This window comes from Arachis hypogaea, chromosome 2 (genome assembly GCF_003086295.3).
Source record: "Arachis hypogaea cultivar Tifrunner chromosome 2, arahy.Tifrunner.gnm2.J5K5, whole genome shotgun sequence".
Lineage (NCBI taxonomy): Eukaryota > Viridiplantae > Streptophyta > Magnoliopsida > Fabales > Fabaceae > Arachis > Arachis hypogaea.
In genome coordinates this window covers 9,040,678-9,112,766 of record NC_092037.1, presented here as the reverse complement: position 1 = coordinate 9,112,766, position 72,089 = coordinate 9,040,678, and the positions used below count along the sequence as shown (strand labels likewise).

Here is a 72,089-nt window from a genome sequence, read left to right as displayed (position 1 = left end):
GATTTGATTTTTAAAATTAATGACTTGGCTAATAAGAAAAGATATGATTCAAACATTAAACCTTTCTCAACAGAAAAGGCAACATACTTGAAATGTTGAATCAAATCATTAATTGTTAGCAAGTATTTTTGAAAATGGAAAGAAATTGATTTTGAAAATATATGATTGAAAAGATATGGTTTGAAAAAGATTTGATTTTGAAAAATTATGAAAACTTGAAAAAAATTTGAATTAAAAACAAAATCTTCCCTCTAGTGTCATCCTGGCGTTAAACGCCCAGCCAGGTACCCTGGCTGGCGTTTAAACGCCAGTTTTCCTTTTTCACTGGGCATTTTGAACGCCCAGCTTTTTCTGTATAGTTCCTCTGCTGCATGTTCTGAATCTTCAATTCTCTGTATTATTGACTTGAAAAGACATTGTTTTGAAAATATTTTTGAATTTTTGATGATGAGAAACAATAAAAATGCAACTAAGATCAAATAAACAGTGCATGCAAGACACCAAACTTAAAAGTTTGTATACGAAGGACTATAACAATGTAAAAATGCATATGAGAAACAAAACACACTAAACAAGAGAATTTAACGATTAGAGCATGGAAATCATCAAGAACAACTTGAAGATCAATGAAGAACATAATGCATGAAATTTTCGAAAATTAGAAGAATGAAGACATGCAATTGACACCAACTTAAAATTAGACACTAAACTCAAACAAGAAACATAAAATATTTTTTATTTTTAAGATTTTATAAATTTTGTGCTTTTTTGAAAATTATATGAAAAAGAAAACAAATATTTCAAAATTCTTAATAGGAATTTCCAGGAATCATGCAATGTTAGTCTAAAACTCCGGTCCAGAAATTAGACATGGCTTACTAGCCAGCCAAGCTTTCAGTGAAAGCTTCGGTCCAAAACACTAGACATGGCCAATGGCCAGCCAAGCTTTAGCAGATCATTACTTTCAACAGCAAGATTGATAGAAATCAACAAGCTCTTGTGATGATAAGTTGAAACCTCGGTCCAAAAAATTAGACATGGTTTTACAACCAGCCAGACTTCAACAAATCATCATGAAACTCTAGAATTCATTCTTAAAAACTCTGAAGAACAAAATAGAAATTTTTTTTTTATTTTTTTGAAAAATTTTTCGAAAATAAAAAGTAAAAAGCTAGAAAATAAAATAAAATTACCTAATCTAAGCAACAAGATGAACCGTCAGTTGTCCAAACTCGAACAATCCCCGGCAACGGCGCCAAAAACTTGGTGCACGAAATTGTGATCATCAAGGGCGCCATCAACATGGTACGCACAATTGTAATCTCAACTCTTTATCACAACTCCGCACAACTAACCAGCAAGTGCACTGGGTCGTCCAAGTAATAAACCTTACGTGAGTAAGGGTCGATCCCACGGAGATTGTTGGTATGAAGCAAGCTATGGTCATCTTGTAAATCTCAGTCAGGCAAATTCAAATGGTTATAGAGGATGAACGATTAAAAGATAAATAAAACATAAAATAAAGATAGAGATACTTATGTAATTCATTGGTGAGAATTTCAGATAAACGTATGGAGATGCTCTGTCCCTTCCGTCTCTCTGCTTTCCTACTGTCTTCATCCAATCCTTCTTACTCCTTTCCATGGCAAGCTGTATGTTGGGCATCACCGTTGTCAATGGCTACAGTCCTGTCCTCTCAGTGAAAATGTTCAACGCGCTCTGTCACAGCACGGCTATTCGTCTGTCGGTTCTCGATCATGTCGAAATAGAATCCAGTGATTCTTTTGCGTCTGTCACTAACGCCCCACAATCGCGAGTTTGAAGCTCGTCACAGTCATTCAATCCTTGAATCCTACTCGGAATACCACAGATAAGGTTTAGACTTTCCGGATTCTCAAGAATGCCGCCATCAATTCTAGCTTATACCACGAAGATTTTGATTAAGGAATCCAAGAGATAAACACTCAATCGAAGATAGAACGGAGGTGGTTGTCAGGAACACGTTCATAGGTGAGAATGATGATGAGTGTCACGGATCATCACATTCATCAGGTTGAAGAACAAGTGATATCTTGGAACAAGAATAAGCTGAATTGAATAGAAGAACACTAGTAATTGCATTAATACTCGAGGTACAGCAGAGCTCCACACCTTAATCTATGATTTGTAGAAACTCCACCGTTGAAAATACATAAGAACAAGGTTCAGGCATGGGCGTGAGGCCAGCCCCCAAAACGTGATCTAAGATAGCATAAGACTAAGCAAAGATTGCTACCCCGATATCAAAATACAATAGCAAAAGGTCCTATTTATAGAGAACTAGTAGCTTAGGGTTTACAAAAATGAGTAAATGACGTAAATATCCACTTCCGGGCCTACTTGGTATGTGCTTGGGCTGAGCATTGAAATATTTTCGTGTAGAGACTTCCCTTAAAGTCAAACGCCAGCTTTTGTGCCAGTTTGGGCGTTTAACTCCAGCTTTTGTGCCAGTTCTGGCGTTAAACGCCGGGATTTCTTGAGCTGACTTTGAACACCGGTTTGGGCCATCAAATCTTGATCAAAGTATGAACTATTATATATTGCTGGAAAGCCCCGGATGTCTACTTTTCAACGCAATTAAGAGCGCGCCAATTGGGCTTCTGTAGCTCCAGAAAATCCACTTCAAGTGCAGGGAGGTCAGAATCCAACAGCATCTGCGGTCCTTTTCAGCCTCTGAATCAGATTTTTGCTCAAGTCCCTCAATTTCAGCCAGAAAATACCTGAAATCACAGAAAAACACAAAAAATCATAGTAAAGTCCAGAAAAGTAAATTTTAAATAAAAACTAATAAAAATATAATAAAAACTAACTAAAACACACTAAAAACAATGCCAAAAAGCGTATAAATTATCCGCTCATCATAACACCAAACTTAAATTGTTGCTTGTCCCCAAGCAACTGAAAATCAAATAGGGTAAAAAAAGAGAATATACAATGAATTTCAAAAACATCTATGAAGATCAGTATTAATTAGATGAGCGGGAATTTTAGCTTTTTGCCTCTGAACAGTTTTGGCATCTCACTTCATCCTTTGAAGTTCAGAATGATTGGCTTCTATAGGAACTCAGAATCCAGATAGTGTTATTGATTCTCCTTGTTAAGTATGATGATTCTTGAACACAGCTACTTTATGAGTCTTGGCCGTGGCCCAAAGCACTCTGTTTTCCAGTATTACCACCGGATACATCCATGCCACAGACACATAACTGGGTGAACCTTTTCAGATTGTGACTCAGCTTTGCTAGAGTTCCCAATTAGAGGTGTCCAGGGTTCTTAAGCACACTCTTTTTGCTTTGGATCACGACTTTAACCGCTCAGTCTCAAGTTTTCACTTGACACCTTCACGCCATAAGCACATGGTTAGGGACAGCTTGGTTTAGCCGCTTAGGCCAGGATTTTATTCTTGTGGGCCCTCCTATCCACTGATGCTCAAAACCTTGGATCCTTTTTATTTTACCCTTGCCTTTTGGTTTAAAGGGCTATTGGTTTAAAAACTAACTAAAACACACTAAAAACATACTAAAAATAATGCCAAAAAGTGTATAAATTATCCGCTCATCACGGAGCTTCCTTGGTCTATTAATGTGCGGTGGAGATTGGCGTTTGCCAGTATGATGGTGATGACCATGGGGTCGTCGTGTCCCGAGATGATACCGGATGCGTCTTCCTTAGTGAATGTGATTGTAGGGATGTCAGGTGCTTCCTCCTTTCCTTCGACATGATATACTTCTTTGAGATATCTTTTGCGAGATGATTTGGAAATTCCTCCCCCTGCAAATCCGCCGTGTATCATATGGACATGTCTTTCTAGTGTACGAGGTGATCGCTCAGTTCGTCCGATATCTTCGTCCCTTCGTCTTTTTCTTTGGTCATCATCTCGGGTGGCCAGAAACCGATCTAATTTTTCTTCTCTCACCAATTTTTCTATGATGTTCTTTAAGTCGAAGTACTCGTTGGTGGAGTGCCCCCGAACTTGGTGGTATTCACAATATTCATTCCGGTTTCCTCCTCCTCTTTTGCCTTTGAGGGGCCGAGCTGGGGGTATTTTCTCCGTATGACAGACTTCTTTGTAGACGTCGACCAGGGATACCCTGAGAGGGGTGTAATTATGGTATTTTTTATTTTCTCCCCTTGTCGATCTTCCTTCTTTTTGGATTCTTTATCTTTATCTCGGTAGGAGGCTCCGGATTTTGAGGATTCTCCCAACCGAGCGTTTTCTTCCATGTTGATGTATTTCTCTGCTCGTTCCTGCACTTCGTCTAGAGATGTAGGATATTTTTTTGATATAGATTGGCTAAAAGGCCCTTCCCGTAGGCCATTGATGAGACCCATGATGGCGGCCTCTGTGGGCAAGCTTTGTATGTCCATGCATGTTTTGTTGAATCTTTCCATGTAGTTGCGAAGACTTTCCCGATCTCCTTGCTTGATCCCTAGTAGACTGGGGGCGTGCTTAGCCTTGTCTTTTTGGATGGAGAATCTAGCCAGGAACTTTTTGGCCAGGTCGTCGAAGTTGGAGATGGACTTTGGAGGCAGGTTGTCGAACCATCTGATTGCTGTCTTCGTGAGAGTTGTTGGAAAAGCTTTGCAGCGAACGGCGTCTGAGGCGTCGGTGAGGTATATTCTGCTTCTGAAGTTGCTGAGGTGATGATTGGGATCTGTAGTGCCATCATACAGAGTCATATCCGGGAGTTTGAAGTCTTTAGAAATTTTAGTTTTCATGATTTCCCTAGTGAAGGGATCTTGCTCTTTGCGTGAATTCTCCTCAGGGGCGATCCGAGTGGCTTTTGCTTTGAGATCGACTTCGAGTTGTAAGAGTTTATCTTCCAGTTCTCGATGGCGCCGTACCTTTCTTTGTAGATCCTTCCCGACTTCTCGTTGTTGCTGGGTTTCTTTTTCAAGTTGCTTCAAACGATCTTGAAGTGCTTCTATTACCCCCGGATTTGATGAGTTTTTATCCCCGTTCGATTCTGGAGTATCTTTTAGCGTAGTGTCCATGTTCTTGTGCGGCGTCCTATCTTCCAAACCTGAATCGTGGTCGTTGTCATGGTCGTCCGCCATGGTGATGGGATGACTTCCAGGTTCCCCCGCAACGGTGCCAATGTTCCGAGGGTTACCTGAAACTGGAGGTCGATCTCGGATGAGATCTTTTGTACTGGTCGGTACCGATGTGTCCGGCTGGTAGGAGATGACCGAAGCTGTCGTGTCCAACTTGTTAGACTGGCTGCACTGCTGATCCTTCGCCACCGGAGGGTGAGGGGTACCTGCAAGGGACTCCGATGTTTAAGTTAGCAAGGGTATTAAGCAGATTTTTAGTAGAATCAGAGTATGAGTTATACCTGGGTGCTCCAGTGTATTTATAATGGTGTGGAGTGACCTTTTTAGATAAGATAAGTTAGTTATCTTATCTAATCTTATCTTTTGGGTGAGGTCAGCTTATCTTCAACGGAACCGTCCTTATCTCTGTAGGCCTGAGCGGCCTTTGGATTTGGGTCGTATTCCTTGAATTGGGCCCTTTTTTGGGCTTTCTTATCGATTTGGCCGAGTTCTTCGTAAAGAGGTCGGTCCGCTTGACCTAAAGAGGTCGGTCGCTTTGCTACTGAACATCCCGGCTCGGACAGCTCGACCCAAGGTATGAACACAAACCAATTCCAATATTAAATCTTTTCCCAAAATCAATAAACTCCAATAACAAATCGCTTACAAAATCGAACCACACATCTCTCAACCAATCCATTCAATTTAATTTCACAAACTTACCATCAATCCTCAACTCATCAATGATCTTCATTATTTTTTTATACTTATTAAAGACATAATCCAACACATACAAATTCATTCATCCTTTATACACACATCATATATCATATTCGTAATCCATCAATAATTCATTCAATTCATTCCTATCTTAAGGTCTTCTAGCCTAAGTTTTTACGTGATATTAAATATTATCTTCGAGAAACCAAAACTATAGCTTGGCCGATTTTTCCCTAAACTCGAAACAACTCAAAAATCTCTCCTTTCACAAGCTCTAAGCTTCCAAATGTCAATTCCTCAAACTTACTCTCCTTTCACCCAGCTTGTATTGCCTTTCTCCAGCATTCATGTGCAGCTGCTTCCTCATAGGTGTTAGGTTATGGATTTGAGGTGATGGCTAGAAAAAGGGACTTATATTCTGGGTTTAGTTTATCATAAGAAAAGTGTTGTGAGATAGAATATAAAGTGTTAGAGTTGGCAAAGTTGCTAGAATACGTTGTGTGGGTTATCATACAATGGTAGTCCTTCAAATAAGCAGGCGATCTCTTGACACTTTCAGATTTTCTAATGATGCAGTCATGTGGGATGCTGTAGTTTTGTGATGGTGTGCTAATGGGTGCAATGGTATGTGAGAAAATTGGTGAATGCATTGAACTTGAGAGATGTTCACTTGAATCTGTGAGTGTGGTGTGTGTAGGTGATGGCAAATGATATGTGGATGGTGTATCATATTGAAAAAGGTTGATGCATTATGGAGTAAGAGTAGGTGTCACAGTTTTAGTGCTTGTGGAATATGAAAATGAAAAATGAGTTTCATAGAAAGTTACGTTTCTAGATAATGAAAATTTCTTTTGACTTTAAATCAATAAGTCAAAAAACCCTTTGTTCCAAATTTGAAACCGAGAAAGGTTGTTTTTCTAGCTCTTGGGTCCAATTTCGTTCTTGAATTTGTTAATGTGGAGGCATATGTAAGAGAACCAAATACTCTTAACTCTGAAAGGTTGGGTAAATGGGTAATGTACCATACAAAAGCTTATAGAGACTGACATTATCCAATTTAGTGCTGGATAACCTATTAATTATGTGAATAGCGTGATCAACTGCGTATTGCCAAAAACAAAGTAGAATTTTTGATTGAAATAACAGTGCTCTAGCAACACCTAAAATGTGCTAATGTTTTTGCTCTACAATTCTATTTTGCTATAGTGTTTCTACACAAGAAGTTTGGTGTAGAATGCCAGTTGATGCAAAATATGATTTTAGAGTGAATTATAGTCCATTGTCAGTTCTTATACACTTAACTTGTTTTTCAAATTGTACTTTGACAAAATTCACAAAGTTAATAACCAATTGTGATGCCTCAAATTTTGTTTCTATAAAAAAAGTCTAAATAAATCTACTTTAACCATCTATTACAATAAAAAATACCTATATTCTTCATTGGAAGGGACAGAAATGGGACCCCAGATATCCATATGAACTAAGTAAAAACAATCTTTTATTTTAGTTATGCTAAAATAAAAAAAATATTTTTTTTGTTTTGCAAAATGACATGAGTTACAATGAAATATTGAAGCAGTGCAATCTATAAAAGGATAATATTTTTTCATTAAAATCAGTCTATACATAGGTATATGTCCTAATCTAAGATACCAAATCTTGTTATTCTCAGTATGTGAAGGTGCTATAATATAAGTAGTGGTAGTAGCTGCTGCCAATGAAACTTGCTTTATTGAAGGGGGTTGAAGGTGAAAGCATTTTGGTTCTCTATTAATTGTATATAGCCCTTCTCCGCACTTAGCAATGCCAATCATTTTCGATGTGGATTGATCATGTATCTCACAACACTTATCATTAATTAACATTTGGCAATATAAGTTTAATGTTAATTTTGACACAAAAACCAGTTTAAAAAAAAAAAAAAGAAAATGTACAAAATATTTTTGAGAAAATTTTTTTTAGAGAATGTGATTGTACCAATAATGGTGCTTACAGTTTTGGTCTCATTTAGCGATATCACATTTATTGGAGCAATATTTTAAAAACTTGCAAAATCTATTAAGTCAAAAGTCACATGATCTGTCGCACATGAGTCAATGACCCATAATGCAGATTTTAGAGTTATAATGCTCATAATTCTTGTATTAAATTGTAATACAATGGTTTTACCTGGAGTGGAGGTCTGAATAGAATTAGTCAAAACCTGATTTGTATTATGGGGTTGTTGCTGCACAGTTTTGCCTTTGATTAACTCCAACAAGAAAAATCTTTGTTCTGAAGTGAATTCAGAGCTTGACATTCCAGTGTTTTCTTGGAGGCAATTAAGTTGGGAGTATTTGTCATTGAGTACATCAGCATGCTCCTCAGTGATCATTTGATTGATTGTGGTATGATGTTGCTGTCACAACTAAAATAGGAGGGGTACACATGTTTCTTATAGCACACGTCTTCTATATAGCCGAGCTTGTTGCAATAAGAGCATACCATGTTAGCTCTACGACCTCTACCACCTTGACTCGACCTCCCTCGTCCTCTTCCTCTGCCTCTGTTAGATGAGGAATTGGACACTTGTGATGCATTTGTATTTTGAATGGAATTGAACAAAATTTTATTGTTGTCCATGTCGGTCAGCTGTCTCTCTTGCTATGTTAGTATAGAAAATACTGTATTTGGGTCTGGCAAAGGTGACATGAACATGATTTGCAATCTGACGATAGAGTATTGTTTGTTCAACCCTCTCAAAAGTCTGATTACTTGATCTTCATCTCTGTATCCTCTTATTTTTGACAATCCGCAAGAGCATAACTCTGCACATCCGACACAATTTGGAATGAATTTGAAATTGTTGAGCTCTTCCCATATTTATTTGAGCCTTGTGTAGTAATCGGTGATGGTCAGATCACCTTATTTGATGGCAAAAAACGTTGCTCCTGGAGTTCTGCAATTATGAACGTATCCTCTTAGTAGTACTTGTTCTTAAGGTCCTCCCACAAATCAACAGCAACATTGTTCCACATAACACTATTACGAATTCCAATACTTAATGAAAGATTGATCCAAGAAACAATCAAATTATTGCATCTTTTTCATGCCTCAGATTCAACATTATTATTCTCAGATTTTCTTATGGTTCCATGAATAAATTTTAATTTGTTCTTCATAGCATGACTCCAACTACCATAATTGTTAGATGTTAACATGATTGAAATAATCGGTGTACCTAAATTTTCTCCCAGATGAATAAAATAAGGACTTGATTGATTTTGAATTGGGATTGTGTTGCTCTTTGAAATCTAAGACCGAAGAGGAGTGAGTTGATGGAAGAGATTGGTTTGTACATTTACGTCCATCTGTACTGCAACCACCACTCGAGGATTTCTTTACCATGTCCGCCATTGTTAAAAAATCAATGAATCACAAAATAATGGGATTCAGATCTTCTTTCTTCCAACTCGTTGATCGAAACAGTTATGTTCATCAAGAAAGAATCTTGTTAAATAGTTTATCATCAAACTCTATTAAAAAAGTTTGAAGGAAGAGGTAAGAAAAAGGAAAAGGAAAAGGAAATGTCAAAAAAAATTTTAGGAAAAGAAAGAAAATTGCATAATTGACAACAATTGGATCTCAATTCACAATTTTTTCAATTTGATTCACAGTTTGGTTGCTCTTCACGCTCATCGCATCATGAAAAAAATCTCATTTCTTAAACTATTCAAATTGTAATATTAATGGTTTGATAAATTAGAAAGGATTAAGAGAAGAAGAAAAATAAGTTCAACTCATTTTGAAAAGAATGAAAACTCTTTAAAAAATGTTTGTTGAGTTATTACACTTTATATACTATGTATTCCTTATGTATTCCCATTATAAAAAAAATTACAATTAAGTCTACATGGCTACATCTACTATTGATAAAAAAAATAATCTAGGTAACAAGCCCCTTCTCCCCGAGATCCTTTTCTCTATAGACATTTGGTTAGTCGCCTCATATATCTTACCACCATGAGACCAGACATCATATATGTAACACAACAATTAAGTCAATTTATAGCATCTCCTACTCAATCTCATCTTCAAGTCGCAAAGCGAGTGTTGAGGTACTTAAAGAGTAGTTCCGAAAAAGGAATTTTCTTTCTCAGAAGTTCAGAAATTCAGATTCCCAACTTTAGTGACTCTGATTGGGCCAGATGTCTTGACACTGGGCAATCTTTAGCAAACTATTGTTTTTTCTTCGGCAGCTCTTTAATCTCTTAGAAGACCAAAAAACAAACCACTGTTGCCCGCTCATCCACTAAAATAGAATATCGTTCACTTGCCAACACAACTTGTGAATTTCAATGCATACTAAATGTATTACAATTTTTACGTATATCTTTTATCCACCCATCAATTTTATATTGTAATAATCTGGTTTTTCATGAACGGACCAAACATTTAGAGGTTGATTGTCACTTGGTCCGACAGACAACTCACGCTGGAGTGATAAAACTTCTCCATATTCTTTCTCTGGGCAGCTAGCTGACATCTTCACCAGCCCTTTGTCTTCTCAACTATTTTATCTTAATTTTAATAAACTTAATGTTCTTGACATTTTTTATCCTCCAACTTGCTTGCAAGACGTATTAAACCACTCTTTTATATTAGCCCATGACAACAACAAAGAAGTCTCACATTAGTCCATAAATTCAACCCAACAAAATACATCAATTCTGCTACAATTTTAACTTGTATTGTTTTTATTTGTTCTTATCTTATTTTTATTTGTGCTTATCTTTCATCATATGCAATGTGTATATATATTTAGTTTTACCTTTATAATTTTTAAATCAAAAAATACAAAACACAACATTCTTCATCTTTGTTTTTCTTATTCTTTTATAATTTTTATTAATAAATATATTCTTTGAAACACAATGACACACCTCACGTCCTGTAAGAATACAAAATAACTTCATTCATAAAACATTCAGAGAACTTGAAAAAATCGCTCACACTTATTGTAGAGAAACAAATATTGTTGTGCACACTACACTCCAATAGAAACGAAAACTTCTTTATTTGATATATTTGTTGCTATTGTTGTGATCCACTTATATTCTTATTGCATTTTGAGAGTCCTGCTAAAATTTCTTAGATATGTTAGATATCTCGTAAGATCTAAATCAGTGTAAACTTGAAATAAGAGAAGTATGCCAAAATTCTTCATTCGTGGAGTTACTGCCACCAAAACTTTTTTTATTTAAAAGTCCACGATGTTTATATCATATTTTACAAATTAAAGCATTGAGAAAATTGACTGTATTCGAGTAATTTTAAATTTTTTATAATTCATTATTTGGACAAGTGATGTTAAAAAACATAGAGATAAGACTCACATATGTGCAACCAAAAAAAAGACTCACATATGTAAATGTTATGAGGGTAGCTAGAAACTGAGGTTATGCGAAGCCAACACTGCTTTTCTCAAATATTGATTCTATCTACATGCACCCGTATTCTCTCAGCTAATACCATACCATCATGCTTTTGCATTCAATGATAGTGATCAAAAAGCCATACCCTTCTTCTTTCTATAACAAGTAAAAAGAAAATTACTGAAAGTCTTCACTTCCAAATTCCAGTATCATTAACTATATCAAGTGCCTTTAGAAAAATCCGATTTTTTAGGTTTTGGTTTACCTTAATTGGACATAATTTTTTAGTGTTAAATCCATATTTCATTACTTTGGATATAGTGGTTTTGTTAGAGCTACCTTTTAGTGTTGAATCCATGCTTGTTAGTTACATGAGCTCAATTCATGTAGTTATAGAAATAGGATGAAAGTACTGATAAGTGTTGAAGGTTTTTGTTAACCCTCCAAAACCCTCTGAATGCCCCATTTTCAAGATCTCCCAAATTGGGAGGTTTTAGGAGATTCAAATTTAAATTACCTTTTCATTCTTATAATCCTAATAAATTATTATATATTTCCATTTATTACCATTTACTTTTTTATGCATAATATTTTAGTAAAGGATAAAATTGTAGAAGTATATAGCAAGCCCTCCAAACCTTCCTTCTTATTTATTTTAAACTCTTGAACAAGAGAGGATTTAAAAATGTCAACCCTCCCTTCACTTTCCCTTCCTCCATTCCAAAACCTTCCCTTTTAATGGTATAAACCCCCTTTAGAACTTGTACAATTGAACCAATGCTGCTTCTGTGAGATATATTTTTAAAATATGTGAAAAGCTATTTTGAAGAGTTACATCTCTTCATAGAGTTGTGACTTAATCAAAAGTTATGCCTGTTAAAAGGTTGCAACTATTTGAATAGTTATGTCTGTTGAAAGGTTGTAACTATTTGAAAAGTTGTGTTTGTTGAGTACGTAGCTGCATGTACTCCGTCTCTATAAATTTTTCTCATTTCATTATTGCTGGGTAATCCATCTCAACACTTTCTTTATGCGCAAAAGAAAGAATAGAGAATATTATTTTGTAAATTATCATTTAGTGTAAGACTTGACTGTGTGAGTGCATAAACAAGTCAAGTGTTCTTCATTGTATCCTACAGGAAATTTGTCAGTAACCCATTTTGCACACCATTGTATATTGGTGGGGGCGAATTAAGCTTAAAGAAAACACACGCCTTAAAGAATTGCGTTATTTGATTCACTATCCCCTTCTCTCTTAACTCACAATCTTTAGGCTTAATTTATTCACCAATAAAACAAAAATGGTCACCGCATCAATTAAGGAGATGACGTCGGATTTTGTCAAGTTAGAAAGATTTGATGGTGGAAATTTCATACGATGGCAAAAGAAGATGTACTTCCTTCTCACAACACTAAAAGTGGCATATGTTCTTACCATACCAAGACCACCAGAAGTTGAAGGGGGAGACCATTGCAAAAACACGAGCCAGGCAAAAATGGGACAACAATGACTATATATGCACCGGGCACATACTCAATGGCATGGCTGATGCACTGTTTGATGTCTATCAAAATGTTGGGAGCGCAAAAGAACTACGGGAAAAATTAGAGGCAAAATATATGGCCGAAGATGCAACAAGTAAGAAATTTCTTGTCACTCGCTTTAATAATTATAAGATGGTTGATGGTAGATCTGTCATGGAACAACCGCATGAAATTGAGCGTATTTTAAATAATTGTAAGAAACATAACATACACATGGATGATACCATCATTGTATCTTCAATTATTGACAAACTCCCTCCATCATGGAAAGAATTCAAAAGAACTATGAAACATAGAAAGGATGATGTTTCTCTTGTGTAACTAAGTAATCACCTCGTCTTGAAGAAGAGTATCGTAAACAAGACGATACTAAAGAGCAAAGTGCTCATGCTAATCTTCACGTAATGGAAGATGGAAAATCCAACAAGCCTAACAAGAAGAGATACCGAGATTTTACTAAATCTCAAAGTAACAATGGTGATTTCAGAAAAAATAAAAAGAAAGGAAATTGTTTTCATTGTGGAAAACTAGGACATTTTAAGAAAGAATGTCGTTTCTTAAGAAAAAAGAAAGAAAAGAATGACACAGTAATAAAAGATAATCTTATTGCTGTAGTTTCTGAGATCAACATGATTGAAGACATTGGATCATGGTGGATAGATTCTGGTGCAACTCGACATGTATGCAAGAATAGAGATTTTTTCAAGACATTCAAAGAAGAGAATGGGACTATTCTGTACATGGAAAATGCATCAACTGTTCAAGTAATGGGCAAAGGAACGGTGAAACTTGAATTCACTTCTGGAAGAGTACTGACTCTTACTGATGTATATTATGTACCCGAAGTCAGAAAAAATTTAGTTTCTGTTCCTCTACTTAACAAGTATGGGTTTAAATCTGTATTTGAAGGAGACAAATTTATTCTGTCTAAGGGTGGAGTGTTTGTGGGTAAAGGATATCTATGTGAGAATATGTTTAAATTGAATATTGTAAATACTATTAATAATAATAATGTTTCTGTTTATATTGCTGAGTCCTTTGATTTATGGCATAATCGTTTAGGACATGTTAATTTTCATAAATTAAATGATATGATAAAATATGATCTTATTCCAAAATTAATTAAAAATTCAGATGTATGTACAACTTGTATGTTAACCAAGATAACAAGACTTCCTTTTCAAAGAGTACAAAGAAATTCAAAGTTATTAGAATTAATACATTCTAATGTATGTGATTTGCATGGTTGGCCTACTATAGGTGAAAAAAAAATATTTTGTAACTTTTATTGATGATTTCAGTAGATATTGTTACATATATTTGATGCATTATAAAGATGAAGTCTTGGATAAATTTAAGATTTTTAAAACTGAAGTTGAATTACAACATGAAACCTTTATTAAGTACTTAAGGTCTGACCGTGGAGGAGAATATTATAATCCTAGTTATTTTGAATCCACTAGTATTATTCATCAAACCACTGTAGAATTTGTTACTTTGGCAGTAGCAAGCAAGGAAGCTGAATGACTTAGAGATTTATTACATGAAATTCCTTGGCCAAAACCAATAGCACCAATCTCTGTACATTGTGATAGCCAAGCAACATTATTAAAGGCTTATAGTCAAGTCTATAATAAAAAATCTAGGCACATTGGAGTAAGACATAGCTATGTTAAAAACCTTATTGGTAATGGAGTTATACCTATAAATTTTATAAGGTCAGAACAAAATCTTGCAGATCCTTTGACGAAAGGATTGACAAGGGATTTAGTGTTTAAAACATCAAAAGGGATGGAACTAAAATCCGGATTTTAAATAATTACCAATGGTGGAAACCCAACTCACACTACATCAAGTCTTGAGTTCAATGCGGTAAAGTACACTATTAGAATAATTGCAAGTACTCATAATAATTTCTTTCATCCCAAGGTAAAAAGTACTTGGAACCATAATAGTATAAAGGAACAGGATGGACTTTGCTCTTAATAGACCTATAGCAAGTATATTATTACTGAAGTATTTAATTATGGGATACTTTGATAGAGTCTACCTGAGTGTGAACTGAGGCCGGTTCTTAGAATTAAAATTTTACTCTTAAAGCACTCACGAAAGGATACAAGACACAAGGCCTACTAAATGTGTCATATTAAATATAACATTTAAATGATACCGAAATTTTATGTGTCATCAGTGCATGCTTGTTCATATGAGTTAAATGGTTCAAAGCTTGTCTACCATTTTAAATTCGGAAGAGTGAATACCACTGGTTACTAGGTAAAGGTTCAAATCGCAAGATACCTCTACTGAAAGCATAAAACTTCCAGAATAATAGGATTGAAAAGAAATTTTGAAAATGGTGGGGGATTGTGAGATATATTTTCAAAATATGTGAAAAGCAATTTTGAAGAGTTACATCTCTTCATAGAGTTATGACTTAATCAAAAGTTATGCCTGTTAAAAGGTTGCAACTATTTGAATAGTTATGTCTGTTGAAAGGTTGTAACTATTTAAAAAGTTGTGTCTGTTGAGTACGTAGCTGCATGTACTCCGTCTCTATAAATTTTTCTCATTTCATTATTGCTGGGTAATCCATCTCAACACTTTCTTTATGCGCAAAAGAAAGAATAGAGAATATTATTCTGTAAATTATCATTTTAGTGTAAGACTTGACTTTGTGAGTGCATAAACAAGTCAAGTGTTCTTCATTGTATCCAGGCACGGACCCAAGCATCATGGTGGAGAGGCACTTGCCCCCACTATGATTTGATAATTTTAAACAAAAAAAAATTATATATATATATATATATATATATATATATATATATATATATATATATAATATGCCGCCATTTTAAATTTTAAATGACCCACTACAAATAAATTAAGCCCAATTATTAAAAGCCCCAAACCCATTTTATCTTTCTATTATTTTGACTATTAATTAACCTAATTATATTTAGTCTTCTTCTATTCTCAAATTCCCGCCGTCACCCATTTATTCTCTTAAACCCTTTTCTTAGTTTCATATTTTCAATCTTCTTTTTCTATTCTTTATCTAGTGGTCATCTTCGCTTCATCAAAAGGTAAATTTTAAATTCTCTATTTTGTTTTATATAGCTCTCTATGACTCTATGTATTTTTCAATTTTATTGTTTATCTTTTTTATATTTTCAATTACAAATTTTAATTCAAATAATTATAATTTAGGTATTAATCTATTTTTTATTCTCTTCATGAATTTATATATTTTATTTTATTCTCAATTTAGTGATTCTTATTATTTATTTATTTATCTTTCGTTCTATTCTATTATATGTAATTATATTGCATATAAATTTTTAAAGTGAATTGATCAATTTACTAATTTAGAATATATATATATTTTTTTTAGAAATAATAATGAAAAAATATTTCAAAAGAAAGTTTCCACTAGAATCTGAAGTCACTCCATTAGTCTATTCTAATCAAAAGAAGTTCTTAGTAGCTGATCCTGGACAACGACCCAAAATTTCAAATTATGATCCAAATGACAGGATGAAGTCACTCTATTAATATATCTTTTGATAGTAATGTGTATTTTTTTCGTCACTGATTGTATCCTACAGGAAATTGGCCAGTAACCCATTTTGCACACCATTGTATATTGGTGGGGCGAATTAAGCCTAAAGGAAAGTGTGTGTAACACACGCCTTGAAGAATTGCGCTATTTGATTCACTATCCCCTTCTCTCTTAACTCACAGCTTCATCCTGATCTGACATGCAACTGAGCAAGATAATAACTATTTCATTTTGATGTATTGTCATTATAAAAAAATAAAAAAGATAACACTTTCTGGCATTTTGAATAAGCATACACTATTGAACGTGGATGCTGATCTTCAGAGTGAAGTGGAGGTTGTGGCTGGGTTCATTAGTGTGGAGGATAAGGAGAAACAATTAAAAAACCATTAATAGAAATAGAGAAATTGATGTTGAATGAAGCTATACAAGTTATAAAAAAAGCTGCACCACTGGTGAGTGGTGATCTTTTAATTAAAAGATGAGATTGTTTTAATACATCTATTTGGAAACTAATAAACCAATTAGTGCTAAACTTTTTCGAATTTTCATCTTGTCTTATTTTAGTTTATGTAGGGTGCAGATACAGGGAAGGGTTGATTCTTCTGTCACTAAGTTTAGAAGTTATTGTGCTCATTAATTTCTTTAAATAGTCTTGTTAATCTACTTAGAACAACGCAAAATGCTTTTGGTTAGCTGAGTGATGTGTTTCTTCTAGCTTTTATATGGATTTTTCAGATAGAGATAGAAATCAAATCCTACAGAATGCTATTAGTTATTTGACATGGTATTGTACCTTTTCTCTCATATATTTCAGGGTGAATTCAACTCTGGTAAAGAGGGAGTTGTTCCAACTACTAATGAGATCACATCTTTACGATACACAGACTTGGATATTGAACAACAACGATGTGAAAGAAGTCAGTCAGTTAATTTCTTGATTATGTTCTGTTTCTTCCTTGTCCTGTACGAATATCACAATTTTTATATTATAGACTTACATAATATATTTAAAACTCAATGCAGCTTGAGGAGGCGATGTCCTTTGTTAAGGACAATGTACAGAGATTGCTTAATACTGAAGATGTGATATTGTATCCAGTATCTGCTCGGTCTGGTCTTAAAGCAAAACTTACAGCTAAGTCTAATGTTGGGAAGCTTAATGATTTGTCTAGTTCCGGTTCTCACAATGGTGCCAGCAGCTTTGATGAGCTTGAAAAGTTCTTGTTTTGCTTTTTGGATGGGTCAACAATCCCTGGGATGAATAGAATGAGGCTCAAGCTTGAAACACCTGTTGGAATTGCAGAGAGACTAATTTCATCGTGTCAAACACTTGTGACACAAGATTGCCGATATGCCAAGCAGGACTTAGCTGCAATGAATGATATTGTTTATAGTGTAGATGATTTTGCAATGGATATGGAAACCGAGAGCCTTTCTTGCAGGAGACAAACTTCTTCTTTGGTATGTTTTTTAAGAATTTCATAATTTTGTTTAATCAAGACAACTTGTTTCCCTTTTAATTGGTATGCTGTGGTATATTACCAGGTTGAGACTACAAAATCACGTGTTGTGGAGCTCATTAAAGTGAAAGCAAAAGCAGAAAAGTTGCATCTGAGCTTGAAGAGGCCATGAATAAAGATTTCAATGAAGCTATGAAATATTTGGACAATTATGTGAAAGCTTTTGGCAAGCCTTGCCAAGATCAAGCACAGAGTAGACTGAATATGCTTCTAGAGATTCAAGAGGAATTGTCAAATGTTGAGAAAAAACTTAGAACACTGCAGGTTGAAATCCAAAATCTTCATGTCTCATGATTGATTTTGCAGTTTTGCACACATCATCATTTTTGTTGTTGATGATGCTTAAGAATTCCACTATATTTTGGTATTATATTATTTTTGGAATAAGAAAATTTATTATGAGGTGAATTTGTCTTACAATAAAGTTTACTTTTGTCCTAACTACTGTTTCGTTTAGTTAATTATAATTATGATTTTTTTTATTAATTTAAAGTCATTATTCATGTATTGAACAAAATATTAGATGAACTAAATTCTAAATATATTACATTGTACTATCAAATTTAGATCATTTGTTTTAATAATTATATCCAATTAAGATTGTCGACTGTCGAGACACTGATCTCTATTCTTTGCTAGCAGTATTTTGATGGCAGTATATTTTTAGCTAATTAATACGGCAAATCTTATCCAACAATCACAATTCTTGAAAAAGAAAAATATGCATGTCATCGTTATCATAGCAATACGCTTTATGCAAAAAAAACATACACAATTTGAAATTTTATAGAAATATAAGGTTAACTTTATGGATTAAAATGGTCTTATGTAGAAACATATATATATATATACCAATGTCAATCCTATTTTTAAAACAATCTCTTATAACTACAATATAAACCACACTCCTTCAATATTGTAAAATTATTACAATCAACTTTCATTTTAAAAATACGCTAGTGCTCTCAATAACTTAACTAGACACACCTTACATCTTGTATAAAAATACAAGATATAATTTTATTCATAAAACACACTTAGCTTATAGCTATGCCACTTAAAAGGCAATCACACATTTCTTCCTGCATAGTAATACAGGGAACTTATTCATATCATGCACACCACACCACACTCAAACAGAAATTGAATATTGGTTGCCATGATGGGATCCACTTCTATCTTCTTAATTGCTGCATTTGGTGTCCCGTAAAACCTTAAAAATGAAATTTCAAAAAAAAAAAAACAATTGTGTTGGTTAATATTGACTAAAGTTAAAAAAGTCATAGGATTGGAAAAAGCAAAACTCTCCATGATTTGAGTTGAATGTTAACCAAACTTAGAGTAAAACTTTCCAAAAAGAAATATGTAACTGCATCAAATTAAATTGTGTGTTTTTCTATCTAATTTGTTATCTGGCCTAATAATTTCAGTTGTCATAATCATCAGATTGTATCCATACAAAATTACAACGAAAGCATAACCATTTCCAATTTTATTTTTTTTCTCAAAATAAGGAGAAAAAAAAATTTACCAGCCATCCTTATTTATTTGTCCATTGCTCCTTGATTAGACTACTAGTTTTGCAAGGCTAACTGGTAAGTGGTAACAAATGCATTGAAAATAAGCTTCCCTTAGCAAGCAACAAATTTCCTGCAAGAATTTATATACAAGAGCTAGTTAACTCAAGTTACATTAACTATACCATTCTTTAATTTATTAAATTCTCACAAAGGACAAGAATTGGATAATAAAATGAGCAATATCAAAAATTAATATAACCGAATATGGAGGGAGCAAATCAAATGACATTCCAAACAAAAACTTTTTCCATTGTTTTGGTGCATTGCGTAACATGAAAAGTAAAAGATGATGCAAATTTAGCAGATAGATAGAGGAACTAACCTACATGTTAAATTATAATTATACTAATTAACTCATCAATGCTGCGAGGATCGTTTCTCAAATTGTTGACTGACTGCAGCATTTAGATTATCTTTCGAGCAACAAACTCCATCTATCTCCACCATCCATAATTTAGGTGCTTCCACGTCACCGTGTGAGAAAGTTTTCATGATCTTGCATTGACTGATGTAAACTTGAAACCCATAACTTGGGAACTTTAAAGTTGACTTTCCCGTGAAAAAGCTTCCAAGTTTTGGCAATTCGCTTAGAAACAGGAACTCGAGGTTTGGGAATGTGAGCTCATGTGGCTCGTCTGCCTTTTGTGTTGCTAATACTACTGTTTCCAGTGACTCACATTTGGAAATCTGCATCACACTCAAACTTTGCAAGCTTTTGGCAGTTGAGAATGTGAACATATACTCCAATCTGTTGCATTCAGTAACCTCGGCTTTCTCCAAAGATGGAAATTTCAAAGTTGAGTTTCCTTTGTAGAAGCTCTCAAGTTTTGGTATCTGGCTAAGAGACAGTTTCTTAAGCTTTTCGAATATGATGACATCATGATCATCATCATGTGGTTGATAATCCAGCATTAAACTTTCGAGTTCTTCACAGTTGGATATGTGCAACTCTTCAAGTTGAACAAGACATTTGGCGGCTAAAGAAGTGAACAAATACTTCAAAGATGCACAACCCTCAACTTTCAGGGATGTGAGATTAGAGGAGGCCACCCAGGTGTGCTGTAACCCAATGGATTCAAGCTTGTGCAGATTCCTCAATTCCAATTCTCGAACAAGCAGCTGTGAATGAATAATCTCAGGCTTTTTTGAGGGGAATATATTTTTGAAAACACTGTCGACCACCACAAGCATTTGAATATTGGGAAGTGGCACCTTCTTTGGGAAGAAATTAAAAGCAGAGGCGGCATCTGAGTCATGAATATCATTAAAGCCCTGCAATCTCACATATTTTATGTTTTCGGAGTCCAAATAAACCATCATCACACCTTCCATGTCTATTGACCGTCGCTGTAAGTGAGGGGTAACAACCTGCTCCATCGGATTCAAAGTTAATAAGAAGGACAACACATGGCCATCATGACATGTGAACATTTGAATTTCTGCAAAATGCGTACAGTATTCCAAATAAAATGAAATAAATGAAGCACGCAGAAGCTTACAAGTTAAACGTGTTAAAAATCTACTTTTCTTGATGATGAAGAAAACATCAATTGTTTGGGAAAAAAATGTGATTTTACTCGATCAATATAGCTTTTGTTATAGATAAAAAAAGATTTCACATGACAATTGAATTTAAAAATATTTTAAATAAAAAAGATCAATTTGTTCAACAATAAATAACAAATTTAATAAAGAATTTGGCACTTTTTTTTTTTAGTTATGAAAAGGTATTATTGTGACAAAGTCTATTACAAAATAGTTGAATGTTTTTTAAATAAAATATTAACTCACTATTTTTAGTCTCTTTGTTTAAAATTTATAGATACTCTTAATTCAATCCTAAACTCAAAATAAGAATCAATTCTTTTGAGTTCTTTGACATTATACTTGAAATATACGAGGGCGACAAATCAATGGAATTAACTTTTCTCAATAAGTTTATTTTCAAAAAAAGAAAGGCAGAAGTATTAATTTTTTTAAGTAATATCATGAAAGAATTAAAATAAATTTAGTATTGTATATTTTTTTTTAAGACTAAAAATATTTTTTGGACAAAAAAATAAACTATGTTAACGAATTTTTGAAACAAATATCTAACATTATTACGTATAACAGGTTATTAATATAAATCGATATATGCATATGCAATTTTATATGTTCAGCATGCAATTTTTAAATTGACTTAGATGTGCATATAAGCTATTACCACATATACAAGCAAGAGATCAGAAATGGCAAAAGATGCTCGTATTTTCTAATGGTGGGTAGCTTCTCATATTAGATACATGCATTTGGCTCATTATGAATGATTTAAAAGAATAAGCTGTTTATTGTGATAAATAAAATGCAGTTTCCTCAAAAGTACATATTCTACGGAGAAATAAGCATACCATATATAAAACTAACAAGATTAGAAAGTTACGAATATTTTTAAGGTAGGAGCCTTCGTACCTTTGCAGTGGAATCTTTTCCAAATTTACAATGAGAAATATCCAACTCTCTTAACTTGGGCAAATTTAGAATTTCCATTCCAGCACAAATGTATGTAAGATTTGGCAAATTGTGCAGAGTCAATGAAGTTAGCTTAAGAAACATAGTAAGCTCCTTATTTGTTTCTTTATTGTCTGCTTCATCTTTTGTAACAATTTCAACCAATTTCTCACAGTTTTTTACGTTTATCTTTTTCATGTTAGACATGGGCAATGATGCTGGCAACAAGCTTGTGAGGCTTTTACATCCATTCACAACCACTTCCTCCAGACATAGAAAGCTGAGACTACTTCCTTTAGGATCCTTGTTCCAAATATGGCTTAGAGTTGGCAGATGCCCCAAAGTCAATTTCTTCAAAGGAATATCTATTATTGTATCTTTGACTTCGAATATGGCCTCAACAGAAATTATGTCTGTATCTTTCACATCAAATATTGTCTCAAAGGAACCACAATTCCCAACCACCAACTCTTCCAATTTATGAAGGGAAGGTAGCATATGCCATGGTAGTAATGCATTTGATAATGAAAATTCAGAGTCTTCCATTCCATGATAAATGTTGCTCAGATTTGGCAAATTCCACAGCTTCAGACAAGATAGCTTGGAGAAGATATTAACCTGTTTATCTGCATCTTCTTTGGCTAGTTCATTTCTTGTGACAATTTCAACTAACTTCTCACAATTCTTCACTTCTAACCTCTGTATGTTAACTGATTCTAGGAATAAGGATTTTAAGCTTGCACATTTATCAACAATAACCTTCTCCAATTTTGGAAGACTGAGCTTTCCTTTCCAAACATGGCTCAAAGTTGGAAGTTTCTCCAAAGTCAATTTCTTCAAAGGAATAACAGTAATCATGTTTGTATCTTCTTCATTTGTTGGTGCATCTTTCACATCAAATATAGTCTTCAAGGAACCACAATTTCCAACCACCAACTCTTCCAATTTATGAAGGGAAGGTAGCAAATGCGATAGTAGTAATGGACACTTCAAATTTGGCAAATTCCACAGCTTCAGATAAGATAGCGTGGAGAAGATGCTAACCTGTTTGGCTACATCATCTCCAGCAACAATTTCATCTAACTCTGCACAATTCTTCACTTCTAACCTTTGTATGTTACCCTTGCCAACTGATTCTGGAAACACCGATTTTATGCTTGCACATTCATCAATAATAACCTCCTCCAGTTTGGGAAGACTGAGTTTTCCTTCAGAATCCTTGTTCCAAACATGCCTCAGATTTGGAAGTTTCTCCAAAGCCAATATCTTCAAAGGAATAACAATATCTGATGGTGTATCTTTGACTTCAAATATGGCCTCAACAGAACTGCATTCCCGCACCTCCAACACTTGTAATGTACCGAGGAAGGGAAGTAAATGAGAAGGTAGTATTGCGGTTGTAAAGAATTCATCACAGTCTTCCACCACCAGACTTTCTAAATTGAAACCAGAGAAGAAGGCCTCATCTGTGATATGCACTTTATCAAGCCATAAATCTTTCAGCTCCGAGTGATCGCCAAGATCAAGACATCCCTGAATTTTGTTATGTCAAGAAAATAAATATAATATAAAAGATTAATTAGAACTTTAAACATTTCAAATTTCTTATCAGAAATAACAATAATGGTGAATATAATTAATTACAGAAAAAATAATAAATAAATTCTGAGTTTTTTATTGGAAAGACGACTAAACATCTTATCAAATTTAATGGACAACATATAAATTCCTTTGTCGATAGTTTGAAATTAATATAAAAAATCTATGTATCACTTGTCTATAAAGATTTAGCTAGATATGGTTAGCATAATATATTTTCTAATTATTTGTTTGTCACTTACCATTATATTCAAATTAAACATTTTATAAATAGATATTTGGAATTTTATATTTACCCGCATTGATCATTTTGTCAAAATTATTTTAATTAATATCTCTTTTGGCGTGACCATAAAACAATGCTAACAAAAAATATATATATATATATTGCCAATTTTCATTATTTCATTTCTAAAATTTATATCAATATATAATAAAAGGATATATGATCAATTTCTTAACTGGTAAATTTTGTACGACTCTATCTTAACACATTTAACTTAATTTTAGAGACATTTATAGCCACTTATGTTAATTTATATTATAAAAAAGCAGTACAAACATACATATATATAATAGTTGTAATAGCATAAATTAAATCCAATGTTAAAAACATATAAAAATTTATCTTCGTCAATTTTAAAAAATTATACTCGATATATCCTTTTTTATATATTACTCTAAATAAATGCATTTATTGATTAATAAAAAAAATCAAAGTGGTGAAGAAAAAGAAATAATTAGATTATAAGAAAATATGTCATATATTTATTTTAAAATACTTGTCCAAAAAAATAAAATAAAAACGTATATTAGCCTAGCTAGAATGTTAAAAGTGAGATATTATGGAACAAAAAGTTTAATAAAAAATAATTATCTAAATAAAAAAAGGAACACATATTAACACAAAAATGAATATAATCTTAATAATGCTTAAAATAATAGGTAAATAAAAATACTTTTAAATAAATGAACATACATAAAATAATTATTTGATTATCTCAATTAAATTTTTATGATATATCTTTCTATTTATAGTTATTTCTTATTTTCATTTTTATCTCATTTTTTAACTAAATTTTATTAAATTAAAATATTTTTCTATTAATATAAATCCAAATTAAAAATTTGTTAAAGGCATTTTCATTATACATCACAGTGGTACTTCTTTATGTTTAGCTTTTCATATTTTATTATTGTCTAAAAATGATTATATAATGTCCTTACATTTTAGTCACATTATTCCATTTCTTCATTCTGGTATTCAAAACCTCGAGTTAAAAGTATTTATGTATTTCTTTTGTATTAAAAGAAAATAATAGTTTAACTATTTTTTAATTGAATATTTGAGATATGCTAAGTACCAAAATATATCGTAGAGTAACATAATATAGGAGAGTGATGTTAGCCTTGTTTTGTTAAAATTTTTAAAGAGACACCAGTACTTTATTTTGTATTTAGTAAATCAAAATAATTATATATTTATATTTATAATTTTAAAATATTAAAGATATTTTTAAAAATATTTAAGAAAATATTTTTTTAAGTTAGTTTATATTTATCAAAATTAAAAAATTTCTAATATAACTTTATATATATTAATAAATATTATATTTATTCTTGATTAAATTATTGATGTCAAATTTCATTTACAATCAAAATTCTCTCTATTTTTATGTTTATTATGATCATTTTAAATTTAAAAAATTATTTTACTAAATACAGTTATTGTTATTATTTGTACTTATTAAAAGTCACTTTTAATTTAATTTATCAAATATAAAATGTTATAACATTTATAAATATATCTTTAAAAAGTCAAATTGATAAAGTTATTTGTTTAAAATAAAAGATTTCTCAAACTAAGTTTTTGTCATTTTCAAGAATAATGATAATATCACTCTTCTTTTGTGTTATTTTTTAAAATATCCTTTATTTTATTATTTTATTTTTATAAATTTTGTTAGGACACCATTTATATAAAAATGTCAAAAATAACTTTTTCTAAAGTTGTTATTTAGCCACAATTAAAAAGTTTATTCTAAAAAAACATAGATTAATAATAAAAGTATAAATTATGAATAAAATTAAAGATCTAATAAAAGAAATAATTATGCTAATAATTCTAAGTAATATTAATCCAAATGACACTGAATATTTCTTAAATCAATACAAAATATTCTTTTTCAAAATCTCAATTTTACAATAAGTTTTATTCAAAGAATTCAAAAATAAATAAGAATTACTATACTAAAAATGGAATAATTAAGAATTGGTAGATTCAAATATAGATATTCAAAAGTAAGAGAAAAGAAAAAAATTATTAAAAAGTTATAAAATTGTAAATAAAAAATCAACTCATAAAAAATTATTAAATTTGCAAAATAAAAAATATCAAGATGATAATAAAATAAAAGTAGAAAAATAATATTACAAAGATTTATAAAAAATAATAAAAATAAAACAATCCTCTAATAAAATTTGTTAAAAAATTAAATTTTAAACAAATTAAATAATTATTATCAGAATCAAATTAACGATTTCAAGAATATATCAATACTTTTTAATAAAGATAATACTTTTAATCTATGATACATGTCAAAAATTTAATATAATAATCTATTCAATGAATGAAATCAAATGTCTTTATTTAAAGATACTTTAAACGTCTTTGCCTAAATCTCTGTCATTTTTTTCATTAAAAATTATTTAGAAATATCATATAATAAAAAAGTAACATTATCAATTAGATATAATACTTTATAATATTGTTTTTATCAATTAGAGAACAACAATTAACAAGTGATTATTAACAATGAACAATACATGATTTTTTTCAATGCAATACACAAACTTAAACTAAATTATTATTGGTGAATTTTAATGCATTCCAAAAAAATAAAATAAAAAGTGCAATATTCTTTAAAGTGTGAATTTTGAATCTTAAATTTATTTTATTATCACCAAGTATCTTGTTACTGAAAATCTATCTTATTAATCTATTTTATGGTTTCTCTTATCTAATTTCTTTTTGTTTTTTCCATACTATTCCTCTGAGTTGAAATCACCCCAAAATAATTATTTATCAATTAGTTAAAGGTGTTTGTTATAGTATTTAAAAGTTATTGTCTAATTACTAAAAAAATTAAATAATTAATTTTAAATTTTAAAATATAAAAGTAAAAAATTTAAAATATTTAAAAATTATTATAAAAAAATAAATTAGACAAAAATTAGATACCAAATAAAAAAATCTATAGAATTGGCCTTAGTTAAATTAACCAAGTGTTTAACTTTCTAAGGAAAATATTTGAAAGCGGCACATAGTAAAATTTTATTTGGAGAAGGGTCTTTATTTATTACCTCACTTAGAGACTGCACTAGCAATACTACTACAGCAGCATTATTAAGATCACGGAGGAAGACCAAATCATCACTTGAGTCGTTGTAAGAAACTTGAATCCTTCTAGAAATGGGGGGGACATTTCCATGAGAGAAAACTTTCATCTTGGAGCAATCCACTCTGTCCAGTTGAATGAGAGAGGGGAACTTCAAAGTGGCATTCCCTGAATAAAAGCATTCCAGGCTTTCCAAAGATCGAAGGGTAATCCTCTGTAGCTGCTTAAATTCAATAGCTTCGTCTTCCGTCGCGCTCTGCTGTTCTTCCCCCACGATTTCTTTCAATGATTTACAAAACCCAACTCGCAACTCCTCAAGGTGTATTAGCATTTTCGCTGTTGAAGATGTGAATAGACGCAGCATTGCATCACAGAATTGTATGTGCAGTTCTTTCAGAAAGGAGCAAGATTGTAGCACTATTGTTGTCAATTTTGGACAAGCAGAAACATATAATAGACGCATCTTGTTTAACAAGTATTCTACCCCACTGATGGTTTTCAACTTATCTAAGTTGGATAGGTACAATTCTTTCAAGTTTCCAAGAATCTCCTTATTATTAACATTATCATGGGAGGGCAATATATTTTTGAGGATTTCATCACAGGAAAAGCTTAGTCCCAGTGTTTCCAAGTTGGGTGTCTTCTCAAATAATCCAACCGGCACATTACAGGTACTCTTCCCATCATCATCAACAAGGTAAAGTTCATTCAAACTCTCAAGATTTTTGTTATTCAATTCTGTCAACCATGAACTTAAAGCTTGAGTGTATCTCCAATTCAGAGCCAAATATTCCATCTTGGAAATATCCTATGACAGAAACGGTTGATAAGTATAAATAACTTTTTGAAGCTTAGGATTATAAAAAGTAACAATTAATTATTTCAAAATTGTAAAATTGTTAGCGAATTGACTCTAATAAGTATCAATTATGTTAGATATAGACAATTATTATATAGCTTTTACAAAATAACTATCATATAGGGTTTAGGTTTACTAAAACTAACTTTTTGTGTATTACTCAAATAAATATTAATATCTTTTTAATCAAATAATCTAAACACGCATAAATTATTTTTATATGATTGATTATATAAACAATGATTTAAAACAAAATTAATTTGCAGACTTCTTCATTAGAAAACAGAGAAGAAAAAAAGAAAAAGAAAGTGAAAAACATACAATAATTTTTTTTTCACATCAAAAAATATAAAAAAAAATGAGTATTTATCGAATACTCTTTTCAAATTCGAAAGTGTGTATCTCATTCAACATAATTGATAAAATGAGTTTTAAGTTACTATTTATTTTTAAAAGTGCAAGTAATGTTAAGAATCTAAATCCTATAAAATAAAATGACTTATAAATATAAAATGAAAAGTTCATCATTATTAAAATAGAATAATGAAACTTAAAAGTTGTTATAATAAATTACTTTCACCTTAGAAGATATTATAACAAATAACAAATAACAAATAACAATATAAATTATTTACCTTTATATTCATGAAAAGTGGTTGCTTAGCAGTTGAAGTGCTGTTTTGGTTTTCCTCTGGTTGACTCTGAAATAGCTGATCGTTGCAATCATATACCTCTAAGCGATTTAACTCAGGGCATTCCAGAGTAAACTTCTGAGAGCAAAAGCCAGTAAGATTTGGCAAATAGCACAATTCCAATGTGGTTAAACAAGGAAACACAAGATCTTCATCAACAGTTCCACCTTCTTCTGCTTCAACAATGTTGGGTAACTCACCACAAGTTCTAACATCAAGTTCCTCAAGCTTCATAAGATCTTTGGCCAAGGCTATAGGAAATAGAGTTCTCAAATCCTTACACCGATAGACATTCACTATTTCTAGACTTTTGAAGCTGAGAATTCCTTTTTTTTCCGGGTTCCACACATGTGTCACATTTGGAAGCCATTTCAAAGTTAGCTTCTTCAGTTGGAACGATGTTTCCTTGATCTCATCATTCATTTCAAAAATTCCTGTTATTTTTTCGCATCTATCCACTTCCAATTCTTTTAAGTTCTTGAAACTGAAAAGAACATTTGATGGAATTGCGTATGGTTTGAACTCACAACCACGCAGCTTCAAAGTTTTCAAATTGTTAAACAATTCTCCTTGTGGTGGGCGTTCTTCTTTGCATTGCCATAGTTGTTGTAGATGAGGATGATCAGAAACACTTAATTCCTCCATGCCTTTGAAAAATATCTGTGATTATATTAAATTTACAATTATATTTCCTATATTATTCTTTACCTCTAATTCAAACACAATCTTATTCGAGTCAAATAATTTATTAGAACCACCAAAAGAAAAGAATGAAATTTAGACAATACCTTTTTGTTGAATATATCTCGTATTGTTTCTTGTAAATTGTTTGTCCAGTACGCTTCCACCTTCTCTTTTTCATGGACAACATATACTTTTCCCAACTTGGGCGGCGGTTTCATGTGTTCTTGTTGGGAGAAACTTTTCAATTCAGGACAAGCACTCACCACAAATTTCTCTAATGATGGAAACTGAAACGCACAACTCTTGGACCTGCAAAAGCTTTCCAGGCGCTTGAGAGACGCAAGTTCAATTGTCGTCAATTGTTTGAAAATGATGTCATCTTTGTCTTTATGATCTTCTTGTCCTTCCTCTGATACAATTTCCTCAACAGATTCACAATTATTTACCTTCATGGTATTGAGTTGACCCAAACTTCTAGCAGTTGATGGTGACATTAAATATTTTAATGTTTTACAGTCAACCACTTCAAGCTTTGTCAAGTGAGAGAAAAATACATTAGAAGGTGCTATGGTTTTCAACCATGGGCAATTTTGAAAAACCAATGTCTCTATCCTTTGAAGAATTGGGTCTCTTTCGAAGCCAATGTTCTCAAGATTTGGTAGATCTGTTAACTTCAAGCTTTTCAGCTGTGGGACAACACCTAAGCTTTCAATCTTAGCAAGCCTTTCAAGAGGCACCAATTCTCGAAAAGAACCATTATTCAAGCATAGATTCTTCATATTAGGATTGCTATAAAGGAAAGAATACAGAATTTTAGTATCCTTCAGTCCAGATAATTGAAGCTCTTCTAGATTATCCCTTCGATAATCATAGTTAGTCGATGACGTTGCATGTCTCGACTCAATTTGAATTGACTTCAAATTGTTCATTACCTACATGGAATAAATCATCACAGAAAAATTAATTTAGCAGGCATAAAGTTAAATACACCAAAATGCAAATTCATGCACGTATTCTACGCCATTTTAATTGGGGTTTAGTTGTGACGATATCTTGACTTTGTAAAATTTCATCCAATCATGAAAAATATTTGATTTGATTTTTTTTTCAATGGTTAAAGGTTAAATCCAAAAAGGAATAAACAAAGAATGTACCTAGTAATTAATAATAGAGCATAAGATAAAAAAAAAAATATACACTCATCTTAAACCCATAGTCTTCTATCAAACCTCTCAGATATTTTTATTTGATGATAATGTAAAAGAGTTTAATTTTCAACCACGCCCATTAAATCTAATTAATTTTTCTTCTGCTATTACGAAATAGCAATAGAAATAAGAGTTTGAAGGTATTGTTATTACCGTTTCAGGAAAGAGGGCAGGCTTTGTTTGTTCATGTATGATTTCTTCTTCTCTGAATGGTTCCAAGTTGTCACATTGTTCAATAGACAAGTTGTTGAGTGCTGAAAATTCTATCCCATAAGCTCCTGGATAGAAACTCTTGAATTTTGGTAGTCTAAAAAATTTGATGGTTGCCAATTTCAAAAAGTTAAGTTTAGTAAGACTGCTGGCATCTTCTTCTTCTTTCTTGGCAACAATTTGCCTCAATTGAGAGCAATCCGAGACCACAAGCTCTTCAAGATTATTTTCAAGTGTTTTAGCGACAGGAGCAGAAAATATGTTTTCCAACCTTTTACAATCTTGAACCCATATCTTATGCAAATTGTTTAACTTAAGAATCCCTTCAAGCTGTTTTTTCTTCATGTTGAACATGTGCTCTAATTTTGGAAGTGATTCAAAATGAACATCTTGCAATTTGGTTGTTGCATTCTTAGAAGCTGCTGGCTTATTTTCCCAAGCTGCTGGGTCAAATATAGCTTTCATTGACTTACAATTGGTAACGCTTAAGTTGCTTACTTGCTGAAATATTCCCACCACATTAGAAGTGAAAACATGGAGCAGTTTATCACACTCATCAATGGCCATGGTCTCCAACTTTTCAAAAGAGTCTTTTGGGAGTTCAAATTCATTATCACATATCCCACTCAAACTCTTCATGCTTCTCACTTTAATACTCTTCAAATTTGGAAAGATGGTAACCTATTGTGTGGTTCACAATGCAATAGCAAAAAACTCAAATTAAGTCAAATGTCACAAAATCAAACCAACAAAGAGAGATCGCCAAAGAAATGCTTGCATTGCTATTTGCAAGTTGGCATCACGAACAAAACTAGTAACAGTAACTCCTCAAAATAATAATATTGCAATGTTGGGCTTTAATTTAATTTAGCTTTTGTTTCATAAAATTTTTTGAAAAAGTGCTTCTACTCTTTAAAAGTATGAATTTTTTATTATTTTATGTTTAGTAAATAAAAAAAAATTACGTATTTTTGTTTTTAATTTTTAAAAGATCGATGTATCTTTTAAAATATCTACAAATGCAACTTTTTAAAGTTGGTTTATACTTTTTAAAATTTAAAAATCTAATATAAATTCATATATTAACTAATTTTCAATTTTAACGTTTAAATTTATGTCTTTTAGAGTATTTTTAAATTTTAAAAGTTATTTTACCAATAATTGTTATTTGTGTTTATTAAAAATTATTTTTAATTTGTTTTACCAAACATATAAATACTACACTTTTTAAAAAGTATAACTTTATCAAACTAATCCTTAAAGCTAAGATGCATTTTTGGTGACAAAACTTAAGATGAATATATATATATATATATATATATATATATATATATATATATATATATATATATATATATATATATATATATATATATATATATATATACTTTTTTATAAAAATATATAAAATAGTTTAAAACAAAAAATTTATATATAAACTTATAAAGTGGACTATAAATAAAATTATGCAAATATTGAATTGAAGTTTATTTATTTAACTTCATATAATTATATTTATGTTTATTCATTTTAAGTACGTAGTAACTTCTATCGTTACTTTTATAGTATTTTTTAGTTATATTTAAATATTATATTACAAGAATAAAACTATTAGATAATATACAAGTATGAATATAATATTTCAATAGTTGAAAATTAAATAATATTTAATTTTTTAATTTTATTTTTTATAAATCAAAATAAAATCTATTTTCAATAATATTATTACAACTACTATATAAATAGTTAAAAGGAAAATAAAAATAATATATAAATAACAAAGATCATATATAACTAATGAATACAATTAGACTTAGAAAAAGAGAGACTAAAATAATGTAAAAGAACATTATACACTCTAGTGTTTTAGGGAGTTTATCATCTAATACATATAATTAGAAAACTTAAAGAAGAATTATGGTTAAGAATAGAAGAGAAACAATAAGAGGCATGATATTAGTAACGATTCTGTTACTGTTAGCGTATATACTAAAATTAATTACTAAAATTAGCATAAAAATATGAAATTATATAAAAGGATATAAAGAATGATAAAATAAATATTGACTTATATAATAAACATAAGAAAAAATATAAAAAAAGGAATAAATTAAGTTTTATTACTCAATTTATATTTATTAAAAAATAACATACATTAATATTGAAGGCAATGAGTAATTTAATAAAAATAAAGAATAAAAATAATATGAAAAATAAGTCTAAATATTAATTTTATAAAGAAGAATGGAAAGATATGAAATTCATATAAAATGATTAAATAAATTTAATAACTCAATTATATTTATTAAAAAAAATAACATTAAGATTAAATACGCAGAATAAATGTGAAAATTATGAATTGATAACAAGTTGATTACATAAATGCTATTTAATTACTATGCTTCTAAATGTGATTATATAAATAAATAATTTTATAGCATAATTACACATATTATAGATGATGGCGTTAAAAAAGATATAGTAACCAAAAAAATAAATATAAAAAAAGTAAGATAAAAAGATAAGAAGAATTTTAAGTCAATGTAAAGAAAAAAGAAATTAGATTATGCCACCTTGAAAAAAGTATAATGTGACATAATAGAAAAATATTAAGTATGAATGAAAAATATATACTAACACATTGTAGAGAAGTCTCTCTTCTTGAGAAATTTTAATATTATAATTGTGCTAAATTTATGGTCTCTTGTTTAAGATTATCTTGATGATAAAATTCAATTTAAATTCTTTTTTCCAAGTAACGATATTTCTTATTAAAGGAATAAAATAAATTAGACATATGAACTTTTTCTTGTATGTGACTTTTTAAGATTTATTTGAAATAATTATCCTTTAAATAGATTTTAATAAGTATTGCTAATGTTAACTTTTTTTCATAACTTATCATCATTAAATTTTGTTAAGAAGGGTACACAGAGGGGAAAAAAACTTAGTATCATTATATAGATTAAAGAATATTATGTATGCCACGTAAGAAAAATTTTATATGGAAAAATGAAATGACGTAAAATATCTAAGAACGGCCAGAGAACTACTTTAATTTCTCTTATCTCAAAAAAAGTAAATGAAGGAAAAAAAATTTTAATATCACTACGTAGATTGATTGCAAGATATTTTCGTCCGAACGATCATTTTAAAATTAAATTAAATTTTATGAATAATTTTGTAACTAAAAAATGTTGAAAACGAAAAAAATTATCAACTCCTATTGTAATAATTAAAATCGTACTTAATCTAATCTAAAACTTTGATTTTAGTGTACATCTAGTATAATAAAAAATAAATATATTTTTACCATCAATAATAATAATAATAATAATAATAATAATAATAATAATAATAAATGTATTATCATAAAAACTTACTTTTACAATTAATATATCCGCGAGAAAAGTACTCTTAAGAGTAAAGTATCGTTTTTGTCCCAACATTTAGATAAGTTCTAAAATTGTTCCTAACGTTTAAATCATCATATTTAAGTCCTAACGTTTTAAAATTGACTCAATGTTGTCCTGCGTTAGGATCTGTTAACAGAATTGACGGCGAGACAAAATTAAAACAATATTGAAATGTTAGGGACTTAAATAGGATGAAAACATTAGAGACAAAAATGATACATAAAAATAAATTTTATCATTCAATAATATCAATTTTTTACGGTACATAGTTATTCAATTATTTTTTAACCACATCTAAATAAATTAAACTTAATCACATTACTTTTATTCTAAATAAATTTATTTTTTATAATTTTACTTTTAAAGATTTTTTTTACTCATCATAAAATGTTTGTAGACTGACTAATATATAAACTTGCGAAAAAAATGATACATATACAATAAGGTATAAATTGTATCTTTTGTTACTAATATATCGAAATTCTTTAATGTTTAAGAGTAAAAATCTTTAAACGTAAAATTATAAAAAAAATAAATTTATTTAGAATGAAAGTAATGTGATTAAGTGTAATTTACTTAAATGTGATTAAAAATAATTGAATAATTATGTACCGTAAAAAACTGATATTATTGAAGGATAAAATTAAAATTTATTTCTATATATCGTTTTTATCCCCAACATTTTCGTTCTATTTAAGTTCCTAATGTTTTAAAATTGTCTCAATTTTGTTCAGCGGTCAATTTTGTTAACATATTCCTAATGACAGGATAACATTGAGCCAATTTTAAAACGTTAGGGACTTAAATAGAACGATTTAAACATTAGGGACAACTTTAAAACTTACCTCAAACGTTGCGAATAGCGATACTTTACTCTCCTTTTAAAAATATACATATACAATTATTGAACATTAAGAATACCAAACGCCTTTTTTAAAATAATTATTAGTAGTCCAAAATATGTTTAAATACTTTCTTATACAATTATTATTTGTCAAAAAATAAATACTACTACTCTAAAATAATTGTTTCTTCTACACTAATAACAGTCAAGAATGCAAAATTTTGTTGTAATGATATATGAATATTATTCATTCGTTGTTATGAAATAAAAATATATGGAATCAATGGCCAAATTACGTACATACCTTCTTTTCACTTTCAGTATCATTGCTGTTCTCTTTGAGAAGAATATGCTTCATGTTGGCACACTCGCTGACAGATAGACTTTGGAGACTGGAGAGTCTTCATATTTATAGCCATAGATAATGTTAACAAACCTTCTAAATTATCACAACCATTCACTTCCAAGTGTACCAATTTTTCAAAAGGAGGACTTTTGTCATCCCATATTTGGGTGATTTGGATAGAGCACAACTCCAATCTCTCTAATTTTGAGAATTTAACCTGTGAAGAAACACAAATAATAACTTTTAATTTACGTCAAATGAGAAAAAAAAAACATATGTAAATGTTGACTAACTAATAAAATAAATTTGTTTTATTTAGGACATTAACTTATAATATAAATACACATAAAATAAAAATTTAAAATGTAAAAGAAAAATAAATTTGTTCAATAGTTCTGGACTGACCTGTTTATTGAACAATACTTTTTGTTGCTCTGTAGATGAATTGGAACAGAATCCATGAAACTCAGGTAATGATTTTAATGTCAAAGTGCGTAATTCTTGAAGCTCAAGAGACTTCGACGCATTAGCATCTTGTGCATTATCTTCCGCAAAGACAATCTCCTTTAGAGAGTTACATTCTGAAACTTCAATTGTTTGAAGAGCAACCAAAAGCTTGACCATAGAAATTAAGAAGACATTCTTTAATAAACCACAAAGCTTAATCTTGACAACTTTCAGTTTACAAAATGAGGAGGATGAAAGTGACACACGAGAGCATAGTTGCTTCATGTTATCGAGCTTGTAGAGGTGCAATGTCTCCAGTTTCGGAAAAGCGTTCTCAGGATGCTTCCTCTCCTGTGGCTTGATCAAATACCGAATGCTAGAAGTACTCACAATGGACAGAGTCTTAAGACATGGAAACCCTTTCAAATTCAGTGCATAAAAGATGTCTTGGACACCGTTGAGTTCTTCCAGCAACAAATTCTCAACTCTTTCAAACAACATTTTGATCCCTTTCTGAGAATGAATGCCAACCTTTTTCTCCAGTATCGCCAAATACCTCAACAGTTGATATTTCTCCGGAATCTTGAAATCTGGCTCCAAATGTGTACTTGACGAGCCAATTACAATTTTATAGCTATGCAGCTTATCAAAGAATAAGTTTTTTGGCAAATGGTCAACACTTGGGATTTGTAAGTCAACATTTGTTATTTGATTTAGATGTCCCAACTCTGAAAGACTAGCATTTTTGTTTTCATTTTCCTCTCTATTATTATCCACCCTCCATTCAACCAAAGTGTTTCTCATGTACAACTCCTCCAAATCAGTCAAGCTAGATATTACACCAGCTTGAATTGATTTTAGTTGGGAGCAATTACTTAAGTCAAGAATTTGCAGCTTTGACAAATCCTTCAATTCAGTGGGCAAGCTTTTAATATCAGATCCAGAAAAGCTTAGAATTCTTAGATTCTTCATAAATTTGCCAATATCGATGCATAAGTTCTCATCTAGATTAATGCATTGCTCCAAACAAAGCTTTCGGAGTTTTGTTAGGTATTTCATTGATGAAGACATTTCGGAGAGATCAATGCCAAGCAGAACCAACACTCTAAGTTCTTTCATTCCTCGGAAAAAGTCTTTCCGTATTTTGAAATGTTGATGGTTATTGTGAAAATGAAAGACCTTCAGTTTAGGACATTTTAAATTTTTAGGAAACTCGGTGTTGACATCACAATGATGTAAGAAAATAGCAGTGTACTTCTTGAGTTTATCATCATCAGGCCATTCATCTAGCTTTTTTTTTGCGAGCACAAACACGTTATTCTCTGATGCTATCAACAAAGCTGCATTGTGAACAAGGTTTTGCATCGTGAAACCATCATTTGAGTAACCGTCAGACAACAAACCTGACTCTTTTAAATGAATAAGCAACATTTGCACTTGATCTCTGGCTTCCTTTGCTGTGTAGACGTCAAGAAAACCCAAACCAATGCATAGTCTCACTAAGTCTGAGACCAATGCATCTTGACCCATACAAGCACAAAGCAAGAAGATAAGCTTGAGCTCCTCATTTGCTAAAAGCTCATAACTCAACTTTGTAGAATACTCAGGTGTTCCTGCAAACTTTTGTCTTTCAAGTGTTTTAAGGGTCTCCTCCCAAACTGAGCGGCTTTGATTTTTCAATGCCTTTGCAGTTGTAACTATTGACATGGGCAACCCCTGACACTTCTCGGCAATGTCAATGGCTAGCCGTTCATCAAGATCAGAAATTTTCTCATCTGTTATTCCTACCTATTTTGCACAAAAAGAATATAAGTATTGAATACAATATGATATGATATATAATCACAACAATTTTATGAAAAAAAGAAAATTGTCTTGGTACTTTAACAAGTTTAAAGTAACGATATATTGGATTTTGATGTATACTATAATCTGTTAATACATATACTACAAATAAAATATGGGGTCTAATTACCTTGCAAATAGTGGCTGAAAATATTTGAAATCAAAGGAGCAAACAAAATGTATATGTGTAGGCTAGTGTGCAACATACAAAATGCAATTTAAATTCGGTGATTACTATGATATCTAAAAAGTAGTATCTAACTTGTTAAAAAAAAGTAGGAAGAAACAATAATTTTTAGCCAACAAAATAGCCAACAATTCACAATAAATAGAAGGCAAAACATCTAAAACTAGAAATAATAAAAAATCCAAAATTCAAACCAAAAAATTTAAGATTTAGTATTCAAAATTTATGTTTAGAATTCAGTGTTTAAAATTAGAATTTAGAATTTAGAGTTTAGAATTTCGGTTTTAATATTTAAATTTAGAGAGGGTTTAGAATTTAGAGTTTAAGGTTTTAATTTTAGGATTTAAGATTTAAAATTTAGGATGACCGATAGTGGGTGGATGAAGGAGGTAGTTGTCGGTGATAGAGGTGGCCTATGGTGCTCAGTGGCAGTAGCGGTGGTCTGTGGTGGTCCTTGGCCGGAGGTGATCGGCAGTGGCAGTTGTGGAGGAATTAGGAGAGGAATTATCCTAGATGAGTTACCAACTATTAACCTGGTTTTTCCTTCTTTTCTTTCAAAGCCACGGTTTTTTTTCTTCGGGTTCAACCGAACCAACCTTCTTTTAATTAAACTAAAACCTAAGGAACACTTTGATTAAGTTTATTCCTTCTTCCTCGCTCACCACTGAACGCTACTCCAAGAGGAACCATAGTCACCACTTCATACAATGAGTGCTGTGAAGTGGTGTTGCAAGGGGAGGAAGCCACGAAGTCTTGCCGCACCAGCTCATCCTTCTCTATCTTCTATAGATATATATAGCAGAGTCAAGCCTTTCAATTTCTCTGGAAACCACATGAAGAAAAGAAAAGAAGCTAAAGTGGCAATTGATCAAGGAAGGAAATGAGGAAAACGTCAATAGCGTACATCACCATCAAGAAGGAAGAAGAAGATCATCAAAGGAGCTGCAACCCAGAGCCAAAGAAGAAATCATGTCCTTTTTTCTTTCTGATTCCCTTGGTATTTTTTTCATTAGGTAAGAATTAGTAACTCTGTGCTCTGTTGTTCTTCCTAATTCAAAGGTTTTACCCTTGCTAAGCTTCAATTTCTGTAAATGAGGACCAACCCAATCAAATTCATCACATCACAAGAATGAGACTCCTTCCTTTTCTCCATGTGCAGCTCGGTTATTTTGCCTTGTGAACTAATAAAATTTCTTAATTACATTTGTTAGGATTTTCTGGGTTAAAGTAGCAAAGAACAAACCTTAGTTTGTGAATCCTCAAAAGAGGTAAGGGTTAGGATTATAAATTAGATATGGGTGATTGTTAGATGTAATCTTGATTGATGATGATGAGCTAACATGATTGATGTTGCTAAAAATTCTGTTAATTGGTTGAATTATTGTTGTTGGATGTAGTGCAGATTTCTAATGTTGTGAAAGTCTGATCATATTATGTTTATTGTGTAAATTCTTGATGTATATAAATCTGAAGCTCTTGGGTGGAATTATGGCATAATTCACATAGATATAGTAATGAGTAATGAGAATTATTGATTGGTATGAGTTAGAAACTTAGAGGATCAAATTTGGTTATGGAAAATTAGGGAGCCTTGCTGCAGAAATTCTGAAACAGATTGAAAGGCAAATTAAAAGAAATTCTGGGAGCAATTTGGCCAGTTTTTACAAGTGAAATTGTTTTTTTGATAAACTTCATTAGGTATAGATTTTTCCGTAAAAGTTGTAAGGAATTTGGCCAAGTGGTTTGAAAGATATGAATTTTTGAAATTTAGTGGTTGCTGCAGAATTTTTTTGTTTTCTGGTTCTGCAGTATTAATTTTCAGCCACTATAACTTCTGACGTATTTGGCATTTTGAGTTGCTTTTAAAAGAATTTTGAAGATCTGTAAGTCTACTTTAATTGGATACAAGTTTCATATCTATAGATATTTTGTAGAGTTAATTATGTCTCATGAAAGTTGGGCTATCCACAGAAAATTCAGAACCAATCACTTGAAACAGGACAACACTTCCAATTAATATTTAATTAATCAAACAAAGTACTATGAATCTGAAACTTATTTGTCCTAAAACTTAAGGGAGTTAGGTGTATCCTCACTAAATTTTGGAAGTATCAAATTAGAATTGGATTTATCATAGATTTTTCAGAAACAGAGCTGTCTGTTGTATTTCTCTGAAATTTCCTAGGATAGCAGCAGATTTTTACTAAATTTGTCATCAAATCCAATTGTAATCCAAATACGACAAAACTTTATTTTTAATCCAAAGGGTATGTTCAAATTTGGCAGCATACATGACTTTAGTTAAATGAAAAAAAAAGGATAAATTTTCCCAAAAAGTTGATGTTAAATGGTGATGCGGAGGGTTGTGTAATTAAATGGTGATGCGGAGGTAGGTATAATAAAACGGTGATGCGGAGGTGCGTGTATGTAATTAGTGATGTGGAGGTATAATGAAAAGAAAAGAAAATGAGAAACAATAAATGAAACAAAAGTTGAGAATTGTATATTGAATGGGCCTTATGCCAAATTGCTAATACGAAAGTGTCCGCCTAACTGATAGCTTGAGATTGCTAATGCGGGAATGTTCGCCTAACTGATAGCCTATCTCTTATCGTGATGTCAAGATATCCTAACTAACATGGGTTCGCCCATGATGAGAATTGTGCTTAACTGACACGGTAAAGAGACCATATTTGGGGTTCACCCCGAGTAACGTCGGGTTGCGGGTAGACAACCGACACATGAGCTCATGGCCTGTGCTAGAAACATGCATGCATCATCTTGTTTGTGCATATGAATTTCTTGTGAATTATTTATTGCCATTTTTTTATTGTTTATTCTATTTACTTGTTGTATATATTTTGTGCCTTGTGTTTCTGTGTTTGTTCTATTTTTTTTACACGACAACTTAGAGACAAAGACCTTAGACCCCCTTTTTACTTTACCGAGAACTCTAGGTTCTCACCCTTCTTCTCTTTCTTATTCTCCCTCCCCAGATGGGATCGGTAGAGAAGTACGTTGAGTTTTGGGTTTTGGTACATCGCCTGCGTTTTTATCTCGACATGTCGTACGTGTTTACTTTAGCTGAAGGCCATTCCGTTGATTGACCTAGTTGACTTTTACTTCTTTTGGAGATCTTAGTACTATTTTTCCCTCAATTTTGTAGTGTATTTTTTTAGAGGGGTAGGGCTTCGTAGTAGTTCGGTTCCAGTTTAGGGAACCCGTGTGAGGGTTGGGACTGACTTCCTCTTTTGTATATGTATATATAACTTGGTGTATTTCTCGGTTTATGAAAGATGACATGTATTCCCAAACTTAACTCCTATATATATTTGTATATATGTATGTACGATATTCTCTGCTACCACGTATTTATCTGTGACATAACTTTAAGAACTAACCTTGCAAGCAACTAAATGATATTTCACGATTAATAATTTAGTCACGCTAAATCGATAAAAACTTTTATTAATATTTGTTTACGAAATCTGAGTCTAGAACCAAGTAAGTCCTTACGACGAGTAACACCTGAACGCTTGGCATTGGTCATGATGTGTCAAAAGTTGAGGTGTTACACTTACTGCCCCAGCTTGCTGCGTGGTTAGTTGTAGTTGATTTTCTTTAGGTATTTTCATGTTGCATTTTGCACACCGAACTCTGTTCCTCTCTCGCCTTATATTTTGCATTCTCCTGCATTGATTATTTTTCCAAACTCCTTAACAAAATAACTGGAATTGGATTTTGAGAACCCTCCTTTAGAGACTCCTTTATTTTGGGCTTGATAGGATTGGTATTCTCTTTATTTGATACATACCGTCTCCCAAATTGCTCAGCCTTCAACTACGTCCCCCCATCCCTCCTCCAAACATTCATTCTTATCCTCATATTCCACAAAGGAGCTGCATGTTCTTTTTTCATGTCTCAAATGTCCGCAGTAATGACAAAAATTATTGATTTTTTCAAACTTGACCGATAATTCAATCACTTTTCTGTTCGGTCCTACAGTTTTCAGCGATCTCCTCAATGTTTTTGTTGCATCTAAGAGAATCTTCACCTTCATCACCTTTACTTCTCTAGCTTTCATCTCAAAGAAATCTACATCTTGCACAACCCCCAAATTCTCTCTAATCTTCCTCCCTAACTATTATAATCAACGTTCTAAAAATTGGACCGAACCAAATACTCAAACCGGATCGGACGGTCAGACTATCCAACTCAGAACTACTAACTTATATAGTTCCATTTACAGTCTAAAACTGCCTGAACAAAAACTGCTCTTGAACCATTGAACTGGCCAAAAATACACCAGTCAGATCAAACCAAAAACCGACCGGTTTTTTTAAAAAAAAAAACTCCCCCCTACAAAAGAAAAAGAACTCAACCCTCTCACGTCCAAAATACACACAGAGCCAAATTCAACTACCTAACACTGCTCATTGATATATTCTCTTCTGCTAACAACACTTGGGACCTCCTCCAGAGAATAAAAGAACGTAGAGAGATGTAGAATATCATAAAACACAATTGATATGGCTGTTACAAATTCGACGTCATAACTCGGATTTATGCACCAAAAGTCGGCACTTTATGCCATAACTCGAAGTTATACGTTACATCCTAGAATAAAAACGTCCCACCAGACATTATTACCTAATAACTGCTCTTCGATTCAGAGGATTAACGATAATGTAACCGACCTTTTATACTCAACCTATAAAGGTATGATATCTTATCCTTAACAGACACACTAAATTCATAGTACTAACTTAAGCATCAGAGTGCCTTTCACAGGTACACTCCCCCTATGTTCATACTCTTCGTGACGTGATATCTCTCTGGACGAAGAGCTCGGATCATCCAAGCTTACAATTCGGCTCTGAAGGATAAAGCTCGGTGTTAAAGGCTAAAGCTCGGCGGCAACAACTTTAGCCGAGGTTACTTTCAGATTATTCACACAAGAAAATTGGCGCCCACCGTGGGGCCGAAAATATAGTTCCTCTCTTTTTCATCGGCCTCAATGTTTTCACCTCCAATCATGGCTCAGCAACCTCCACGTACGCCATCTGAGCTCTTCCGGATGGTGACTGAGTTGCAACAAGCCAACCAGCGCATGGCGGAGGAAAATCAAAGAATGGCTAACTAAATTGCTAAAGTAACTAATGCTCGGATTGAAAATAATGACGGACATCAGGAGCGTACAGACGAAGCCGAGTATCAATATGGACCTACACATGTCTTCAAAACTGCTCGGCATGAAGAAGCCCAACCTGAGCACAATGAAGAAGCTCGGCCAAAAAATGAGGATAGCAAGCCAGATAACTCACCTAGACCATTCACGGACGAGGCGATGAACTTTGTGCTGCCCAGAAGGTTCACCCTACCAACTACCTTAACCCCGTACGACAGGTTAGGCGATCCGAAGAAATATATCAAAAAGTTCACCTCCATAATGATAGTCAACGGTACATCCGATAAAGTTTTATGTCGTTGTTTTCTATCTTATTTAGACGATCCTGCACTTGACTGGTTTTGTTCTTTGCCTGCAGATTCTATTTCTCGTTTTTGAGATCTATCAAAGTTGTTCGAAGAGCATTTTGCTGGATAAGCCATCTACTTACACGATTCCGACTACCTGAATACCATCAAACAAGGTCAGAACGAAAGCCTCAAAGAATACAGGACTCGTTTAACAAAGGTGGCCATGAGCAAAATTGACCTCCATCCCGAGGTGCATCTACATGCCATTAAAAGTGGACTCCGACTAGAAAAATTCCAGGAGATTATTGCTGCTGCCAAACCAAAAACTCTGACCGAATGCCGAGAAAAGGCGAAAGGCCAGATTAACATCGAAGAACTTTGACAAGCTCGGAAAGTGGACAAACCACAATACAAGGAAGACGAAAAAACACGGGACAATAAGAAGACTTTCAAACCCACCCCCCGTACAAATCTTATACCCAGTTCTAGGGGTGTACATGGCCCGGCCCGGCTCGAAGACCCGGCCCGTCCCCAAATACTTTAGGGGCTAATTTAGTGTGATTTTATCGGGTTTAGGGTCGGGTAAGGGTCTAAAAAATAGACCAGGTCATTATTTCGGGTCGGGTCCAGGCCATAGCTCAGGTCACCCGAACTCGGCCCGATGGCCCAGTCATCATACACAATTAATATTTTGTGTTATTAGTGATGGATAATGGTTATTCTTATGTGGAATTTAAATATTATAAACCTTAATATTTTGTATTATTAGTCATTATAAGATTATAAGTTAATGTTTTATGTTTAAAATGCATAAGACTTTAGACTAATGCATGATATTGTGTTATTTGTATTGATTTAAATATTTGGTGTTATTAGACAATATTAGTATTGATTATGGTTATGCTTTAATTTTAGAGAAGGGTTGGTTCTTGTTATATTTTTTAAGTGAATTTTACTATATGAATTGTGAAATAATGGTTGGAGATTAGGTAATTTTTACATGTTAAAGACCTGGTTTTCACCCGATTTTTATCCGGTTTTCACCCGGCTCGAAGGTGCATAGGTTTTATCGGGTCTAGGGTCGGGTTAGGGTCTAAAAATTAGGTCCGGTCTATATTTCGGGTCGGGTTTGGATTAAGCCAAACCCAGTGTAGTCCGGCCCATGTACACCCTACCCAGTTCAACACCAAGCGTGACGACATCATCAAGGAGATCTTAAACTCCAAATTGATCAAGCCACCTCGAAAGGCCGACAACTATCCAGAACCAAAGAGTGTGGACAAATCAAAGTATTGCACCTTCCACCAGAAACATGGACACACCATTGATGAGTGTGTCATCGCTAAAGATCTGTGGAGCGACTAGCTCGGCAAGGCCACCTCACTAAATACATCAGAGGCCATATGCAACGACGTGTCCCTCCCACTGGTGACCACAACTCGGCAGGACAACATAGCCAAGAAAGAGAAAAGGCGAGCACAAGTCATCCTGAACAACCAAGAGGAGTTATTAACTGTATTTCTGGAGATTTTTCAGGTTGAGGCAGCACAAACTCGGCAGGAAAACGATCTTATCGAGCTATGCTTTCAATCGAAGGCAATCCAAACAATCCTCAAACGCCTACACACTTCCCCCAGATGACATTTCAAACCTCCGACTTCAATAAAGCTATAACAAATCTGGATGACCCTGTGGTAATCTCCATCCAACTCAGAGATCTCTTGGTAAAAAAGGTACTACTGGACCTGGGGAGCAGCGCCGATGTTCTTTTCTATTTCACTTTCCAGAAGATGAAATTAAGCAACAACATACGACAACCTTCCACTGGAGACCTGGTCGGTTTTTCAGGTGAAAGAGTCTCGGTATTGGGATCTATGTGGTTACAAACCACACTCGGTGAGGTTCCTTTATCCAAAACATCAGATGTTCAATATTTAATTGTTGATTGGTTTAGCTCTTACAATCTGATACTTGGCAGACCTTTCTTGAATAAGTTCGGCGCTATTGTTTGTACAGTTCATCTTTGTGTTAAGTTCCCTTTGCAGGACAATACTATTACAATAATTCATAGTGACATCCGTGACGCCCGACAATATTACAACAATAGTCTGAAAAGACCAACCCGGAGTATACATACACTTGTACACAACATCGACGGTCAGGACGAACTCCTAGCTTTGGCCGACCTTGATCCGAGGGCAGAAGCTCTTGAACGACCAACCCCAACCGAGGACTTACAAAAAATCTATTTTTCAAATAACTCGGAGAAATTTACTTATGTGGGAACTATACTAAGCCCGGACGAAAAAGCCTCACTTCAAACATTCCTACAATAGAATGCCGACTTATTTGTCTGGACACCCGTAGACATGCCTAGCATTAACCCATCGATCATTTCTCATAAGCTGACATTGGACCCCTCTGTCCGACCTATAGCACAGAAGAAGAGGAACCTAGGCATTGAAAGAAAGCAAGCCTCTCTGGAGGAGACTAAGAAGCTAATCAGTGCTAGCTTTATACAAGAGATCAGATTCACGACTTGGCTGACAAATGTTGTCATGGTAAAGAAACATAATAGTAAATGGTGCACATTTGTTGATTTTACCAATCTCAACAAAGCATGCCCAAAAGATTTCTATCCCTTACCTTCTATTGATTGTTTAGTAGACAATGCTTCAAGTTATAAAACATTGAGTTTTATGGATGCATATTCTGGTTATAACCAGATTCTAATGCATCCATCCGATCAAAGTAAGACTGCATTTATCACTGACTATGAAAATTACTGCTATAAAGTTATGCTATTTGGACTTAAGAATGCAAGAGCAACATATCAACGCCTTATGGATAAAATATTTGCCGAACAGATTGGCAGAAACATCGAAGTGTATGTCGATGACATGGTCACCAAAACAAAGCTCGGCGGCAGTCATCTTGACGACCTTACAGAAATATTCAAGCAAATCCGAAAATATAATATGCGGCTTAACCCCAAGAAATGTGTCTTTGGTGTACAAGGAGGCAAATTCCTCCACTTCATGCTCACCAACTGAGGAATCGAGGCCAACCCAGAAAAATGTCGAGCAGTTTTGGATATGACAAGCCCACAAACTATCAAAGAAGTCCAATAATTAACAGGAAAACTTGCTGCATTTTCTAGATTCCTACCTTGCCTAGCTTTAAAATCTTTCTGTTTTTTCCAAACGTTAAAAAAGAAAAAAATTTTTCATTGTATTGATGAATGTGAACAGGTTTTCACGATCATAAAAGAGACTCTTTCAAAATCACCTATTTTACAAACGCCCCTTCAAGGTAAACCACTTTATTTATATTTATCTGTTACTGATGGGCCATAAGCTCTGTTCTTATTGCAGAGAGACAAAAGCAACAACTACCGATCTATTTTACCAGCAAGACACTACAACATGCCAAACTTCGATATCCGAAGATCGAGAAGCTTGCCTTAGCTTTGGTGTTCTCGGCCCGAAGACTTCGGTCATATTTCCAGAGCCATGTCATCCATGTTCGCACAGATCAACCTTTACGACAAGTTTTTCAAAAACCAGAATTAGCTAGTCGACTAGTCAAATGGTCGATTGAGCTCTCTGAGTTCGACATCAGATATCAGGGACGAGGTCCCATAAAATCTCAGTATTTGGCCAATTTCATTGCCGAATTCACAGTCCCAGTCTCCACCGAAGACTTAACCCAATGGTCTTTATACGTCGATGATTCCTCTAATCCACAAGGATGTGGGGCCGGAGTTTTACTTGAAGATGAAAATGGTAACGTCATAGAGCAATCTCTACACCTCTCCTTCAAAGCAAGTAACAATTAAACTGAGTACGAAGCCCTCATCGCCGGCCTCAAACTCGCCGCCGATCTAAATATTACCGAACTCAAGGTATACAGTGATTCCTTGCTCGTTGTACAACAAGTAAACGACTTGCACCAGGTAAAAGATCCTTTATTATCCAAATACATTGCTATTGGTCAAAACTTAATTTCAAAATTCTCTAAATGTGAAATTCAACATATACGATACCTCGGGAGAACAACGGCCGAGCTGATATCCTATCTAAGCTCGCCAATACTCAACCAACCACATCATCGCTTCACCAATCCACACTACTTAATTAACCCAAGCATACATCTAACAGAAATTTTAAGTGTGGAACAGGATACAAATTGGAGAACACCATATATAAACTATCTGAGGACAGGGATATTGCCAGAAAATATCGAAAATGCTCGGCATTTTCGCAGACAAGCTTTATTTTTTACAATATATAACAACTGCCTTTATAGACGAGGATTCTCTCGTCCTTTGCTTAGATGCCTTTCCAGATCAGAGGCCGAGCTTGTGCTTGCAGAAGCACACGAAGGCATTTGTGGCACACACCTTGGATCCCGCAGTTTATCCTCAAAAGATACTTTGAGCTAGTTTTTATTGACCGGCATTACAACAAGACTGTAAAGCAAAGTTTAAAATCTGCGAGAACTGCCAAAAGGCACTCCGATACTTAAGTTAGTACTGTAAATTCAGTATGTCTGTTAAGGACAAGATATCATACATTTATAGGTTGAGTATAAAAGGTTGGTTACATTATCGTTGATCCTCTGAATTGAAGAGCAGTTATTAGGTGATAATGTCTGGTTGGACACTTTTATTCTAGGATGTAACGTATAACGTCGAGTTATGGCATAAGTGCCGAGTTATGGTGCATAAATCCGAGTTATTACAAATCTGACATCATAAACTCGGATTTATGCACCATAACTCGGCACTTTATGCCATAACTCGACGTTATACGTTACATCCTAGAATAAAAACGTCCGACCAGACATTATCACCTAATAACTGCTCTTCAATTAAGAGGATCAACGATAATGAACCGACCTTTTATACTCAACCTATAAAGGTATGATATCTTATCATTAACAGGCACACTGAATTCACAATATTAACTTAAGTATTGGAGTGCCTTTTGCAGGTACACTCTCTCTTTTTGTTCATACTCTTTGTGACGTGATATCTCTCTGGACGAAGAGCTCGGATCATTCAAGCTTACAACTCGGCTCTGAAGGATAAAGTTCGATGTTAAAGGCTAAAGCTCGGCGTCGACTTTTGTAGCCGAGGTTGCATTCAGATTATTCACACAAGAACAACAATAATGCATTAAAAGAGGAGAAAAGTGAAAAATAAAGAAAAAAAACTTAGCAGAACGATAGAGAAAGAGATAGATCGGAATGGATGTGCAAAAAGGAGCACTGGAACTTGTTACTTTATTTTATCACTTTATGGCTTAGGATATGAATATCCTTACCTACCGATTGGAATATAAGGGATTCATGGGAAGTTATAAGTGATAATTAGTGTTTTTTTTTTTTTGTCGGTGGATTGGACAACCCCCAATTCTAGGTACACAACACACCCACACACTCCTCACATATTTTCACAATTTTCCTCAATTGCATTCTCTAAAGTTTGAACCCTAGACCTTGAGTTGGGGAGGGAGGAGAAATGGCACTAGAGCCAAGGCTCATTGGCAGTGATAATTAGTGTTATATTAGAAGATATGGGCTACTCTCTATATTTGGGCTCAAACCCAACAATGTTTTGGCCTTTCTTATGAAGACTAGCTAGGATTACTCATAATAGACTTCAGCAGGTGTATTTTTCAACCTAATCTCAAGTTAACTAAAGTAATCCAATCTCAAGTGTTTAATAATTTTAATTTGAATTAAAATTTTATAAACTGTCCAAAAATTTTATTCAAATAATTATAATATAACACTAATATAAAATTTTATTCTAAAGATTATAATATAAAATATTAATTAATATAATAAAAATATAATTTAATTATTTGTATTTATATTTTTTATGTTTAATTATTATTTTATATTACAAAAATACCATTTGTATACAAAAATTAACTACCATATATTTATATACAAATGCAGGTATATTTTAACTTATTTTTAATATATATTTTATTTTTGTGATAGATTTTAATATGTACTTAGTATAATTATTTATATTGTATTTATTTATTATTTTATTATAAAACAGTTATTTCGATTGAATCACAGTTGAACTGAATGAATCAATAAACTAATAAATCAATAACTAGAATGGTTCGATAATCAGTTCGATTTTTAGAACCTGTATATATGGTATGTGATATATATATTCACTGTAGATTTTCAATAAATTTGTTCCATTAAAATTGATTCTCAAAGTAAAACAATATCGTAATGGAAAGGTAGCTAAACATATTGTAAAATTTGTGTCACAATATTGCACAAAGTAATTTTTAGGTTTGGGCGAAATACGCATGTGTGAGAGACAGAGGTGTAATACGCTTGTATTAGCATACTGAGAGGAGAAAGAACAAATCCCTCCCAGCAATTTTAATGCGACTCAAATTGCGGCCAAGAATTTTTTAATTGATCAAATCAGACCCATCAATTTTTATTTTCAAAAAATTAAAATATTTTAAAAATTTATAATACTAAAATCGAACCCAATAATTCTATTTTCTAAGAGTAAAAATTTTAAAAGCATAAAATTGTACTTAACATTTTTTTTAAAATAAAAAGATCTCGTAAATAGATATCAAACCCAGAAATTTCTTGTTTTGTTAAATGATCTCCATATCTTGAGAAAAACACAAAAATACCAATATCCATGAAAATATATATTAGCTTGATATTAAATTTTTTAGCCCAATATTTAATGTAGATATACATAAGCAATGGATAGTTGGCTAAAAATAATGTATTTATAAATAATAGATAATAGATTCTAACCTTCTTTTTGAACAATGTTTTGGCGTCGTCAGGTTTTATGATATTCAGAAAGATAATTGAATTTGCATTCACATCCATCTGTTTCAATACTCGTTTTGCCTCAGAAATTAGCAAAACCTTGCATCTTTTTTTATTCTCTTGTGATACTTTTCCTACTTTACTAGAACCACTAGAGGTGTCTTCAATTTTTTTCTCTGTTTTCGTCCTGTTAGCTATACAAAAATATAGATATCAGTATTGAATACAATGCAAAATAATATATGTATAATATATAAATATGATAAGAAAAAGTTGCTTACAAATTTAAGATATTATCTATATATATATACATATATATATATATATATATATATATATATATATATATATATATATGATATGATATGATATGCCTTTGCAAATAAAATTTAAAATATGTGTATTGTAATTTGTTACCATCTATTCCTGATTTTAGTCTTGACAAATTTGGTCCACCGCCAACAAAATTCTTTGTTTCTGCCTTAGTTATTCCTTGTTTGAGAATGAGATTCTTCTTGTCATCCTCACTCTGTGATAGAATTCCCAACGCATCTAAGTCCACTTTTGCATACATATCATCAAGGATTATAAGGATGTTTTTTCCTTTTTTCAATTTCTCTCTTATACGAATAGCTCTCGCATACTCACCTATGTTATAAAAGTACCATAGATATAGAACAGAAATACAAGAGAAAATTAATGGAAGTAGAGGTATCATAGATAACTTTTTTTTTTTTGTGACTAGAGGTATCATAGATAACTTAATCGGTACAATAATATTTTAAATCGTATATTATTTAAGTAAACTAGAAAAAAAATTAAAAAAACCGTCTAAAAAACGTTTATTAATTAATGGAAGTAGAGGTAAACGTGTCTTTTAGAGGGGGTTGAAGTGGATACATGTGGATTTGAAAATAAGTTTTAAATAGATTAAAAAAATTAATTGAGGGAAAAAACACCAAAGAGCAAACAACATTACAAAATGCTATTTACACAACGAAAATCACTTCCATGTCTTTTTTTTTTTTCTAAAACCGTTTACTCGGTTACTAATTTATTTTTTAATAAATCAAAACAAAATCAGTTTATTATAGTAATAATAAACTCAATTGTCCGCACTATAATTATTAGACCCGATTTGATCTGATCAATTTATACAATTTAAATTGAATCATGTATAAAAAGACAAACATATCTCTGATTTAAAAAAAAAACAAAAAAAATTAATAATATAGTGGATTATGTAAATTGGTTGGTTCGACCGGATAACAATTGAGTTTATTGTTATTGTTATAAAAAAATCGGTTTTATTTTAATTTGCTAAAAAATTAAAAAATAATCATTTCATTAATACCTTCAATAATAATACTACACATAAATATTTTTACAAAAAGACGTTTTACGCATTTTTAGGAAAGTATCCTCCTTAAACAACTATATATTCTCAAAAAAGCTACTCAAACATCAACCGAAAATTTACCGTCTCTTTTTCTGTTTGAGCAGTTATTTGAAAATAATCAAATGTAGTTGTTTGCATTTATTATAGGTATAGAATATAGATAGATAGATATACTCACTCTCCTCTTGCAATGTTATTCCGAGCATGTCAGCAATCTGCCCTTGAATTTTTCTGATGTCTGGATTTTTGCCCACATTTGCCATAATGACCATATCAAATAACTTTGGTTCTCGACTTTGAACTGTGTTAATAGCCTTTATGATCAAAGTAGTCTTTCCCATACCAGCTAGGCCGTGAACACCAACCATTGTAGCACTCGAATCTTCCAAGGCTTTTCTAACATCCTCCATATTTTGTTTTCTTGAATCAAGCTCTTCATATTCAACAGAAGGAAGCGCATAACCCATTGAAGAAGGCGGGCCCTGCCAACGAGATATACTATCATGCTTCTCATTTTGCAATTCTTCAACCCTTTCTTTGATATCTTCTGCTGTTTTGCTGCGATGATATCTTATGTCTAGATTTTGAAATGGAAAAGCAAGTGCATACTCTCCATTATCATCATGTTCTTGTTTGAATTTTTCATATTCAGCAAGAATTCCATCCACACAAGCCAACCATTCTACAACATTATCATATATTGCTCTCCCATATCGTCCTTCATCTTCTTCGGCTTTATCACGCACCCCATCTCTGTCATTCTTGAGAGCCTCTACAGCTTTGCTTACATCGACGAATCTTTTCTCGTAATCCCACACGTAGCCTAGTTGCCTTGTTACGTAAGTAGTTGCTGCATCGATTGCACGTTCTTGCAAAAAGCCAGGTATAAAGCTGATCGACATGCTTTTATTTCATCCTTGGTCTAATGGTCTCCTTTTGCTACATCTTCATGCTACACATGATGTAGAACTCAATGAGAAATTGAAAATGTATAAATGATGAAATGTAAAAATACTCCCCTGATTTATAATATCCGTTTTATTTCTATTCTTTAAAGTTTTAACATATTTATCTCTAATCATAGTTCTTTTATTTCTTTTTTTTTTTGTAAATTTACCCATAATGATGATAGAATTGTGAGAAAGAGATCGAATAAGTGCCCTATTAATTGTATTAAAACATTTTAATTTTTCTCTTATTACATTAAAAGAAGAGTGAAAAAATACTAAGTTAATTAATGTTTGTGTTTTTTCTTTTATTGGATATATATATATATATATAAAAGTTATGTGTCATTATTATATTATTCATTAGTCAACTTTTTTAATTTTATTTACGTTTGAAACTATTCTTCTAACAACTTTACTTATTTTTTAATAAAAATTCTTAAAACACAATAAAAAATTATTCTAAAATTATTTTATTTTGTATTTATTAATTATTGTTAAAATAATTAAATAATACTAAATGTAATAATTGTATAATTATGCATACATATTATGTATATATTATATATATATATATATATTAAATTAAATAAAATTATTTGAAATTATTATTTTCTTAACATTATTGATTTTAATTGGATTTTCTATATTTAAACTTTTATAAACTCCATCTAATGTGTTCAAACAAAACTCAATCAACTATAATCCCTTGTTCTATCCACTGTTACAAAAACATCACAATAGCTTCAATATTCTATAAAATTCGTTTTCCTAACTATTTAATATACACTAGAAAATATTTAATTTGATTTAATTTGATATTTAATATATTTAAAATAATATATTTTGTTATATTTACAATTATATATTTTGAATTGATTTAAAAAATTAATTAAAAAATTATAATTAACCATAGTAATGAGACACATTAATTTAAATCTATTTGTGCTATAAAGTAGAAGTGTTATTAGCCTAATGAATAGGTCACACACTGAATTTATTATTTTGTATGAGCATATAGAAAAAAGAATATCTTTACTAAAAATGAAGTTGTTCGATTGTGTACTATAAATATATTGGGTATTTTCGTATTGATTCACTTATTTAAATGAATTATTTTTTTAATAAAAAATATATTTTTAATAATATTATTTATATGGGCTCTTCTAAATTATAAGTATACTATCTATTCATCAAATTATAAACTCATTCTATTGTTTTTCTAAAAAAAAAAATTAAATACAAATATCGAATATGCAAGTCTTTATTAGTCAAAAGGAATGGTCTACAATGAATACCTAATCTTTATTAAAATTTTTCGAGGTTTAATAATACTCCATATATTATACAAAAAATTTAATCATAATAATATTTTATATCTTTTGAAAATATGTAACTTATTCATCTTAGAGTATACCAATTATACATGTATATTTATATAATTTATTTGTAACTTTATTATTTAATTTAAATTTAAATTTATTAGAGTTGTTAAGAAATTTTTTTGTGAACATCAATTATGACTCTTTTCGGCCATGATATAATAAAAAATAGAGGTGTTTACGAGTTAGGTCGGTTCGGGTTCGAAAATAAAAGAGAACTAAACTGATTAAATTTTAATTGATTTAGATTGGTTTGAATTTAAATTTTTTTGTAAGTAGATCTGTCGAACCGATTAAATTTGGATTGGGTTGGTTTGGATAATTAGATATCCAATAATTAAAAATAAATTTCAACAAAATAAAAAAAATTAGAAAAAATAAAATAAATCCTCTACATGCCGTAAATAATAATAATAATAATAATAATAATAATAATAATAATAATAATAATAATAATATTAATAATAATAATAAACAATACATCATCAATTCAAACTTAAATAACTCTCATTATTTTTAATACCTTTGGATTAGGACATAAAGTTGTATATATATTGCTAGATTTTATTTACTTATTTTAAATAATATTAAATTAATTAGACAATCAAATTAGTTCGAGTTTTATGATCTTAGAACTAATATTCGAACCAATTAAAATTGGGTTTAATTGGATCTGAAAACAAACATCATCATCAATTTAAATTTAAATAACTCTCATTATTTCGAATACTTTTGGATTAGGAGATAAAGCTGTATATATATTACTAGATTTTATTTACTTATTTTAAATAATATTAATTAATTGGACAATCGGATTAGTTCGAATTTTATAATTTTAGAACCAATAACCGAACCAATTAAGGTTGGGTTTAATCGGGTTTGACACCGTTTATAATTGATTATCCATCGGATCCAAAATCAATATAATTATTGGATTGGATTAGTTTTAGATAGATAATTAGATTATCTATATCTGTAAACACACTTAATAAAAAAAATTAGTTATTCTTTTTATTCTATAATTTTATCAAATTTTTAGTTAGGTATTTATAATTTAAAATTTTATAATTAAATCTTTATATTAGATAAAATTTTTCAATTGGACACCTTCAAATTATTTTTTGTAAAAAGATACAAAATATTTTTAGTATCTTTATTTTTGTGTTTGATGTAGAATAAATTTTGAAATATTATGAAAACAAATATTATAAAATTATTGTGTTTTTTACTTAAAAAAAGTAACCAGTGAGGATCTAATTATAAATTTTATCTAATATAAAAATTTAATTATAATTATTAATATATATAAACTTAATTAAAAATTTGATAAATTACAAAGATTAACAAAATAATTAAACTTAAAAAAATGCTCTTACTTAACCCTCATTTTTCTCGATACCCCATCTGAGTCTTCTCCCTGGCCTTTTGTTTTCTTTTATTTGTTTCTTTCCCAATTTTACCCAAAATTAAGTTCCCCTCCTTAGTTTATTTTCTTCTTTTTTTTTCTCATTTCTTCTTTATTGCTCCACAGAATAAAATAAAAGGTAGTTTATGAATAAAGGATTCATGAGAGAAAAATGTGTCCCCTCCTCCCAAGAACTTTTAATAAGAGAACATTTTAAATTTGAGTTCACGTACTCTTGACAAAATAAAATAAATAAAAGTTAGTTCTCTCCGTGAATCACACTTTATGCAGACAGGCACAATGTTTGTATTTTTTTTATTTAGCTTAGTACATTTTATGATTTATAGTTATCAATTAATTATTATTAATATTTTTACTGATATGAGATTATATATTTTTTTATTTCTAAGTATTTTTTTGGTTTTCATACAAGATTATATTTAATAATATAAAATTATACATTTTTTTAATAATTAAATATTGACTAAATTTTAACGAAAATACCGATCTTTAATACTTTCTTTCGTTCTTTTTTTACTTTTGTATATATTGATAGAGTTACAACTTTAATTTTTTTTACTGTATCTCTCATATATTTAATCAATTTAACCGAATAAGTAATAAAATAAAATTATGTCATACTTTTTATTAGGATGCGTACATAATAAGATTAATTTAAAATGCGAAATATGATATTAATTTTCATATCTTACGATGAAATAGAAATAAGAAAAAAAATAATTATGATAAATATTTACCGCATTTTTTTGTGGGGTTATCTCTAAAATTGGGATACTATATCAATCTTCAAGTCTATCACCCTCCCTTTAATAGGGCATCATCTTCCAATCTTCTGCATTAGGTAAAAATACGGGTCAATGGATCTTTTAGTTTTAAAAAGTTGGTAGAAAGTTATATCAAAATAATAATATTTTATAAACTTAATTTTAAAAAATCCCACACATTATTATTTTTACTTTTTTCAAATGCCAAAAAATTATAATTTTAACTAATTTCATACTTATTATTATAATACATATTTAGTATGTAAAATGGTATTTAATAAGTCTTGAATCCAAAACTTTTTCGTTAAATATAATATACTTACTATTTTGATTAAGTTTACATACATAAAATAAAATAATTAAAAAATAGATTGTTAATATCTAATAATAATAATAATAATAATAATAATAATAATAATAATAATAATAATAATAATAATAATTTACATTGAACTTAAAGCTTTCAATTAAAATTTTTTAGTGATTAATATCCTTGCTCAATAAATTAATAATTCTCTTTTTTTTTCGGGGAGTGATTGGTAACACATGTAAAAAAAAGAAAAATTTAGTTAACTTGTGTTCTAAAAATACATAATAAACTTATTATTAGTAAAAAATTTTAAACATTTTTATTTAATAAATATAAAATAAATATATTAAAAATTTAAATTTTTTATATTTTTAATTAAATTTTTTTATTTTGTAATCTTAATATATGTTCTAACATAATAGATAAACCTAAAAAAAATACAAGAATATGAAAAAGAAAAAAGTAGATAATGAAATGAGAGACAAACCTCCATATTAAAAAGGATGTATAGTCCTTAACCAGAAAGAAGCAGCAAACAACCATAATAGAAATTAGAAGCTCTCATGATTGTCTGGTCAATTCAAAAGAAACTTTTTTTTTGTGTTTTGTGTATTTCTTTTTTTGTGTTTTGTTTTGTTATTTTTTTTTTTTTCAGTGAGAATTGGGTTGATTAAAAAGACGTGAAAATAGTAATGTGTTGCATGCAAGACCAGGAAAAAAAAAAAGAAAAAAAGAGAAAGAAAGAGAAGTGAAAAGACAAAGGCAAAGGCAATCAAAGAATTAAGATCGATATGAAAACAAAGTTGTGGAAAAGAGGGAATCAAATAGCCTAGATTGGTGGAATCATCTTTCAAACAGCAATTCGCTACGAAAGTGGATATTTAAAAGTGTTGTGGAAAAAGACAGAAGAGCATTATTTGACTATTTTTTTTAAGAAGTAAAAACACAAGCAGTAGCTGGTAAGGATTATTACATAAACACAAGCAGTAGTTAGCCTTTCTGCTCCGTTTTTATTTCGTTTGCTAAACTTATATATATATATATATATATATATATATATATATATATATATATATATATATATATATTGCCTTAGTTTTCATAAAAAGTTTCACAGGTCATTTAAATTATATAGCATTATTTTTTTTTAGTTTGTTCATATTACAAAAAACAGGGTCTTGATCTTAATTATTATTATATAGCATTATTTATTTTTTTATAATCTGTTGACTTTGTTCACGTGATGAAAACGGAAAAACAGGATCTGGATCTTAATTAATATTATATAGCATTATTTATTTTTTTATAGTTTGTTGACTTTGTTAACATGAGGAATCCAAAGCCCACTGTTTACCGACCAACCCTTGCACAATGCAATTAATACCACCATAGCTCTTTTTTCATCCACCTTTGGATAAGGTGCTGCCCACTCCTCTCTCCAATTTTGAAGCTGTCCATTTACAGTCTTTTATTAGCTCTTGTCGTTTTGTGTAGTCAAGTAATGTTAGCCTTGGTGTGAGCTGGTAGTTGAAGAGATCTGATGAAGAGTGGGCTATAGGTTTTTGTTTATGGTATTTGGGCTAGATACTTCTGTTTGAAAAATACTATCTTTTTGAGGCGTATATGGAATAATGGACTGCACTCAATTTATATGATTTAGTGATAGGGCAAGTTGACATTTGTGTGTGAAATTATTTTTAAAATTTTGGGTAAAAAATATTTTATCTGAATAATAATAATAATAATAATAATAATAATAATAATAATAATAATAGTAGTAGTAGTAGTAGTAAAATGTTTTAGTAAATATGTATAAAATTTGCATAATATAAATTTTTCTTATAATAGAAAATATTAATTTCAAGATTTTAATTTGTCCATTTTATGAGTAATACTTCAATTCGTTTTTTAATAAATTTTTTATTCCAAAAAAAAAAAAGAGTTTGACAACTTGGTTTTTAATGTTTTTAGAATAATAGATAAATTTGGACATTTGTATTTTAATAAGAAATTATTTATTTACTAATTATGTTTAAGAAATATAGTGTACTCTTATAAGTATTATTTGTTAAGTTTGCAGACAATTTTATTTTACAAGCACATTCTGTAAAAATAAGTAAAAAAATAGTATTGTATGTTATGAAGAGTAAGATTTTAAAATTTTAAATTAACAATGGTTGAGTGGAACATAAATGATTCATTTTGCTGTGTAATATAATTAATTAAAAATTTAACTTAGTATGATTAGCGACATATTATTTATTTTTAAGTTTTTATATTGATAATTGCCTTTGATTTATGAGGAAATTAATAGTAATTTGATTTTTGGTGAGAGTTTATAAATTTTATTGGCCGTTTATCCATTATTTGCAAAAAAATATTATCACAAAATTATTGATTTTTTTATTATTTAACCTGGAACAGGTTAATCAAAATACAAAATGTAGGATATAAATATCTAAAAAAACATATATGAAAAACTTATGGATTATGCAACACAGGTAAATTTATAAGAGGACGAAGTATAGAAGACGACGGTATACTTTGGTTGTTATTGATGTGCGTTGTTTATGCAAAAACAAAAACGTTGATTTCCGTTAAGAGATTAAAGTAGCCAGTAAAAAAAAAATTTCATTGATAAGTAGAAACATAACATGATTGAAATGAAGAAACAAACATGATAAAAGAAACTTTATAGCTAAGATGAGCCTAAGGTGAAGAAACGTATTGGTTAGTGGGGTCGTAGGAAGCATCAAGGTATTCACACTTTTCTTCCAATTCAGCAACCCAGACAATACAAGCATTGTTAGCCTCTTGCAGAATTGTTGCACAGAGGTAGTTGTAGTCCCTAATTTTCTCATGTGTCATGTGAAGGACGGTATCGAACATGCGATAGGTTGCGTCTTGTCTTACATCCCACTCGACTAAGGAGTATCTTCCCTTTGTATGGAGATGAATTCCGATCGGATGGTTTGGGAGCACAACTTGAAAGCCGTAGAAAGGTCCGTCATTCTGGGTTAAGATTTCATTTCGATAGAAAATAGGCATTAGAATTGCCGCGTCATAAAAAACTTTGAGGAGCCAATCCTTCATGCTATTGTTGATGGCAAATGCCGAACTTGTAGCCTGGTTTACTAGAACCGTGTCAAAGCCTAAAAGATGTGCTCATTGTTGTTGACTATATGTATAATACAAAAATGATGATGAAGAGGGTGAGTTTAAAATGAATTTCATTTAGTAAGTCGAAAAATGTAAGAAATGATTTATTGTGCTATTCTAGTGTAAGTTGTCATAAAGGTAAGAGCATTGTAGAAATTTAGACTTAGAAACCTGAATGTGTTGCATGTGAGAGGAAGATAAGGACTTAGACATATAGTGATATGAAGAGTTAAGAAGGTAGCAGCACAACCTAAGGAATCACATGAAAGCAACGCATGCAGAGACTATTCACAGCAGGATATTGGAGCACGATGGCCGTGTGCAGTTTTCCTTGTCCTCGGTTGTGGCGGCGGTGATGAAGAGGGCGAGTTCAAAATGAACTGCATTTGGTAAGTTGAAATATGTAAAAAATAATTTGTTGTGCTATCTTAGTGTAAGTTTTCCTAAAGGTAGGAGCATTGTAGAAATTTAGATTTAGAAACTTGAATGTGTTGCATGTGAAAGGAAGATAAGGACTTAGACATATAGTGATATGAAAAGTTAGGAAGGTAGCAGCACAACCTAAGGAACCACATGAAAGCAGAGCATGCAGAGACTACTCACAGCAGGATATTGGAGCACGGTGTCCGTGTGGGATTTTCCTTATCCTCGGTTGTGGTAGCAGCGATGAAGAGGGCAAGTTTAAAATGAACTACATTTAGTAAGTCGAAATATGTAAGAAATAATTTATTGTGTAATCCTAGTGTAAGTTGTCCTAAAGGTAGGAGCATTGTAAAAATTTAGACTTAGAAATTTGAATGTGTTGCATGTGAGAGGAAGATAAGGACTTAGACATATAGTGATATGAATAGTTAGGAATGTAGTAGCACAAGTGCACAACCTAAGGAACCACATGAAAGCAAAGCATGCAGAGACTACTCACAGTAGGATATTGGAGCACAGTGGCCATATGGGGTGTCCCTTGTCCTCGGTTGTGGTGGCGGTGATGAAGATGGCGAGTTCAAAATGAACTACATTTAGTAAGTCAAAATATATAAAAAATAATTTATTGTGCTATCCTAGTGTAAGTTGCCCTAAAGGTAGGAGCATTGTGAAAATTTAGACTTAGAAACCTGAATGTGTTGCATGTGAGAGGAAGATAAGGACTTAGACATATAGTGATATGAATAGTTAGGAATGTAGTAGCACAAGTGCACAACCTAAGGAACCACATGAAAGCAAAGCATGAAGAGACTACTCACAGTAGGATATTGGAGCACGGTGGCCATATGGGGTGTCCCTTGTCCTCGGTTGTGGTGGCGGTGATGAAGATGGCGAGTTCAAAATGAACTACATTTAGTAAGTCAAAATATATAAAAAATAATTTATTGTGCTATCCTAGTGTAAGTTGCCCTAAAGGTAGGAGCATTGTGAAAATTTAGACTTAAAAACCTGAATGTGTTGCATGTGAGAGGAAGATAAGGACTTAAACATATAGTGATATGAAGAGTTAGGAAGGTAGCAGCACAACCTAAAGAACAACATGAATGCAGAGCATGCAGAGACTACTCATAGCAGGATATTAGAGCACGGTGACCATGTGGGGTTTTCCTTGTCCTTGGTTGTGGTGGCGGTGATGAAGAGGGCGAGTTCAAAATGAACTACATTTAGTAAGTCGAAATATGTAAGAAATGATTTATTGTGCTATCCTAGTGTAAGTTGCCCTAAAGGTAGGAGCATTGTGAAAATTTAGACTTAGAAACCTGAATCTGTTGCATGTGAGAGGAAGATAAGGACTTAGACATATAGTGACATGAAGAGTTAGAAAGGTAGAAACACAACCTAAGAAATCACAGGAAAGCAGAGCATGCGTGCAAAGACTATTTACTGCATGATATTGAGGCATGGCGGCTGTGTGAGGTTTCCCTTGTCCTCGTTTGTGGTGGCGGCAACATCTCCTTTGGGATAGTCGCTACTATTTTAACAATCTCTTCGTTTTCTGCTATGAAAGTATCGATTCTTGTTTGAAAGGCGTTTTCAGCCAGAAGTACAGAATAACACCTTAAGCTTAACCCACACCATCTTCTCATTTTTTTTTGCAATCTTGCAACCTTGTTAAATGCAGATAACTAGAAATTTAGGAGAATGTGTTTTCAAGCTGTTGTTCAAGTAAAGCGTTTTTTCAAGTTATACAAAACCTCAATTAGAAAGAGGGTCATACTTCCGTTCCACCCAGTTTCGTAAAATAAAGAACAAAAACAATTCTTGAATTATATAAATCAATACATGAATTAAAATAGAAAAATAATAGAATCAATCTATACAATAGACAGAGCTCCTAACCTTAACAATGGAGATTTAGTTGCTCATAGTTCAGAGTGAAAACTATGATTCTCTTAAACTGTAAATTGGAATGAGGTGGAATAATAGAAGAGAAGATTCTTTTTCCCTTTTATATCTAATCCTAATTAATTTAAAATCTATTTTCAAAAACTAAAATAATATATTTTCCTATTTTAAAATAAAATACAAATTTAAATTAGAATTAATTAAATCTTCGAGCACTCCTAATTTGGATGCTGGGACCACCAATCATGCGCCTTACTTGGTGAACTTCTGCGCCTAACTTGAGTGGTTGTTGTGCATTGCGCATGCTTGTTAGTGTCTTGCGCTTGAGTAACTAACAAGTACGCGCAATGCACAACAACCACTCAAGTTAGGCGCAGAAGTTCACCAAGTAAGGCACATGATTGGTGGTCCCAGCGTCCGAATTAGAAGTGCTCGAAGATTTAATTAATTCTGATTTAAATTTGTATTTTATTTTAAAATAGAAAAATATATTATTTTAGTTTTAGAAAATAGATTTTAAATTAATTAGGATTAGATATAAAAGGGAAAAAGAAACTTCTCTTCTATTATTCCACCTCATTCCAATTTACAGTTTAAGAGAATCCTAGTTTCCACTCTGAACCATGAGCAACTAAACCTCCATTGTTAAGGTTAGGAGCTCTGTCTATTATATGGATTGATTCTATTGTTTCTCTAGTTTAATTCATGTACTGATTTATAATTCAAGAATTATTTTCGTTCGTTATCTTATGAATTTGGGTGGAACGGAAGTATGACCCTCTTTCTAATTGAGTTCTTGTATAACTTGGAAAAGCTCTTTACTTGAACAACAGCTTGAAAACAATTTCTCCTAAATTCTAATTATCTGGACTTAACGGGATACGTGACATATAATCCTCTTATATTTGGATAATTAGGATTTTTGTGGCATAATAACTAGAATTAAACTTCACCCTCTAATTGGAATTAATTGACCAAGGAATTGGCAATTGATGAGAGTTAGAGGAGACTAAAAAGGTCTAAGGAATTAGGGTTTAGTCACATATAGTTTGCCATGAATTAAATCTTGCATGATTAAAATAGTTAGTAAGAAAAGTCAATCCAAAAAATAGATAACTCTGAAGCCTTAACTGTTTCTCCATATATTATTCTCAACTTATTTACTGCATGTCTTCTAATATTCTAAATTTACTGTTTAATACTTTTGAAATCTCAAACACCATTTTCTGTTTGTCTGACTAAGCCAATCACTCGATCATTATTGCTTGATCCATAAATCCTCGTGGGATCGACCCTCACTCACCTGAGGTATTACTTGGTACGACCCGGTGCACTTGCCGGTTAGTTTGTGGTTATAAATTCCACACTAAATTTTTGACGCCGTTGCCGGGAATTGATTGTGATTGACAACTACTCGTTGTTTGATTGCTTAGATTAGATAATTTTTCGTTTAATTAGTTTTATTTTAGCACTATTAATTTTTATTTTTCATATTTTTCTTTTCTTTTTTTTTCTCCTATTTTTTTTCCTATTTCTTGTTCAGACCCCTATCCCCTATCCTTTTTTTATTTTCTTTTATTTTGTTCTAGCTTTGAACTTTTCTAATTTTAATCTTTATTTAATCGTTGCTTCATTATTTTCAAAAAAAATAATAAAATAAATAAATAAATTAGTGCTAATATTTTTTCTTAATTTCTGAAATTAAGTTTGGTGTCCCTTAATTATTTTTATTTCAATTTTTCTTGTTTATTTTTCTTGTTAATTTCAAATTTTTTTGTCCTAATTTTGCCTACAAATTTCGAAATTTATTTATTTATTCTATTTAGTATTTTTATTTTAATTGTTTATACAGGTTACCTCACTAGAAATTCTTTGTATTCTGACGCAGAGAGTTCCATCTTTTTTTGTCTTCTATCTGTTTATGCACAAGAACAGAGTCACAGAGACAAGGAACCTCTCTTAGACTTTGATCTTAAACCTGAAAGGACTTTCAGGCGGCGTTTGCAATAAACAAGACTTTACAAGGCTGCAGGATTCACTATGGATGATAATAATGCTGTTGATGCCAACATGGCAAATCCGAATGGGAATGAGCAACCTAGGAGAGTGCTTGACTCTTACTCTACTCCTACTGCAGATCTTTATGGAAAGAGCATTGTGGTGTCTCCTATAGCTACGAATAACTTTGAGTTGAAGCCACAATTGGTCACCCTGGTGCAACAAAACTGCCAGTATCATGGTCTTCCCCAAGAAGACCCAAACCAATTTATTTCTAATTTTCTGCAGATTTGTGATACTGTGAAGACAAATGGAGTGAACCTTGAGGTGTACAAACTCATGCTCTTCCCATTTGCTCTGAGGGATAGAGTAAAGCTATGGCTAGATTCCCAACCCAAGGAGAGTTTGGATACTTGGGACAAGGTTGTTACTGAGTTTCTTACTAAATTTTTCCCACCAAAGAAGCTGACTAAACTTAGGGTGGAGGTTCAAACTTTCAGGCAGAAGGATGGTGAAACTCTTTATAAAGCTTGGGAGAGATACAAGCTACTGACTAGGCAATGCCCTCCGGACATGTTCTCCAAATGGACCCAACTAGATATCTTTTATGAAGGCTTGGGTGAAATGTCCAAGATGTGCTTAGATAATTCTGCAGGTGGTTCATTGCACAAGAAGAAGACACCGGAGGAGACTATTGAGCTTATTGAATTGGTTGCTAGCAACTAATATTTATACTCATCTAACAGGAATCCTGTGAACTCTGAGACTCCTCAGAAGAAGGGTGTTATGGAAGTAGAAGCTCTTAATGTTATTCTTGCTCAGAACAAGCTTATGTCTCAGCAAATAAATTTACTTACTCAGCAGATGGGTGGCATACAAGTCTCAGCTATCAACACCCAAAATCCATCTCAAGAGGTCTCTTATGACATGACAGGTAATTTTGTGCAGAATGATATTTATGATTATGCTCAATTCTCTTCTGAACAGGTCAATTACATGGGAAGTGGTCCTAGAAATCCCAACAATGATCCATACTCTAAGACCTACAATCAGGGGTGGAGAAATCACCCAAATTTTGGGTGGAGAGAGCAACCTCAGAGGCCACAAAATTTTAATAATTCTCAGGGTGGTTTTCAACAAAATAATTGTAATAACCACCAGTTTCGGTCATCTCAGTAAGCAACTTCTCAGCCCTAGCAGAACAATAATTTGGAAGCAATATTGACAAGTTTTAGACAGGAAACCAGAGCATCAATCAAGAACTTGGAGATCAAGTGGGTCAATTAGCCACAAAAGTTAATGAAATTGATCAGAGGACCACTAATAGCCTTCCTAGTAACACAATTCTAAATCCAAGAGAGGAATGCAAGGCTATCACCTTGATAAGTAGACAAGTGGCAAGTACGAAAGCACAAGTTAATGAGGAGCCAGTTGAAAAAGAAGCTCCAGAGGAGAAGAAGGAAGAAGTAGAGCACGTCCCTCCAAAGCGTGCGGACAACCCATTCCCAGACTCTCTTGACACTTATCCTACATTGCCAAAAGCTCTTGAGTACAAGCATAAAATGCCATATCCTCAGAGACGTCAAAAGGAGACCAAGGACAAGCAGTTTTCAAAGTTCTTGGAAGTCTTCAGAAAGTTGCAAATCAATATTCCTTTTGCTGAGGTTTTGGAGCAAATGCCTCTCTATGTCAAGTTCATGAAGGAGCTATTATCAAAGAAGAAGCCTTTAAAGGAAGATGAGACAGTGGTTCTGACTAAGGAATGTAGTGCCATCATTCAGAATAGCTTGCCAAGGAAGATGCCGAATCCAGGGAGCTTTCAAATTCCATGCACCATTGGGAGAACAACCTTTGAGAAAGCGTTATGTCATCTGGGAGCAAGCATAAATCTAATGCCCTTATCTGTGATGAAGAAGCTGCAAATCCAAGAGGCACAACCGACAAGGATAGCATTACAAATGGTAGACAAATCTCTAAAGCCTGCATATGGATTAGTGGAGAATATATTGGTCAAAGTGGGTAAGTTCTTCCTCCCAACAGATTTTGTGATTCTTGACACGGGGGAGGATGAGAATGCCTCTATAATTCTAGGAAGGCCATTTCTAGCCACTGTGAGAGCTCTAATTGATGTAGAAGTGGGTGAATTAGTGCTTAGAGTGCATAATGAGCAACTAGTCTTTCATGTCTTCAAAGATATACATTCAACAGGTAAAGAAGAGAGGTGCATGCAGAATGAGCTTATTGATCCAAACCTTCAAGAACCTCCTGATGACGGACAGCAGAATCTGCAGCTCAAACCTCCTTTGGTGACAATCAATAAAATTCCTCCTGATATCAAACCTAAGTTTGGTATTGTCGGGAATGCATCATCCACCAAGGAGGAAGTTCCCAAAAAGAAGAAAATACCTAGGAGATGGAGAAACAAAAAAATCCCAACTGAAGGTTTCTCCCCAGGAATGAAGGTGGTGTTGACTAGCAATCCAGTATGGACTTATACAGTAAACAAAATCCTATCTCTGGAGCATATTGAGCTACTTTATGGAGACACAGGAAAGAAGTTCAAGGTGAGGGGTGAAGAACTGAGTCCCTATGATCCTCATCCTTAGAGAAGCTGACCGTCAAGCTAGTGACGGTAAAGAAGCGCTTGTCGGGAAGCAACCCGATGTTTTTATATTCTTTAGTTTGATTTTTGTTGGTTTGATTTTGTTATTTATTTGGTTTTAGTTAAATTTTTATTATTTTTCCTTTGTTTTACATATGTTTGGATCATGCAGAATTATTAAAACAGAAACAGGTTCCTGAATACAGAGTTACGGGCGCGAAGCGAAAAATTTTGCACAGAAGGGTTTGCGCCTAACTTAAAGAATCTCAAATTAGGCGCCACAGGTTACGCATCAAAGACTATTTCACTCGAAAGGGTCTGCGCCTTCTCAAGTTAGGCGCAAGGTGTGGTGACTCCAAGCAAGTTAGGCGCAAGGAAGCACAAGTTAGGCGCCTGGGGGGTTGACACACTCGGGAGGCTCCGAGTAAGCGCAGCAAGGAAAGCCTTAATCCGAGTTAGGCGCAGCACTGATGCCTCACACCAAGTCAGGCGCACCAAAACCTTGAGTTAGGCGCAGCCCCCCTCCCTTACTAACTACCCCCCATTCATTGAATTCTCTAATTTTAGACCAAATCATTCCATTCCTAAACCAAATCCTGTTTGATTCCATCCCCACACCCGAGCCTTATTCCCTTTCCTTTTTCCCTTCCATTCCCAATCGCATCACAACTTTGTTTTACCTTTGACCGAAAGCCCTCCCCCTTCCAACGTCCCTTCCACCCTCATCCCTTAATATATATATATATATATATATATATATATATATATATATATATATATATATATATATATATATATATATATAATATACAAAAAATGAAAATATAATAAAATAAAATTAAAAAATATATATTTCAATTATTTTAACATTTCTTGTCCTTTTATCATTTTCTTCTTTTTTTGCAATAATATTTGTTGTTACTCCTCCGTACATCTTTTTATGTCCCTCCCTATTTTCAGTTTTTCTTTACTTGAGGACAAGCAAACTTTTAAGTTTGGTATTGTCGCTTTGCTTGTGGCTTTTCTATTTATTTTAATGGCACCAAAGAGAAGTAAATCATCTTCACCGAGGAGCACAACCTGAAGAATGAGACGGCCACTAGGATACCTGAGGTGGTTGAGTTCCTTTCATTCTATATTTTCTTCCATTCTTATTATGTTATATTCCTATTTTCTACTATTTTACTTGAATGTCCGCATGATCCTTTGTTATTTCAATTCCTAGGTTCTAGTTTAGTTCTACTATTTTAAAATTTTATGTTATTTGCTTTAATGTTGAAAGGTGTCTCATGTATTGCCCACTAAACTTGAAATCAAAAAGAAAGAAGAAAAGATGTAATGTATGAGAAATTGAGTTTAATTTTAAGAGTAGTCTCATTTATCCAAATGTGGTGGTATTTTCTGTAACTCTGAATGCATGACATGAACAGTGCATATTTAAATTTGAATTAAAGAATGTTAATGTACAAGGAATAGGAATTTAGAGAACTATTATGAATTCTCTGTAATAAGTGAAAGTTTAATCCTTGAAGTAGAAGAAACAGTAAAAGAAAAATAAAAGCAAGGTCTAAGGCTCTGAGCATCAATGACTAGGGAGGTCAGACATGATTAAAAGCTCAAAGAGTTGTTTCTCTGGTCATATGCTTGTGGTATGATTGTGTCAAGTAATCCTTGAGACAGAACACCAAGAGTCGAGATCAAATGCATTTAACAGAGTATGCCAAAGGCTTTGAGCACCACTGTCTGGGAGTAACTGAAAGAAAAATCAGAACTTAAAGAGAGTTCCCCAGTTAAGTGCTTGTGGTGTTTTTGTGTCAAGTGAAACTTGAGACAAAACATTTAAAGTCACGGCTAGGCTCAAGGTGCAAAGCACCAAAGAAAAGAGAATCAAAGGAAATTTGCTGTGTTCAAGGATTAAATTCAAGTACAAAAGATTAGAGAATTCATAATATTATCCAGATTCTAATTCCGAATGACAATGACATCCTTCTAATTCAAAGGAGAATGTGATGCCAGAACTATTCAGGATTGCAGTTGTAAACCCCAATATAAGAAGAAACATGAGCTTAATCGAACTCTCATTCTCATGCAAATTCACATCCTAAGTAAGGAATTTTTTCTACTAACTCATTTGTGCAGGTGTTGCAGGTGGAAATGGCTCCGGAGGATATACATAGCTATAACTTTACTAGTACCATTTGGAAAGGCCTTGTCCCATCCAGAGTAGAGTTGTTTGTCTGGTTTGTACTGGTTGGGAGAGTTAACACGAAGGAGAGACTGAATCGGCTTGGGATCATTCACCAACAAGACACTCTATGTGTGTTATGCAACAATAGTGCTGAATATGGCCACCACCTATTTCTTGGTTGTAGCTTTGCTTGGCAGGTATGGTGTGCTTGGTTATCATATGTTGGAATGCAATGGGCTTGTCCAGGTACAGTAAAAGACCACTTTCAGAGTTGGACTGAGAATTCAAGTACAAAATAGGAGTGTAAGAGATGGATGGTGTGTTTCTGTGCGATAATTTGGAACTTATGGTTGGAACGGAACCGGAGGATTTTTCAGAATAAAGGAAAAGGGGTTCAGGAGATTATTAACATGTCTGCGTTGAGCTACAAGGAGTGGTTAGGTGCTGATCTTCTCTGTTGTTGATGGCAATACCGGAGATGACAAAGGGGTATATATAGCTTTGTTTGTTTTGGTTAATTATATTTAGCTGTTAGTTTCATACTATGCTGCTGGCCCCTATGCTCCACTTGTTGTGTTGAGCTTTCTTTCAAAAAAAAAAAAGTTTGGTTGCTTGAGGACAAAAAATAATTCAAGTTTGGTGTTGTGATGCGTGAGCATCTTTCTTATCTTTTCCTAGTAAATTTGTATTTAATTTGTTGAGTTTAATCAAGAATTAATTATCTTTTAGCCACTATGGATGTTACTTTGAGTCGTGTGCAATTCTGTTTATTTTAGGTAGCATTTGGTTGGATTTGATGGAGTTTCCGCAGAAAAGGAGAAGAAGGCGAATGATGCTGTCAACCCTGATCTCTCTGCACTCGAACCTGAATAACTCGAGCTACAGAGGTTCAATAGACGTGATTCTAGTGGCGTTGGAAAGCAAACTTTCAGAGCTTTCCAACGATATACCACACTTTTCGCCCACCAATTCGGCCAAGGCTGCGCCTAACTTGAGATTTTTCAAGTTAGGCGCAAGACAACAACAACAACATGCAACCATAGGCGTGACTCCTCAAGTAAGGCACACGAATTCTCCAAGTAAGGCACAGAATCATTCAAGTGAACTCAAAACCATGCGTCCAAGCTCAAGTAAGGCGCAAGGTATCCTTGAGTAAGGTGCAAGACACTAACAAGCACGCGCAATGCACAACAACAATTCAAGTTAGGCGCAGAAGTTCACCAAGTAAGGCGCATGATTGGTGGTCCCAGCATCCGAATTAGAAGTGCTCGAAGATTTAATTAATTCTGATTTAAATTTATATTTTATTTTAAAATAGAAAAAGATATTATTTTAGTTTTAGAAAAGAGATTTTAAATTAATTAGGATTAGATATAAAAGGGAAAAAGAAACTTCTCTTCTATTATTCCACCTCATTCCAATTTACAGTTTAAGAGAATCCTAGTTTTCACTTTGAACCATGATCAACTAAACCTTCACTATTAAGGTTAGGAGCTCTGTCTATTATATGGATTGATTCTATTGTTTCTCTAGTTTAATTCATGTACTGATTTATAATTCAAGAATTGTTTTCGTTCGTTATCTTATGAATTTGGGTGGAACGGAAGTATGACCATCTTTCTAATTGAGTTCTTGTATAACTTGGAAAAGCTCTTTACTTGAACAACAGCTTGAAAACAATTTCTCCTAAATTCTAATTATCTGGACTTAGTGCATGTTTGGGTGCCATTATTTTGATAAAAAAGATCTTTTTTCAATGAAAAAAGATCTTTTTTTTATTTTGTAGTGTGTTTGGCAAATTTCTAGTAGTAAAAGTAAAAACACTAAAAAAATAAAAAAAAACATCTTTTTTGAGAAGCTACAATTTACATCTTTTTTTAAAAGATCTTTTTTCTTTAAAAAAAAAGATATTTTGTAATCATTGATAGACAAAAATATCCTTACTAAAATTTTAAAAAAACATCTTTTACCCCTTTTCTTTCCTGAATGAATGTACTATACATTCAATGTCTCCTTCATGTCTTGAACCTCAGAACCAGGTTCCAACTCAAACCACAGTTCCTTTGGTTCGCATTACATTGTTTGGAGAACCTTTCATCATAGTTTTTCAAATCTCAGGTTGCATTGCTATGCTTTAGTTTATGACTTTCAAGACATATGATATTTGATATTAAAGCATTAATTTTTACGATAGAAACAATGTGTTGTTGGTGCTGATAGACTAAAACTTTTAGCTGCAAAAGTCCCCTGCCAAACCATATATTGTGCAACAGTATGCAACAAACAATTAACATCAAATAATGCTGGGAAATGGGAAGCAAGTGTTTCAGTCTTTGGTGTTACGTTAGCTACTCAAAGGAAACTTATAGAATCTACTTTTAAGAAGTTGGGATAATAACAATACTTACGAACTCAAATATATGAAAAGTCAATTAACTAATTCATACAAAATCAAATGTAATTTTTATTTTCTTTTGCTATAATCATACGTGATATCTTTTATTTTTGTTTTTATTTTCTTAGATAGAATTATATTTTATATAGTGTTGACCTTGACTTGATGTTTGAGATTTTTTAGGATTTTGTATCTAATATTTTGGGAACATTATTATGTAATATTTTGCAAAATTCACTATTGCAAGAATTATGTAATATTTTGAGATAAAATCTTTAATGATTTGATATAAAATATAATCATATATAAATATAAAAAAATATACTAGTATCAAAATATAAAAAAGTAAAAAATCTGAAATGATTCACAAATAAAAACATAACATATTCATTTAGTTTTTGTGAAATATATATATATATATATATATATATATATATATATATATATATATATATATATATATATAAAGGTTGAAAGTTAAAATATTATTGTTTTTCTACACACTCAACAACAAATCATCAGGTTCTTTTTTTTTACCCTTTCTTCTTCATATTGTTATTATTATAAGCTTTGTATTATTGTACGTTATTGTTATTTGCTTTTTTTTTTTATTTTTTTTACCATTTTTTTTCATATTGTTATTATTATTTGCTTTCTTTTCATATTGTCTCGATCTTCGTATTACTTTACGTTATTATTATTTGTTTTTTTTTTATCATTTTGTCATTATTATTAATTTATTTGTGATTTTTATTTGAGTTTTTATCATAGTATTTTATTTTATTTAGTGTGTTATTATATTCACGATTATTATTTATATTACAATTTATTTTATTAACGTTATACATTATAAAATTTGATCTAATTTATAATTTATATAGTATGGCTCTAAAACTAAATCCAAGAAGAGGTTCTAGTCAAGTGAATATTGAAAACGAAGATGCAACAAATGAAGGAGAAGTAGAAACTGTAAAAGCAAAATGGGATGATTGGAATACTGAAATATTTTTTACTATCTGTGTGGAAGAGATACGAGATGGTAATAGACCTAATAAACATTTCAGCAAAATTGGTTGGAAAAATCTACAAAAAAAAATTAGAGAGAGAACAGGACTCCTATATGTGCATAGACAACTAAGAAATATATGGGATGCCCTTAAATCTTATTTTCAATTATAGGCTAAATTAGTTGGATAAGAGACTGGTTTGGTTTGGGATCAAACAGTGTTAGCTTCTGAAT

At 32.0% G+C, this 72,089-nt stretch overlaps 3 protein-coding genes across 4 annotated transcripts; all 3 read right to left on the bottom strand.

Moving 5' to 3' along the window:
• Positions 1-18,658: 18,658 nt before the first annotated feature.
• LOC112736644 (uncharacterized) lies at positions 18,659-36,205 on the bottom strand. 2 transcript variants are annotated; one of them, XM_025786193.3, is made up of 10 exons: positions 35,566-36,205; positions 35,119-35,377; positions 30,498-31,235; positions 29,241-30,068; positions 28,396-29,112; positions 26,867-27,709; positions 21,866-23,437; positions 19,737-20,782; positions 19,366-19,484; positions 18,659-19,047 (listed from the first exon to the last, which is right to left on the bottom strand). In XM_025786193.3, the coding sequence occupies exons 2-8, from the start codon at positions 35,170-35,172 to the stop codon at positions 19,772-19,774; spliced, it is 5,763 nt and encodes a 1,920-aa protein (XP_025641978.1). In that variant the 5' UTR covers positions 35,173-35,377; positions 35,566-36,205; the 3' UTR covers positions 18,659-19,047; positions 19,366-19,484; positions 19,737-19,771. The 2 variants fall into 2 exon arrangements, with proteins under 2 accessions (XP_025641978.1, XP_025641969.1); XM_025786184.3 differs by having other exon boundaries at positions 19,741-20,782.
• On the bottom strand, positions 35,476-43,087 carry LOC112721393 (probable disease resistance protein At4g27220). Its single transcript, XM_025772464.1, has 4 exons — positions 42,964-43,087; positions 37,583-37,596; positions 35,566-37,395; positions 35,476-35,487 (listed from the first exon to the last, which is right to left on the bottom strand). The coding sequence occupies exons 1-4, from the start codon at positions 43,085-43,087 to the stop codon at positions 35,476-35,478; spliced, it is 1,980 nt and encodes a 659-aa protein (XP_025628249.1).
• A 7,030-nt stretch (positions 43,088-50,117) lies between these two features.
• Positions 50,118-56,806, bottom strand: LOC112736654 (disease resistance protein SUMM2-like). The gene is made up of 5 exons (XM_072214590.1): positions 56,667-56,806; positions 55,843-55,937; positions 51,529-52,302; positions 50,369-50,480; positions 50,118-50,145 (listed from the first exon to the last, which is right to left on the bottom strand). The coding sequence occupies exons 3-4, from the start codon at positions 52,250-52,252 to the stop codon at positions 50,476-50,478; spliced, it is 729 nt and encodes a 242-aa protein (XP_072070691.1). The 5' UTR covers positions 52,253-52,302; positions 55,843-55,937; positions 56,667-56,806; the 3' UTR covers positions 50,118-50,145; positions 50,369-50,475.
• Between the last annotated feature and the right edge of the window lie 15,283 nt (positions 56,807-72,089).

What these genes read in the sequence shown, in the direction of transcription:
- LOC112736644 (XM_025786193.3), bottom strand. Translation starts at nt 35,172, where the DNA reads ATGAAGCATATTCTTCTCAAAGAGAACAGCAATGATACTGAAAGTGAA. An exon ending in ATACTGAAAGTGAAAAGAAG is followed by an intron (nt 31,236 to 35,118) that starts GTATGTACGTAA and finishes ACCACACAATAG; the next exon opens with GTTACCATCTTTCCAAATTT. An exon ending in TAGTGCAGTCTCTAAGTGAG is followed by an intron (nt 23,438 to 26,866) that starts GTAATAAATAAA and finishes AACAAAATTCAG; the next exon opens with GGATGTCTTGATCTTGGCGA.
- LOC112721393 (XM_025772464.1), bottom strand. Translation starts at nt 43,087, where the DNA reads ATGGAGGTGAACTTTTTGATATATTTCTTCGGATCGCCTAACCTGTCG.
- LOC112736654 (XM_072214590.1), bottom strand. Translation starts at nt 52,252, where the DNA reads ATGTCGATCAGCTTTATACCTGGCTTTTTGCAAGAACGTGCAATCGAT.